This window comes from Oncorhynchus masou, chromosome 24, assembly GCF_036934945.1.
Source record: "Oncorhynchus masou masou isolate Uvic2021 chromosome 24, UVic_Omas_1.1, whole genome shotgun sequence".
Classification (NCBI taxonomy): Eukaryota; Metazoa; Chordata; class Actinopteri; order Salmoniformes; family Salmonidae; genus Oncorhynchus; species Oncorhynchus masou.
In genome coordinates this window covers 17,263,044-17,335,132 of record NC_088235.1, presented here as the reverse complement: position 1 = coordinate 17,335,132, position 72,089 = coordinate 17,263,044, and the positions used below count along the sequence as shown (strand labels likewise).

General features: G+C 43.6%; 2 protein-coding genes across 2 annotated transcripts in view; one reads left to right on the top strand and one right to left on the bottom strand.

Annotated features, from left to right (window-relative positions):
• The window catches only part of LOC135511562 (TFIIA-alpha and beta-like factor), an 8,599-nt gene extending 576 nt beyond the window's left edge, over positions 1–8,023 (top strand). Inside the window, exons 2-10 of the mRNA XM_064933048.1 lie at positions 1–23; positions 407–536; positions 924–967; positions 3,062–3,155; positions 6,139–6,410; positions 6,495–6,767; positions 7,039–7,191; positions 7,436–7,547; positions 7,822–8,023. The exon at positions 1–23 is cut by the window's left edge and continues 79 nt beyond it. Of these exons, the coding sequence (XP_064789120.1) occupies positions 1–23; positions 407–536; positions 924–967; positions 3,062–3,155; positions 6,139–6,410; positions 6,495–6,767; positions 7,039–7,191; positions 7,436–7,547; positions 7,822–7,982 (1,262 nt within the window). The 3' untranslated portion in view covers positions 7,983–8,023. The remainder of the gene's footprint in view (positions 24–406; positions 537–923; positions 968–3,061; positions 3,156–6,138; positions 6,411–6,494; positions 6,768–7,038; positions 7,192–7,435; positions 7,548–7,821) is intronic.
• Positions 8,024–13,608: 5,585 nt separating this feature from the next.
• On the bottom strand, positions 13,609–64,271 carry LOC135511865 (lutropin-choriogonadotropic hormone receptor-like). Its single transcript, XM_064933365.1, is given in 15 exon segments — positions 13,609–15,437; positions 15,755–16,012; positions 20,065–20,176; positions 21,149–21,373; positions 21,948–22,010; positions 22,104–22,292; positions 27,283–27,357; positions 27,918–27,986; positions 28,330–28,407; positions 28,734–28,814; positions 28,972–29,046; positions 29,742–29,762; positions 29,764–29,814; positions 63,577–63,648; positions 63,930–64,271. Coding segments are annotated over 15 exon segments (2,154 nt in total). The 5' UTR covers positions 64,148–64,271; the 3' UTR covers positions 13,609–14,870.
• Positions 64,272–72,089: the final 7,818 nt, after the last annotated feature.

Sequence of the window (72,089 nt, the reverse complement as noted above, 5' to 3'; positions counted from 1 at the left end):
GTGTCCTTGATGACCTGAGACAGGTGAGTGGGACTTCAAGGATTTTTATAAGCACGATCTTCTCCCCTACGGCAGAGGCCGGCAGATGGCGATATCGACTCAACACCGCCAGCCTTTGTGGTACTTCTCCCCGTTTTTATTGCTGACGTTCGTCCTCCCTGACTGGAATGACTTCACTTTGTTACACACAGTGGACTTAACTGCCTGCCCTCTTCACAAAAAATAACCGTATTCATGACGTATATAAATACTGCAGAATATACAGTATCACATTGAAGTGATGAAATCAAGAAAAGAGCATAGACCCTACTGCAGTAATACTACTGCTGTGTAACTGGAACTGCAATCATATTTGGTATGGCTTTTGTCAAATCAACTAACTAGCAAACCAACCTTTAATCTGTAGCTCTGGGAGTCAAAGATTATGCAGTCCAAAGCAGTGGATGGCTTGGCCCTCATGAAGAACACCATCAACTCATCCAACTTTGTGCTGCAGCTCCCTCCAAACTATGGACAGACTTTTTCAAAACCTGCAGGTAATGTTTTTATGTCCAAGGGTACTTCCCAGATATCTCTCCTTCCTACCAAAGTGTGCAATTGTTCACTTCCCTTCACTGGAAATGACTGATAAAGGAAATATGGTGGAAACTCCCTCCATGTCTCCACCAATCCAATGCTTTTAGATTTGTTGGAAGTAGAGTGTAAACTTCAGGAACATTAGATATTATTGGGATGCACCCGAAGACCAACTCACCCATTGCTATCTAGGCCTATTTCACAAATCAATGAGTTGATCCACCATCTCGGGAAATTGTTGCATTTTCTACAGTGTGTGAGTTAATCAGGCCAATTGATTATTGCATGCAGATCGCTACGTATTTAATTGATTAAGCTAATCGTTCCATTCCTCCTTTCATCCCCAGCCTCTATGGTGATCCCTGCAGGTCAACACGTCCAGAGTTTCACTGCTAAGGCAAGATACACAAAACTGTCGTACATTTTATGTACTTAACGTTTTGTTGTGCAGTACATAATATCTGCAAAACGCTATTTGGAAGAAAAGCTACTTGCAGCCTGTAGACGGGGAGGGCCCACTGGCAGCCTGTAGATGGGGGGGGCTATTGGCAGCCTCTAGGTGGGGGGGGGGGCCTACTGTCAGCCTGTAGATGGGGGGGGGGGCTACTGGCAGCCTGTAGATGGGGGGGGGGCTATTGGCAGCCTCTAGGTGGGGGGAGGGCCTACTGTCAGCCTGTAGATGATGGGGGGGGGGGGCTACTGGCAGCCTGTAGGTGGGGGGAGGGCCTACTGGCAGCCTGTAGGCCTGTAGGTGGGGGGAGGGCCTACTGGCAGCCTGTAGACGGGGAGGGCCTACTGGCAGCCTGTAGATGTGGGGGGGGGGATGGGCCTACTGGCAGCCTGTAGATGGGGGGGGGGGGGCTATTGGCAGCCTCTAGGTGGGGGGAGGGCCTACTGTCAGCCTGTAGATGGGGGGGGGCTACTGGCAGCCTGTAGGTGGGGGGGGGGCTATTGGCAGCCTCTAGGTGGGGGGGGAGGGCCTACTGTCAGCCTGTAGATGATGGGGGGGGGCTACTGGCAGCCTGTAGGTGGGGGGAGGGCCTACTGGCAGCCTGTAGGCCTGTAGGTGGGGGGAGGGCCTACTGGCAGCCTGTAGGCCTGTAGGCCTGTAGGTGGGGGGAGGGCCTACTGGCAGCCTGTAGATGGGGGGGGGGGGGCCTACTGGCAGCCTGTAGATGGGGAGGAGGGCCCACTAGCAGCCTGTAGATGGGGGGGGGGCCTAATGGCAGCCTCTAGGTGGGGGGGGGGCTACTGTCAGCCTGTAGATGATGGGGGGGGGGGCTACTGGCAGCCTGTAGGTGGGGGGGGGGCCTACTGGCAGCCTGTAGGCCTGTAGGTGTAGGGGGAGGGCCTACTGGCAGCCTGTAGATGTAGGGGGGGGGGCTACTGGCAGCCTGTAGATGGGGGGGAGGGCCCACTGGCAGCCTGTAGATGGGGGGGGGGCCGACTGGGGGGGGGCTATTGGCAGCCTCTAGGTGTAGGGGGGGGGCTACTGTCAGCCTGTAGATGATGGGGGGGGGGCTACTGGCAGCCTGTAGGGGGGGGGGCTACTGGCAGCCTCTAGGTGGAGGGGAGGGCCTACTGTCAGCCTGTAGATGGGGGGCTACTGGCAGCTTGTAGGTGGGGGGGCTATTGGCAGCCTGTAGATGATGGGGGGCTACTGGCAGCCTGTAGATGGCAGCCTGGGGGGGGGGGGCTACTGGCAGCCTGTAGATGGCAGCCTGTAGGGGGGGGGGGGGGCCTACTGGCAGCCTGTAGATGGGGGGGGGGCTACTGGCTGGCAGCCTGTAGGTGGGGGGCCGACTGGCAGCCTGTAGACGGGGGGGGTGCCTACTGACAGCCTGTAGACCGGAGGGAGGGCCTACTGGCAGCCAGTCGACGGGGGCCACAGATCTGAACAACCCTTTAACTGGAACAGAATATGGAAAAATAATACTTTGGTATCCTGTAATCCCAACCATCAATTTATAAATTAAGTTTGTTCAGACTGTATTTAACACACCTGTTTTTATATGGAATGGGGGACTAAAAACCAACCTGTTGCTAGGCGTGGTGGAAAAAATGTTTTCCATGTGGGGGTTTGGATGGAGACATGATGGGGAGCTGGGGGTGATGTTGGGCTTGGGGGAGGAATGGGATGGGGAGCTGGTTGTGACGTCGGGCTTGGGGGGGGGTGTTGTATATCGGGCTGTGGGTGACGTTGGGCTGGGGGAATGGGACAGGGGGCTGGGAGATATCCTTTTGTTTATTTTTTTCTTTACCAATTGTATCATTTCTCTATGTACTGTACCAGTCACAAGTTTGGACACCTACTCATTCAAGGGTTTTTCTTTATTTTTACTATTTTCTACATTGTAGAACAATAGTGAATATATCAAAACTATGAAATAACACACATGGAATCCAAAAAGTGTTAAACAAATCAAAATACATTTTTAAATTCTTCTAAGATCCAATATGTGTAAAGCATCTAATTGTGTTGCAGAACAACGGTGGGACTCTGGCCACCTTCTCTCTTCCTCCCGGGATGACCTACCCAGTCCAGATCCCTGCAGGTGTCACACTGCAGACGGCCTCTGGTAAGAAGGACCACAGCATGCAAAAACCTCCATACACACACGCGTTTTGACAATTAATTTAAAAGAACATGAATCACTCTGTTTGACCACTTATAATATACACTCCTTTGATGTAGACACTGGTATAGTTCTGGGCAGAATTAATAGTATATTAAAATGTGGTAAGTCCCCATTTGGATAAAGCCGTGTCCTCAGAGAATGCGCAGACCTGCTGGCTGGTGTGTTTACGGACATATTCAATCAATCCTTATCCCAGTCTGCTGTTCCCACATGCTTCAAGAGGGCCACCCTTGTCCCTGTTCCCAAGAAAGTTAAGGTAACTGAGCTAAATGCCTATCGCTCCGTAGCACTCACTTCCGTCATCATGAAGTGCTTTGAGAGACGAGTCAAGGACCATATCACCTCCACCCTACATGACACCCTAGACCCACTCCAATTTGCTTAACGCCCAGATAGGTCCACAGACGATGCAATCGTAGCCACACTGCCCTAACCCATCTGGACAAGAGGAATACCTATGTGAGAATGCTGTTCATCGACTACAGCTCAGCATTTAACACCATAGTACCCTCAACTTGTCATCAAGCTCAATACTCTGGGTCTCGACCCCGCCCTGTGCAACTGGGTACTGGACTTCCTGACGGTCCGCCCCCAGGTGGTGAGGGTAGGTAACATCTCCACCTCGCTGATCCTCAACACTGGGGTCTCACAACGGTGCATTCTGAGCCCTCTCCTGTACTCCCTGTTCACCCACGACTGCGTGGCCAAGCACGCCTCCAACTCAATCATCAAGTTTGCAGACGACACTACAGTGGTAGGCTTGATTACCAACAACGACGAGACGGCCTACAGGAAGGAGGTGAGGGCCCTCGGAGTGTGGTGTCAGGAAAATAACCTCACACTCAACGTCAACAAAACAAAGGAGATGATCGTAGATTTCAGGAAACAGCAGAGGGAGTAGCCCCCTATCCACATCAACGGGACAGTAGTGGAGAGGGTAGTTAGTTTTAAGTTCCTCAGCATAGCCATCACGTACAAACTGAATTGGTCCACCCACACTCAGCGTGGTGAAGAAGGTGCAGCAGTGCCTCTTCAACCTCAGGAGGCTGAAGAAATTTGGCTTGTCACCAAAGCACTTTCAAACTTGTACAGATGCACAATCGAGAGCATCCTGTCAGGCTGTATCACCGTCTGGTACGGCAACTGCTCCGCCCACAACCGTAAGGCTCTCCAGAGGGTAGTGAGGTCTGCACAACGCATCACCGGGGGCAAACTACCTGTCCTCCAGGACACCTACATCACCCGATGTCACAGGAAGGCCATAAAGATCATCAAGGACAACAACCACCCGAGCCACTGCCTGTTCACCCCGCTATCATCCAGAAGACGAGGTCAGTACAGGTGCATCAAAGCGGGGACCGAGAGACTGAAAAACAGCTTCTATCTCAAGACCATCAGACTGTTAAACAGCCACCACTAACATTGAGTGGCTGCTGCCAACATACTGACTCAACTCCAGCTCACTTTAATAATGGAAAAATTGATGGAAAAATATACCACTAGCCACTTTAATTTAACCTTTTGTGACTAGGGGGCAGTATTTTCATTTTTGGAAAAATAACGTTCCCGTAGTAAACAGGATATTTTTTTCAGGACAAGATGATAGAATATGCATATAATTGACAGCTTAGGATAGAAAACACTCTAAAGTTTCCAAAACTAAAAATATTGTCTGTGTATAACAGAACTGATGTTGCAGGCGAAAGCCTGAGAAAAATCCAAACAGGAAGGGACTCTCATTTAGAAGGCTCTGCGTTCCTATGCGTCCCTATTGAGCAGTGAATGAGATATCAACCAGATTCCTTTTTCTATGGCTTCCCTAATGTGTCTAGTGTCACAATACATCGTTTCAGGCTTTTATTTTGAAAAATGAGTCTGTACGTCAACATTGCGTCAGTGGTCAGCTGAAGTCTCTTGGAGTGTTTGGTGCGTAAAGGACAAATGCGGCCATTGTTTCTATCCTACTAAGAAGCCACCAGTCGCGGTTGATATATTATCGAATAGATATTTGAAAAACACCTTGAGGATTGATTCTAAACAACGTTTGCCATGTTTCTGTCGATATTATGGAGCTAATTTGGAATATTTATGGGCGTTTTCGTGACTGCAATTTCCGGCCGATTTCTCAGCCAAATGTGAAGAACAAGCGGCGCTATTTCGCCTACAAAAATAATATTTTTGGAAAAAAGGAACATTGGCTATCTAACTGGGAGTCTCGTGAGTGAAAACATCCGAAGCTCATCAAAGGTAAACGATTTAATTTGATTGCTTTTCTGATTTCCGTGACCAAGTTACCTGCTGCTAGCTGGACAAAATGCTATGCTAGGCTATCAATGAACTTACACAAATGCTTGTCTAGCTTTGGCTGTAAAGCATATTTTGAAAATCTGAGATGACAGGGTGATTAACAAAAGGCTAAGCTGTGTCTCAATATATTTCACTTGTGATTTTCATGAATAGAAATATTTTCTAGGAATATTTATGTCCGTTGCGTTATGCTAATTAGTGTCAGTCAAGCCCATGCGGGATGGGGAGTCACTAGAGGTTTTAACCAATGCACTTAATATGTTTACATACCCTACATTACTCATCTCATATGTATATATTGTACTCGATACCATCTACTGCATCTTGCCTGTGCCTTTCTGTACCATCACTCATTCATATATCTTTATGTCCATATTCTTCATACCTTTACACTTGTGTGTATAAGGTAGTTGTTGTAAAATTGTTAGGTTAGATGACTTGTTGGTTATTACTGCATTGTCGGAACTAGAAGCACAAGCATTTCACTACACTCGCATTAACATCTGCTAACCATGTGTATGCGATAAATAAAATTAGATTTATTTGATTTGGCTATGGATATACATTTCTAGAATGGATCCTTTTACTTATCGATTCCTCTCCTCTGCCCCCTAAGGCCAGCTTTATAAGGTCAATGTCCCAGTGATGGTGACCCAGACTCCAGCCGGTCATCGCCATCTCTCCCAGGCCCAACCCAGGCAAGGGGTACCTGTAGTGGAGTGGAGAGATCCCAGCTCAGCTTCCCAGCAGTCAGCCACAGTGGTCCCTTCTACTGTCCTAAAGACCATGGCCCTTCCGAAGACTGAACCTTTTTCCCCACAGCCTATGGCTCCTCCCAGAGCGGATCCTCAGACCACAGAGCAGAGGAGCCTGATTCCTCCGGTCCAGGTGAATCACCATCTTGATGTTTTTATTGTAGCACTTTGGGTTCTTCAAATGTGTTTTACAAAAAAATAATGTATTTTTCCCCAGCCACCTAATGAGAAGCCTTTGCTACCCCAACCTGTGGTCCAGCCCCCAGTTCAGGAGAATAATCTTGTTCAGCAGCCACAGGTTCCTTCAGCTCAGGCAACCTTTTCTGGCCAGACTCCAGTGTCCTTCCAGCCCCCAGCCCAACTGCCATCTCACCCCCCAGAGAGCCCCTTCGACAGTGGTGATTTCAATCTGGATGGGATTGATTTTGACAGTCCACAGCCACTAGACATGAGCCTGTCCTCCAGCTCCGCCCACATGCCAAGCCTTCAGGTAAATAATTCCGCCATATCTTCTTCAAACAGTCAACCATCTCATGTTTTTACAGTGGCAAGACAGGGTACTGCTATATTTCAGAAGACATAGGCTTACTCACAAATGGCACCCTATTCCCTATATACTGCACTGCTTTTGATCATGGCCCATAGGGCGCTGGTCAAAAGTAGTGTACTATAAATATAGGGCAAAGGGTTCCATTTGAAAACAAGAGACCTGAGCCAAGGTTCAACATGCAGCTTATATAATCATGTTTGTTTTTACCCAGGTCAAGATGGAGACGACCCTGTCTGAAGGGTCAGGGTTTATGGGTCAGGGGTCAGAGTTTGGGGCCAGAGAGATGGTGAAACAGGAGGATCATGGAGGAACGGTGGCTGATATGACAACCCACCTGGAGGGTCTACCTGTGGATTCTACCAAGGTAAGACAGGAGATGGGACTAAGGCCCAATCGCAAATCCAATCCCTAGAACCTTGTAGATTTGAGAGGATTTCATACTATAGGTTTAATCAATCTGGTTAAACTCACCCCTAACCTGTCAGAGGGCTAGGTAGAGTGTTTGTCATATTGCTAACACCAGTCGAATTCTCTCACATCTCCATAAGTATTTAGGGCATCTGGTCTCAATTGGTAGTTCATAACACTTCCTGTTCCGTCTTCCACAGCTGGAGATGGCCCTGTTGAAAGACTACAACTACAATGATGCTCTGGCAGACATCATCCAGCTGGACGGGCCTGCAGACAGCAGCTCTGAGGAGGTGGAGGAGTTGGAAGGAGGTGTGCAGCATTGTCAACAATAGTTATGCTAGGGAAGTGATTGCTTTGTTAGCTAACAATTGCTGCATCATTCTAATAGGCTGCGTTTACACAGGCAGTCCAATTCTGATATTTGATTCACTTTTCACTGATTGGTCTTTTGACCAATCAGATCCATTCTGAACAAGATCTGAAGATGTGAAAAGAGCTGATGCGATTGGTCAAAAGAGCAGAATGGTCTGCATGTGTAAACACAGCCATAGATGAGTTGAACAAGCTAAGAGTGTGGTTCCAGGTGCGATGGGAGAAAATGAGTTCCTAGGAATGATGACTGGGGAGGCTCTCCAGGCCCTACAGGAGGTAGATGGCAGCAGTGATGATGGCATCTCCAGCTCCAGTGGTGACAGTGTAGGGATGGATGAAATCACAGTGGAAGAGGTAAGAAATGGTTATTGAGGAAAAGATGCATCCTGTCCTTTTTGTTTTTCAAAATTACTATTTGGGTCTGGTTACCTGGACACAGATCAAGCCCAATGCTGTCTGGTTACCTGGACACAGATCAAGCCCAATGCTGTCTGGTTACCTGGACACAGATCAAGCCCAGTGCTGTCTGGTTACCTGGACACAGATCAAGCCCAGTGCTGTCTGGTTACCTGGACACAGATCAAGCCCAGTGCTGTCTGGTTACCTGGACACAGATCAAGCCCAGTGCTGTCTGGTTACCTGGACACAGATCAAGCCCAGTGCTGTCTGGTTACCTGGACACAAAGCCCATGCTGTCTGGTTACCTGACACAGATCAAGTGCTGTCTGGTTACCTGGACACAGATCAATCCCAGTGCTGTCTGGTTACCTGGACAATAGATCACCCCAGTGCTGTCTGGTTACCTGGACACAGATCAAGCCCAGTGCTGTCTGGTTACCTGGACACAGATCAAGCCCAGTGCTGTCTGGTTACCTGGACACAGATCAAGCCCAGTGCTGTCTGGTTACCTGGACACAGATCAAGCCCAGTGCCTGGTTACCTGGATTGCCTGTCTGGTTACCTGAACAAAACCAGATCAAGCCCAGTGCTGTCTGGTTACCTGGACACAGATCAAGCCCAGTGCTGTCTGGTTACCTGGACACAGATCAAGCCCAGTGCTGTCTGGTTACCTGGACACAGATCAAGCCCAGTGCTGTCTGGTTACCTGGACACAGATCAAGCCTGGGCCTGTCTGGTTACCTGGACACAGATCAAGCCCAGTGCTGTCTGGTTACCTGGACACAGATCAGGTCCGGGCCTGTCTGGTTACCTGGACACAGATGCTCTCTGACATGTTGACCTGCCTTTGACATCAGATCAAGCCCAGTGCTGTCTGGTTACCTGGACACAGATCAAGGTATTTGTGCTGTATTGGGACCTGGACACAGACTCTTCCTGGGGTCCAAACATATTAAAATATGTTGACTGTGCCTCTGACAACTCCCCAGATCAAGCCATTGACATCTGGGTTACCTGGTTTCAGATGGGGAATCAAGGTTAAAACTATGTTCTGCTTGTTCTATAAATGGTAAATACCTTAGTAGACATTTTTATCCAAAGCCATAAAGTGTCTGCATTTTCTGTCTGATCCCACAACCTGTGCTAATCACAGCATCCAGTGTCCCATGGGCCTGTCTCTTTATCTCTAACAGATCGCTTGCTCACTCCCTGTCTGGTTACCTTTCACAGATCCTCCCTCATCTTTCTGTCCCCTGGACACTTTCTCCCTCCCTGTCTGGATCCTTTAAACTCTGGGGACACAGATCAGGTCAGGACCTGTCTGGTTACCTTTGACACTGACAATGTGATAGCCTGTCAGTATGATACAGATCTTTAGCTTCCTAGTGTTGTAAATGGTTCAGCTTCCCTGGACATTTTCAGTGTTCCGGGCCTGTCTGGTTACCTGGACACATATGCCTGTCTGGTTACCTGGACATGATCAGCTTCCTAGTGTTGTAAAGTGCCTGTCTGGTTACCTGGACACAGCTCAAGCCCAGTGCTGTCTGGTTACCTGATTGATGGGTGGCATGTATTGGTTAAACCTGGACACAGATAGGTACAAGCCTGTCTTTACCTGAACCTTTGATTTCTAATGACTGTCTGGTTAAAAACAGATTTCTAATACCTGCCTGTCTGGTTACCTGGACACAGATCACCTACTGTCAAAAGTTTGGGAAAGATCAGGTATTCCTGGGAGAAATTGCCAAGAAACTTAAGATCTGGACACAGATCAAGCCCAGTGCTGTCTGGTTACCTGGACACAGAACTGGTTACCTGGACAAACTGGCCTGTCTGGTTACCAGACACAGATCAGAGTGGGAGGCCTGTCTGGTTACAACTGGACACAGATCAAGTACATTAGAGCCTGTCTGGTTACCTGGACACAGACAGCCCTGCTGTCTGGTTACCTGGAACAGATTTCCGGGCCTGTCTGGTTACCTGGACACAGATCAGGTCCGGCCAGTAAAGAGTTACTCTGGACAGATGCCCTGGCCTGTCTGGTTACCTGGCACAGATCAAGTCTGTCCAGTGTCTGTGTTCTTTTGACCCATCTTAATCTTTTGTCTTTATTGGACCAGTCGAAATGGGCCTGTCTGGTTTGGACACAGATCAACTTTGCTGAGAAGGCCATGCATTTTCATGGAGAGTCTCGATGCCTGAACCTGTCATCTGTTGATGTTGAGACATGGTGTTTTGCGTTGGTACTATTTGAAGGGAGTAGTACACAGCATTGTACCGAGATCTTCAGTTGTATATATTTTCATAGTTTTTTTATACTTTCAAGATGATTGATTGATCAATGTCCATGCTTTCTAATGACTGTATAGTAATGCTGTTGATGTCTTGTTACCACTTCAGATTCACCTGACAGTAAGAACCGGTGGAAGTTCTATCTGAAGGATGGTATTTGATGTGTTATGGAGGAAAGCAGCTACTCTTCCTAAGGGGTCCAAACATAGGCAGATATGGTGACTGGCCTCTGTTATGTTCCAATGTACAGACTGTCATTGACATAGTTCAGAGTGTGTTTCAGATGGGGTTTCAAGGTTAAAACTATGTTCTTGGGATGCAATAAATAAAACATTCTAAGTAGCATGCTAGTGTGAATTTGGAACAGAACCATAAAGTGTCTGTATTTCACCCATGTGGATACAGCCTGGTGACTTGAGCTTAAATGTGTCCAATGAGGCTCCATAAAACATGAATATATTAAGAGAATAATATCATTTGAAGTTAATGGGGAAAACCACATTTTCAGTGAGCTAGAACATACAATAATCCCTGATATGCAGGCTTCTAATCTGAGTGTGTCAGTATGAAAAATGTCTGCCTGGTAATGTGTCCGTAGTGGCAACCTGTTCCCTAGTATAGTAACTACTTTTCCTCAGCCACCACAGTGCAAAAGGGTTTTTGAGTTGTTCATTTTGTTTATGTAACTATTTATTTATATTTTTGTATTTGTTGTGTAATTGATTAAACAATATATAGATAGAATACAAGTTGATTTCTGAACCTTTGATTTTAATGACTTCCTGGTAAAAACAGATTTCTAATACCTGTTTATTGTTTGTATGACACACACATCCTACTGTTCAGTTTGGTATGGTTTCCATGGGAGAAATTGCCAAGAAACTTAAGATTCACAACCCTGTATTCTATTTTCACAGAACTGAAACTGGCTCTGACCAGAATAGAAAGATATGGGAGGCCCTGGTGTTTAGTTTGAGAAGGTGACAAGTACATTAGAGTGTCTAGTTTGAGAAACAGACACCTCACAAGTCCTCAACTAGCAATTTCATTAAATTACCCCCAAAACACTATTTTCACGTCAACATTAAAAAGGCGACTCTGGGATGCTGCCTTCTATGCATGTTTTCTGTCCAGTGTCTGTGTTCTTTTGTTTCCACCAATATCAGATCACTGTTAAGAACTTGTTGCGGATAAATATCAGTGCGTGATGACTGGTGTATTTGCGGGTACTATTTGGGGAGTAGTACACAGCATTGTACAAAGATCTTCAGTTGTATATATATTTTCATAGTTTTTATACTTTCAAGATGATTGATTGATCAATGTCCATGCTTTCTAATGACTGTATAGTAATGCTGTGTGTTTGTTACCACTTCAGATTCACCCAGTGGTGGAAGTTCTATCTGAAGGATGGGGTGATGTGTTATGGAGGAAAGGACTAACGTCTTCTCTAAGGCTGTCGGAGGCAGAGTGGTGACTGGCTTTCTGTTACGTTCCAATGTCCACACGAGAATAGTTCAGAGGCAAAAGGGGTTTCGTACAATACCTCTTGGGATGCAATGGTAGTACATTCTAAGTAGCATGCTAGTGTGAATATTGGAACAGAACCTTGGTCTGTATTTCACCCATGTGGATACAGCCTTGACTTGAGTCTTAAATGTGTCCAATGAGGCGCATAAAACATGAATATATTAAGAGAATAATATCATTTGAAGTTAATGGGGAAAACCACAGTTGTTCAGTGAGCTAGAACATACAATAATCTATCTTGCTTTAATCTGAAGAAAAATGTCTGGACAAGTTTTCCTGTCTATTTATTTATATTTTTGTACAATGTGTCCGTCCCACACGGCAACCTGTTCCCTATATAGTGCACTACTTTTCACCAGCCACCACAGTGCAAAGGGCTTTTTGAGTTGTTCATTTTGTTTATGTAACTATTTATTTATAGTATTTGTTGTGTAATGCCATTAAAGGAGCACTGAGCACTAAGTTGGTCCAAACGCAGAGTTTAGTCATTTTTAATGGTGCTCTCTTTATTGTTTATATGTACCAAATCCATTCATGGTATGGTTGCCTGGTCTGCAATGTAAATTCAAATACCTTATTCTGTTTTCACTGACAATGAAATATAAGCATTAATATGAACCCTGCTGCTGTTTAGTTTTTGAAGGTGAATGTACATATAGACTAGGAAAAATTTCACTTCATAGCTATTTTTCCATCCAATTAGCAACAGATTTTCATGGGAAGATTAAAAAAATCCTCTTTCTGAAATATGCATGTTTTCTCACCAATGTGGTTTCCACCAATATGATTTGTTGCGGATAAATATCAGTGCGTGATGATCGTGTGCACAATGTACCGAAAAAAATCTAAAGTTCAACGTGTTTCCATGCATTTTCAACTCCACCAATTTAGTTATGTCACAAGCTGTTTTTTCTAAAACTTGTTTTTTTGACGAGCAGTGGTAGGAAAAGTACCCAATTATCATACTTGAGTAAAAGTAAAGTTACCTTAATAGAAAATGACTCTAGTGAAAGTCACCCAGTAAAATACTACTTGAGCAAAAGTCTAAGCTTTTAAATATACTAAAGTATCAAAAGTAATTGTAAAAATATACTTAAGTATCAATTATAAATAATTTCAAATGGCTTTTTATTTTTTTACAGATAGGCCGAGGCACATTCCAACACTCATATCATTTACAAACGAAGCATTTGTCTTTAGTGAGTCTACCAGATCGGAGGCAGTAGGGATGACCAGGGATGTTCTCTTGTTTAGTGTGTGAATTATACAATTTTCCTGCTAGCTACATTAGCTTATGAGGTGGATCTCACATTTCACTCATTGGAAGAAACTTGCAGTAAGGAGAAACTCAAGGAATACTACTGAAACTCAATAGACATTGGGTATTGTAGTTGGGCTGATTCTTGAATCCCATTATTGTGTCAGTAAAGGGAAAAGGTTATGGGAATTGGATGCTTTACATTATCTGTCCCAAATGCCACCGTATTCCCTATATAGTGCACTATTGACTAGGGCCCTATACGGAATAGGTTGCCATTTGGGACATAACCTGTCTTTGCATACAGGTTCATGTGATCAAAAATATTAGCTGCTCAGCCTACTTAATTGAAAGCCAAACAGAAAGTTTAGCAAATAGCAGAAAGTTCATTTCCAATAAAATTGAGATTGAGTCAATTCTGGTTAAATTGTCTATGCAACACACAGATTCTTGGGATAGGGCAGAGTCAATGGAGACATCAACTGGGTACAACACCAGGGAAACGCATCTCTCACAGCATTACAAAAATATAGTTTATTACAAGTTTCAATTAAACATAAGGGAAATGCACGTGTTGACATTACTATAAGCTACCAATGCATCAGACTTAAGGTAAATACAAACTGGCCTTCCCCTTTAAAACATACGTAAATACAAACTGGCCTTCCCCTTTAAAACATACATAAATACAAACTGGCCTCCCCCTATAAAATGTACACAAATGCAAACTGGCCTTCCCCTATAAAATGTACACATATACAAAACGGGCCTTCCCCTTTAAAATGTACACAAGGAAAAATACAGTATTAGCAATGAAAAGGTTGTGCTATAACTTGTTGGGCTCCAATCTGCCACATCAACTTACAAACAATGCACTTTACTTTTTACATTATTACGCTCAACAACAATACTCTAAAACACGTTCACGCCAAACCAGCATGGCAGCTTGGAGGCCAGAAGCAGCTCCTTCCCTGATATGGCCTGCCCAGAGAACTCCCATGTGCTTGTCTTTATTTTTTTTAATTTAACCGTTATTTAACTAGGCAAGTCAGTTAAGAACAAATGCTTATTTACAATGTCATTTACAATGACGGGAAAGGGGGATACCAGTTGTACAACTAAATGCATTCAACTGAAATGTGTCTTCCGCATTTAACCCACCCCCTCTGAATCAGAGAGGTGCGGGGGGCTGCCATAATCGACAAGGGAGGGGCACAGATGCTCAATCACCTTGTTACAACAGAGATTAAGGCTATGGCCACATTGAGGCGTGGCTTGTGCAAGCCAGAAAAACTCATAGAGGCAGGAGCCTCTCTTTCTGTAGTGTGAGGCAGCTTTAATGTACAGTACAACCCTTGGACAGGACGCTTGCCTATCAAAGGGCCTGAACAACGAGATGCATAAACAAGGATGAAATTGTATATGACATACATCATTGCCCGTTTTTTCTCATCAAAAGTTGAATTGAATGCTTTGTGTATTTTTGACAGACAATCTGTTGTCATTCATCTGGATAACGGATGACTCCCATTGAAAAACCATTGGCTCAATCTGGAATTTTCAGGGTGTGTTCTCTGCCCAGGCGTTGCTGACACATGCCAGATCTTACAATGTCTGGATAGGCATTTTACGTATTAGCTAACCACATATGTCACAGCGATCTGTCAGTTGACGACACTGTCAATGATGTGGCACGCAGCCATTGGTTGACGCAACGTCTGAGCAGGGCCACGTGACCAAAATCTCAATGTGGCTGTACCCTTAGTTCTGACTGACTGAGACTAGTCACACACTCCACCTCCCTTGCTGAGGAAGCATCCCTGCATCTTGATGTGGTAGGCATAGAACCTGAAAGAGTGAGGCTTTCTGGGGGATGTAGACCTACCCTTAGGCGGTATAGTGTTTGTTGCCAGGTTCTGTGCCCTGTAGAACTCTGCTCTGGCATGGCAACAACTACAGCGACTCAACAATAGACACAAATCCTTCCGAAATGCTCGAGTAAATATGGTGTAGAGGAAGGGGTTACAGAGGGAGTTGATTGGGTAGAAGAGGACGAGGAGGATCTTGGAGTGGGAGATGGTGATGAGGGGCATGTGAAGACCCGCCGAGATGGCAAAGAAGGAGATGGGTGCCATGCAGAGGAAGTCAGTGAAGATGAGGATGGCCATGCGCTTGGCGATCCTGGCGTCGCCGTGGCGGGTTGCTAGGTCGGGGTTGTGGATGGACATGTAGATACGTACGTAGCAGCAGCAGATGATGAAGAAGGCAGCGACGTTGAGGAGGAGGAGGGCTACAACATACACCTGAGAGGCTAGGGACTCGATGTCCATGGGCAGGCAGATCGACACCTGGAAGAAAATCAAGTATGAATATATATAAAGTCCTTTTAACAACAGCACTTGTCATTGAGTTATTTTACAGCGAAAATAAAAAGGCTGAATTTTCATCTACTATATAACACCATGGTTGTTGTGTGTAAATGTAATGTTTGTAAACCTGGGCCTGTATTCAAAAAGCAGCCGAGTAGGATAGGATCAGTTCCTCATCCTGGACTAAAGAGCAATGGAGATTGAAAGGGCTTTATAGTCCAGGACGAGGCTTCATCTGTGTGCGGGAAACCGGCCCTTTGTAAATATGGGCCCTAAACGTAAAACATTCTGCTGACCTTAGTGTAGCTGCTGACCCCCAGGATGGGAAGCAGAGCGGCCAATAGGGAGAAACCCCACCCTCCAGCCATCATGATCACTACATGCCTCAGCCGCAGCCTCTTGTTGATGTGCATGGCGTTGGTGATGGTGTGCCACCGCTCTAACGTTATCATGGTCAGCGTGTAGACAGATAGCTCGCTGGCGAACACCGTCAAGAACCCCGCCACGCCACAGCCCCCGCCCGTCTGCCAGTCCGTAGCGTGATTATAGTACTCCTACAATACAATACAACTGTATTATTGGTTATAGACTAGAACTTCTACAATACAATACAACTGTATTATTGGTTATAGACTAGAACTGTATTATTGGTTATAGACTAGAACTTCTACAATAAAATACAACTGTATTATTGGATATAGACTAGAACTGAGTGACATGTATAGAGACAAAGTAGAGTTGCAATTCAACGGATCAGACACGAGGTATGTGGCAGGGTCTACAGTCAATCACGGATTACAAAAAGAAAACCAGCCCCGTTGCGGACCAGGATGTCTTACTCCCAGACAGACTAAATAACTTCTTTGCTCGCTTTGAGGACAATACAGATCCATTGACACGGCCCGCTACCAAAACCTGCGGACTCTCCTTCACTGCAGCCGACATGAGTAAAACATTTAAACGTGTTAACCCTCACAAGGCTGTAGGCCCAGACGGCATCCCCAGCTGCGTCCTCAGAGCATGCACAGACCAGCTGGCCGGTGTGTTTACGGACATATTCAATCAATCCTTATCCTAGTCTGCTGTTCTCACATGCTTCAAGAGGGCCACCATTGTTCCTGTTCCCAAGAAAGCTAAGGTAATTGAGCTAAACGACCCTGGGTCTCGACCCCACCCTGTGCAACTGGACTTCCTGACGGGCCGCCCCCAGGTGGTGAGGGTAGGTAACAACATCTCCACCCCGCTGCTCCTCAACACTGAGGCCCCACAAGGGTGCGTTCTGAGCCCTCTCCTGTACTCCCTGTTCACCCACGACTGCGTGGCCATCAAGTTTGCGGACGACACTACAGTGGTAGGCTTGATTACCAACAACGACGAGACGGCCTACAGGGAGGAGGTGAGGCCCTCGGAGTGTGGTGTCAGGAAAGTAACCTCACACTCAACGTCAACAAAACAAAGGAGATGATTGTGGACTTCAGGAAACAGCAGAGGGAGCACCCCCCTATCCACATCGATGGGACAGTAGTGGAGAGGGTAGTAAGTTAAGTTCCCACTAACAAACTTCTACAGATGCACAATCGAGAGCATCCTGTCAGGCTGTATCACCGCTTGGTACGGCAACTGCTCCGCCCACAACCCGTAAGGCTCTCCGGAGGGTAGTGCACAACGCATCACCGGGGGCAAACTACCTGCCCTCCAGGACACCTACATCACCCGATGTCACAGGAAGGCCATAAAGATCATCAAGGACAACAACCACCCGAGCCACTGCCTGTTCACCCCGCTATCATCCAGAAGGCGAGGTCAGTACAGGTGCATCAATGCAGGGACCGAGAGACTGAAAAACAGCTTCTATCTCAAGGCCATCAGACTGTTAAACAGCCACCACTAACATTGAGTGGCTGCTGCCAACATACTGACTCAACTCCAGCTCACTTTAATAATGGAAATTGATGTAAAAAATGTATCACTAGCCACTTTAAACAATGCCACTTAATATAATGTTTACATACCCTACATTACTCATCTCATATGTATATACTGTACTCGATACCATCTACTGCATCTTGCCTATGCCGTTCTGTACCATCATTCATTCATATATCTTTATGTACATATTCTTTATCCCTTTACACTTGTGTGTATAAGGTAGTAGTTGTGGAATTGTTAGGTTAGATTACTCATTGATTATTACTGCATTGTCGGAACTAGAAGGTCAAGCATTTCGCTACACTCGCATTAACATCTGCTAACCATGTGTATGTGACAAATCAAATTTGATTTTGATTTGATTCAATGGCTGTGCGAAGTTGCTGGATATTGGTGGGAACTGGAACATGCTGTCATACACATCAATCCAGAGCATCCCAAATATTGTCAATGAGTGACATGTCTGGTGGTGAGAATGCAGGCCATGGAAGAACTGGGAAATGTTTTTAGCTTCCAGGAATTGAGTACAGATCCTTGCGACATGGGGCCGTGCATTATCATGCTGAAACATGAGGTGATGGCGGCGGGTGAATGGCACGACAATGGGCCTCTGGATCTCGTCACGGTATCTCTGTGCATTCAAATTGCCATCGGTAAAATGCAATTAAATTGTGTTCGCTGTCCGTAGCTTATGCCTACCCATACCATAACCCCAACGGCACCATGGGGCACTCTGTTCACAACATTGATATCAGCAAACCGCCCACACGACACCATACACGCTTTCTGCCATTTGCCCAGTACAGCTGCAACCGTGAATCATCTGTGAAGAGCACACTTCTCTAGCGTGCCAGTGGCCATCAAAGGTGAGCATTTTCCCACTGAAGTCGGTTATGACACCGAACCGCAGTCAGGTCCCACCCAACTCTGATGAAACTGTGGGTTAGCATAACCAAAGAATTTCTGCACAAACTCTCAGAAACCGTCTTAGGGAAGCTCATCTGAGTGTTCATCGTCCTCACCAGGGTCACCTGTCTGGGTGGCTGGTCTCATGAAACACACTTTACATGCTGTGTATACATACACTGCTCAAAAATATAAAGGGAACACTAAAATAACACATCGTAGACCTGAATGAATGAAATATTCTTATTAAATACTTTTTTCGTTACATAGTTGAATGTGCTGACAACAAAATCACACAAAAATTATCCATGGAAATCAAATTTATCAACCCATGGAGGTCTGGATTTGGAGTCACACTCAAAATTAAAGTGGAAAACCACACTACAGGCTGATCCAACTTTGATGTAATGTCCTTAAAACAAGTCAAAATGAGGCTCAGTAGTGTGTGTGGCCTCCACGTGCCTGTATGACCTCCCTACAACGCCTGGGCATGCTCCTGATGAGGTGGCGGAGGGTCTCCTGAGGGATCTCCTCCCAGACCTGGACTAAAGCATCTGCCAACTCCTGGACAGTCTGTGGTGCAATGTGGCGTTGGTGGATGGGAGCGAGATATGATGTCCCAGATGTGCTCAATTGGATTCAGGTCTGGGGAACGGGCGTGCCAGTCCACAGCATCAATGCCTTCCTCTTGCAGGAACTGCTGACACACTCCAGCCACATGAGGTCTAGCAGTGTCTTGCATTAGGAGGAACCCAGGGCCAACCGCACCAGCACATGGTCTCACAAGGAGTCTGAGGATCTCATCTCGGTACCTAATGGCAGTCAGGCTACCTCTGGCGAGCACATGGAGGGTAGTGCGGCCCGCCAAAGAAATGCCACTCCACACCATGACTGACCCACCGCCAAACCGGTCATGCTGGAGGATGTTGCAGGCAGCAGAACATTCTCCACGACATCTCCAGACTGTCACGTCTGTCACATGTGCTCAGTGTGAACCTGCTTTCATCTGTGAAGAGCACAGGGCACCAGTGGCGAATTTGCCAATCTTGGTGTTCACTGGCAAATGCCAAACGTCCTGCACGGTGTTGGGCTGTAAGCACAACCCCCACCTGTGGACGTCGGGCCCTCATACCACCCTCATGGAGTCTGTTTCTGACCGTTTGAGCAGACACATGCACATTTGTGGCCTGCTGGAGGTCATTTTGCAGGGCTCTGGCAGTGCTCCTCCTGCTCCTCCTTGCACAAAGGCGGAGGTAGCGGTCCTGCTGCTGGGTTGTTGCCCTCCTACAGCCTCGTCCATGTCTCCTGATGTACTGACCTGTCTCCTGGTAGCGCCTCCATGCTCTGGACACTACGCTGACAGACACAGCAAACCTTCTTGCCACAGCTCGCATTGATGTGCCATCCTGGATGAGCTGCACTACCTGAGCCACTTGTGTGGGTTGTAGACTTCGTCTCATGCTACCACTAGAGTGAAAGCACCGCCAGCATTCAAAAGTGACCAAATGTATTGTCAATCAGTGTTGCTTCCTAAGTGGACAGTTTGATTTCACAGACGTGTGATTGACTTGGAGTTACATTATGTGTTTAAGTGTTCCCTTTATTTTTTTGAGCAGTGTATTTTTCTACAGTGTATAAACATTGGAAAGCAAGCATCACAGGGTCAGCCAGAGTGCAGCCCCTCTGGAGCAGTTTAGGAGTTGTGGTAAGTGGTGGTAGGTGGTTGAACTACCACTCCCAGTGGTAGGTGGTTGGACTACCACTACCGTACCTTGCGGGAGTGGTAGTCCATGGCTGCAATGAGGAGGAGGTAGAGCCCCATGCAGAGATCTGCGAAGGCCAGGTTACACATCAGGAACTGGGAGACATTAAGCTTCTGGTGACTGGTGAGGAGAATGATCAAAAATGTTAAAAAGATCAGCAATCACTTGAATATATTTAGCAATTGAAACATTGTTTTAATGATATTGTTTTAATGATTTTTTTCACCTTTATTTAACCATATTGTTTTAATTATATTTACCTTATTTAATTAAGCAACATGTCTTAGTAAACCACACACTGTAATGTGGATAAGAGATGAGCATGTTCTTTCCCATAGAATTAAATTGATTAAATTGATCCCTTACTAAGATGGCTGCCATTATCCACACATTCTAAAACTATGTGGGTCTATGCCAGCCAGTCTTGTGTATTATTATACATCTCAATGTTCTCTCTCTCTACCTGGGTTGTGACTAGACGGAATATAACTTCAGCTTCTTTTTTTTGTTGCTTTTTGTAGCTATCACGGATCCCTCCAGAACTGTGTCATTACATACACCTGGTCCCCATTTCCCTGATTGTAATTGTATAAATGTGCCCTTTGGTTTCCATTAGGCTGTTGATTATTGTTCCAATGTCCGTTGTGCCTGTGAGTACCTGTGCCTTGTTGTTTTGGATTTCGTGCCGCTTGTATTGCGTAGATGATTACGGGTCTCGTCCCGTGTGGTATCATTGTTCGCTTGTGTATTTATTTGAGGTACTCTCAACTCTCACTCCTTTGTTTGGGTCTCAACCCCATGTTTTGTATACGTGTTTGTTTGGTCTTCGTCCCTGTGCCTTTACATAGCACGCTGTATTTTGGGTGAAATAAAAAACCCTATTACGCATTTCTGTGCCTGTCTCCCAATCCTTCACACGTGACAGTAGCAGGTTAGGAGATTATTTTAGCTAACCTTAAGCCTTTTCCTAACCTTAACCTAATTATCCTAACCTGCTCTGTTCATTCAACTAACCTGCTGCGTAAGTTTTCCTAACTTGCTACTAAGTCACTTCCTGTCGTAGCTGTACACCACCTAGTCAAAACCCTTTACCTGGTGATCAGTACAATCAGCACGGTCATGTTCCCAGCCACAGCGAACACCGTAATGAGCCAGGTGACTGCACGGAGGAAGGAGTACCCCAGCAGGTCCTCACAGGGGTTGAAGGCATCAGGCTCTGGGGTGCACTGGAAGGGTCCAGGACACAGGCTCAGCTGCAGGTCTGGGTATTGGAGGTTGATGTCATACAGGTCTGTTACATTGTCTGCTGATGGGTCCCTGTAGAAAAGGGGAAGACAACATTGAGCAGATAATTTGAGACCAAAAAAAGAAAAGAAAATGTGCAATCAATGGTTAAAAAACAGCCTGTCTGTCACGCCCTGGTCGAAGTATATTGTGTTTGTCTGCGTTTAGTTGGTCAGGCCAGGGTGTGACATGGGTTTATTGTGGTGTGTTTTGTCTTGGGGTTTTTGTTAGGTATTGGGTTTGTGGCTTAGTGGGGGTATCTAGCAAAGTCTATGGCTGTCTGGAGTGGTTCTCAATCAGAGGCAGGTGTTTATCGTTGTCTCTGATTGGGAACCATATTTAGGCAGCCATATTCTTTGAGTGTTTCGTGGGTGATTATTCCTGTCTCTGTGTTTATTGTCACCAGATAGGCTGTATTAGGTTTTCACACATTTATTGTTTTGTGTAGCTATTTCATGTCGAGTCATTTATTAAAGAACATGAATAGCCACCACGCTGCATTTTGGTCCGCTTCTCTTCCACCAGACGAAAGCCGTTACACTGTCAATAGAGACCGCTACATGTGTAGAGAACTTTCCCCTGATACATGGTGCAATAATTGTCTTACATGATTTTATCGTCATCGCACAGCCTTCTGAGGTTTGGAGAGAGTGCAAGGACAACTTTTTCCCTTTGGATGGATAAGGAGAAAAACAAACAGGAAGGTTATAGTAGGCTCTTGAATGTCAAACTGTGTGTGTACCAATATGTGATGTGTACCTACCTGTGTTTGCGTCGCCAAGTGTGGAAGGCACAGCAATGGCTGGGGTAAGTGACCTCTGCCACCTCTAGCTCTAAGAGGCTTTCCAGAGGGGGTAGAGTCTTCAGGTAAGGGGTAGAACGGGCAATCAGGACCTTCAAATGTCCCAAGCCTCGACGGGGGAGGGTGTGGAGAGCTGTGGAGGAGATGTCACTGGACAACAAACATACAGTAAACACCAGTGTTTTTTACAATAGAAACAATAGAAACTTAATTGTCTATAGTTATGGCAAACAACTGAAAATTGTCTTTTGTTCTCTTCACCCCCCCCCCCCGATCGGACGAAAATAAATGAAAGCTCATCCTTTGTTCAAAAATTACTTTTTTGCCTTCATTCAGATTACAACTTCTCATTTCCAACTAATTGAAAATGCAATTATCGACGTTTCTTCAACAAGCCATACAAAGCTGGTTACAATATCAGTTTTATCCTCCAGAAAATATATAACAAATATTACAACGAATGTTATGGATAAACTCAGATATATTGATTAATATAAAAACATTTGTAATGGAAAAAATGTTTCAAAATGTGATTATATTTATTCATGATATTACAAATAGAAATGGAGGAGTTATGTCACATATGCAGTTATTGAAAATATCTGGGAATATCTGCTCAATCCAAATTTACAACCAACTGATTGCAACACTTCCACAAAAATGGAGGCAAGTGGAAAAGGGAGAAGGAGGGAACTTGTTTGCCTGCCATATATTAAAGATACAAATTGGCTGAAAAGAACTGGCTTAAATAGAAAAACATAGTGCCTTGCGAAAGTATTTGCCCCCCTTGAACTTTGCGACCTTTTGCCACATTTCAGGCTTCAAACATAAAGATATAAAACTGTATTTTTTTGTGAAGAATCAACAAGTGGGACACAATCATGAAGTGGAACGACATTTATTGGATATTTCAAACTTTTTTAACAAATCAAAAACTGAAAAATTGGGCGTGCAAAATTATTCAGCCCCTTTACTTCCAGTGCAGCAAACTCTCTCCAGAAGTTCAGTGAGGATCTCTGAATGATCCAATGTTGACCTAAATGACTAATGATGATAAATACAATCCACCTGTGTGTAATCAAGTCTCCGTATAAATGCACCTGCACTGTGATAGTCTCAGAGGTCCGTTAAAAGCGCAGAGAGCATCATGAAGAACAAGGAACACACCAGGCAGGTCCGAGATACTGTTGTGAAGAAGTTTAAAGCCGGATTTGGATACAAAAAGATTTCCCAAGCTCAGACCACTGCAAATCTACCAAGACCTGGCCGTCCCTCTAAACTTTCAGCTCATACAATGAGAAGACTGATCAGAGATGCAGCCAAGAGGCCCATGATCACTCTGGATGAACTGCAGAGATCTACAGCTGAGGTGGGAGACTCTGTCCATAGGACAACAATCAGTCGTATATTGCACAAATCTGGCCTTTATGGAAGAGTGGCAAGAAGAAAGCCATTTCTTAAAGATATCCATAAAAAGTGTCGTTCAAAGTTTGCCACAAGCCACCTGGGAGACACACCAAACATGTGGAAGAAGGTGCTCTGGTCAGATGAAACCAAAATTGAACTTTTTGGCAACAATGCAAAACGTTATGTTTGGCGTAAAAGCAACACAGCGCATCACCCTGAACACACCATCCCCACTGTCAAACATGGTGGTGGCAGCATCATGGTTTGGGCCTGCTTTTCTTCAGCAGGGACAGGGAAGATGGTTAAAATTGATGGGAAGATGGATGGAGCCAAATACAGGACCATTCTGGAAGAAAACCTGATGGAGTCTGCAAAAGACCTGAGACTGGGACGGAGATTTGTCTTCCAACAAGACAATGATCCAAAACATAAAGCAAAATCTACAATGGAATGGATCAAAAATAAACATATCCAGGTGTTAGAATGGCCAAGTCAAAGTCCAGACCTGAATCCAATCGAGAATCTGTGGAAAGAACTGAAAACTGCTGTTCACAAATGCTCTCCATCCAACCTCACTGAGCTCGAGCTGTTTTGCAAGGAGGAATGGGAAAAGATTTCAGTCTCTCGATGTGCAAAACTGATAGAGACATACCCCAAGCAACTTACAGCTGTAATTGCAGCAAAAGGTGGCGCTACAAAGTATTAACTTAAGGGGGCTGAATAATTTTGCACGCCCAATTTTTCAGTTTTTGATATGTTAAAGTTTGAAATATCCAATAAATGTCGTTCCACTTCATGATTGTGTCCCACTTGTTGTTGATTCTTCACAAAAAATACAGTTTTATATCTTTATGTTTGAAGCCTGAAATGTGGCAAAAGGTCGGAAAGTTCAAGGGGGCCGAATACTTTCGCAAGGCACTGTAGCAGTGTTGGGTGATTTGGAAAGCCATAGTCAGTCAATAAATAATATAATAATACTCATAGGAAAGGTTTTCATCTTTTTCTCACAATTTGTGTGCCACGTCTTGGCCTTAGTTATCTGTGTTTTCTTTATTATTTTTCGTTAGGCCAGGGTGTGACATGGGTGATTTATTGTGTGTAGCCTTGTCTAGGGGTTTATTAGATTTATGGGGTTGTGTTCAGTGTAGTTGTCTAGGTAAGTCTATGATTGCCAAGAGTGGTTCTCAATCAGAGGCAGGTGTTTATTGTTGTCTCTGATTGGGAACCATATTTAGGCAGACATATTCTTTGGGTATTTTGTGGGTGATTGTTTCCTGTTTCTGTGTTCTCTGCACCAGTTAGGACTGTTTCGGTTTTGCCACGGTTTCTTATTTTGTATTTGTATAGTGTTTACGTTTTCGTCTTTATTAAAGATGCTTAACAATAACCACGCTGCATTTTGGTCCTCCGCTCCTTCCCAGGAAGAAAACCGTTACACTGTGGATAATATACAATTAGAACGATTCAATTTTTTTGTAAAACATCACAGCACAATTAAAAATGTATGGCACATGGAAACCAAACAAGGGAGGTCTATGGTGATAGGTGGGATTAAAGAGTTTGTTTGGTAATGTCTTGATGTTATATATATATAACTACCATGCAAAATGTGTATGTAAAATGTGTAGGTAAAATGTATGTATGTTTAGCAAAAAAGCTGTAAAAAACAAAACTAAGATATTTGTCCTCCGAAGGGAGGGGGGGGGGATAAAATGAAAACATAAAAAATTTGCAATGGATGGAGAGTATGTTGTGGGGCCTTGATCAATGCCCCAACAGTAGGGGATTGTTGTTAGGATGTGAACCCAGCAGCACTCCAGTTGCCAGAGCAATATCCCCCTTTTTTTCCCTCATGGTCCGGCCTGGGATGCCAACAGGCAAATAAGTCTAACTCCTTAGTCACTGGGCTACTTACCACCCCAGAGCTAACCCTAACCTTTCACCCTAACATAATTTACTTAGGGCTGCAATCCCATTAACGGGATGATATGACAACAGCCAGTGAAAGTGGAGGGCGTCAAATTCAAAACAGAAATTTCATAATTAAAATTTCTCAAACATACATGTATCTTATACTGTTTTAAAGGTAATCTCGTTGTTACTCCCACCACAGTGTCCGATTTCAAATAGGCTTTACAGCGAAAGCACCACAAACTTATGTTAGGTGACCACCAACTCACAGAAAAACACAGCCATTTATCCAGCCAAAGAGAGGAGTCACAGAAAGCACAAATAGAGATAAAATTAATAACTAACCTTTGATGATCTTCATCAGATGACACCCATAGGACTTCATGTTACACAATACATGTATGTTTTGTTTGATAAAGTTCATATTTATATTAAAAAAATATGAGTTTACACATGAGTTTACAAACATCCAGTGATTTTGCATAGCCACATCAATTCAACAGAAATACTCATAAATGTAGATGGATATAAAAGTTATACACATGGAATTATAGATATACCTCTCCTTAATGCAACCGCTGTGTCAGATTTGTTCGATAATGTCCATTATTTATTTCCAAGTAGCTACTTTTGTTAGCACGTTTAGTACACAAATCCAAACGCTCGTGCAGGTCCATCCGAATGTTGGGCGAAAAATTCCAAAAGTTATATTACAGGTCGAAGAAACTTGTCAAACTAAGTATAGAATCAATCTTTAGGGTGTTATCATAAATCTTCAATAAAGTTCCAACCGGAGAATTCCTTTGTCTGTGCGTGACCAGCCCATGACTCTCTGCCAGACACCTGGCTCATTCAGCTCCCATTCAGCCTCACAACACAGTAACTGCCTCATTCAAGTTTCTAAAGACGGTTGACATCTAGTGGAAGCCCTAGGAAGTGCAACTTCATCCATACCCCACTGTGAATTCAATAGGGGCTGGGTTGAAAATCGATCAACCTCAGATTTCTCACTTCCTGTTCAGATTTCTTCTCAGGTTTTTGCCTGCCATATGAGTTATGTTATACTCACAGACATCATTAAAAGAGTTTTAGAAACTTCCGAGTGTTTTCTATCCAATACTAATAATAATATGCATATATTAGCAACTGGGACTGAGGAGCAGGCCGTTTACTCTGGGCACCTTTCATCCAAGCTACTCAATAATGACCCTGCAGCAATAAGAAGTTATTAACACTATTTTTTTAAAGATATTAACAAAGTAAAGCAGGGTGCAAAAAAACAACACTACTAGACTAGACAACATGCATACCATTACAATCTCATAAATACTGAGATAGACCTGGTCGACAAATCGTAGATTACAGCATAAGCCTTGTAGTGTTGAACATGGATGAATAATCATTATGCCTAAGAAATCCCTCCAATGCACCATAAACCACAAGTTCTCTATGATAAAAATGGATCCGTAGTCAGATGTTGTCTATGTAATCTTTGTTAAAGGTATAACTAATGTGTATGTTTGACATTGTCCTTTATAGGTAGTGAAACAGGAAATACTGGGGCTCTGTGGAGGTCAGTGTGGCAGGAAGGGTGTGAAACAGGAAATACTGGGGCTCTGTGGAGGTCAGTGTGGCAGGAAGGGTGTGAAACAGGAAATACTGGGGCTCTGTGGAGGTCAGTGTGGCAGGAAGGGTGTGAAACAGGAAATACTGGGGCTCTGTGGAGGTCAGTGTGGCAGGAAGGACGTTTATATTATAGGAATGGATTATTATACTGAAGGTGAATTTTACATTATGGTTGTCAAAGGAAGTATTCACTTACAGCATAATTGGCCCTGAGGCCCCCTCAAAGGCATCTTCATGGATGTTCCTCAGATACCTGTTTCCTTTCAGAATCCTACACAAGAAAACAGTCAAATACATGGGATGAGGTCATGTTTGTCTTCATCACAGATGAGCACAAGCCATGACAGTTATATACTTACAATAAATGAGTGAAATATGGGCGTTTTGCTTTTGGATTCTGATATTTGTCCCTTTTTTGTTTTTTTCTTCTCTAAAACCTACGCTTTTCTATGGATGCCCAACTGATCCTCATCTCAACTAACTAACTAACTTATTAAGCTTTGTTTGTTTAGACTCCTTGAAAGCGATTCTGGCGAGACCAAGACGCCGCTGACGCCTCAGCGTGGCAAGGGGGTAAAATAAACAACGGGGCACCCAATCAATGTTTTGTCTCACAAGACATTTATTTACTGGTACATTGAGTTTCTTTGATTAACCCAAGCCTTCGACACAACTCTGAAACAACAGCCCAACAGGCTTAGAAAAACTCACAACAGCAGCTCCTGCTGAGAGAGAGGATGTGTGCGTGTGTGTGTTTCAGGCACATTGTTGTAACAACTGAAACTCAGCAGCATCGGAGAGAAATGTTGATTGTTTGAGGGGAATACATACAGTTTATCCAGATTTGTTCCGTTGAAAGCGTGTGACCTGATTTCCTTGAATCCATTTTTTATAATTTTCCTGGAAGAAAAACATTTCTAAGCATTTCATTTGAATTGGTTGTCAATGTCAGCTTCGCCGATTTACAATTGCTTGCAGACATACACAATTTACAAGTGCTGTCCTAAACCTGGACTCAATGACAATTATAATGGTTACTGCAACCAATTAGATGAGGTTAAATGAAATCAGCAGTGAAACGATTCTTAGGTTACATGAAACGCCTAGATGAGAGAACTCTCTAATCAATGATCTGAACACGTGCTGAGAAAATTAAAGCCCACAAAACAAGTAATTTGCTCAAGAAAGTATGGCTGTTTGAAGTATGGCTGAAAATAAGTCATAGTATTGTACTGATACTCACATGTACACACTCTCCTCTGTGATACCTTGAAAGGCATTGGCAGGTATGCTGTCGAGATGCATGTTATCTCCCAGCTCACTGAACACAGAAATGAGGAGGAGAGGATAAGAGAGAAAAGGGGAGAGGAGAAGAGGAGAGGTGAGATGAGCAGAAAGAAGCAAAGAGTAGAGAAGAGATACTAAATATCAGTGCCTGGCCACTGAACATGTCATGTCACAGACCAGGGTCAGTTCCTTTTCAGTGAGAAAAATTGGAATTGAAATTGCAGGGCAACACTGGGGTTAAGTGTATATTATCTTAAAATGGGTGAAGCTATATTATCATAACATATGATTTTAAAATATAAGGTAGACCAACATCAACTTGTAATCCAGTTTCAAGTGGGTCAAGTTCTGTATACGTACAGGAAGAAGTTATCCAGTATCACCAAAGAGGACATGGTGGAGAAGTCAGGAAAATGTATTATTCCTGTGTTACAGATACTCCTGGGAGAGAGAAAAGAGGAGAAGGTGGGAAAGAGGAGATGAAGAAAGAAACAGAGGTACATATATATATAAATTGAACATTGACAAACAGGTATTGTACCTGGAATTACAGTTGTATGGTAACTAACAATATACTGTACTTGTAATAAAGGCTTACAGGTATCTCAGCCTGGGCAGATCAGTGAAGGCCCCCTTCTCTATACTGATCAGATTTCTGATGTTCTGTATCTGTCTAAGGAATAACAGAAAACAGAGCAATATTAACATTTATTTAAAAAAAAAGTTAACATTGATTTCCAATAGCCCAATCAAGTAACATATATTTTTACTCATGAGTGTACTTGTGACTCATACTTTTAAATGTTTTTGTTACAGTAATGTTATATCTAGGAATGAAGAGGATAAAGTAAGTCAATTATATTCTGCATGCATTGTTGTGTTCAAGGCAGACTAATGGATTTAGATAATGGCTCATTCAAGGTAGACTAATGGCTTTAGATAATGGCTCATTCAAGGCAGACTAATGGATTTAGATAATGGATCATTCAAGGTAGACTAATGGATTTAGATAATGGATCATTCAAGGCAGACTAATGGGTTTAAGATAATGTCTCATTCAAGGTAGACTATTGATTTTAGATAATGGCTCATTCAATGCGGACTAATGGCTTTAGATAATGGCTCATACAAGGCAGACTAATGGATTTAGATAATGGCTCATTCAAGGTTCAATGAACCACAAATCTTCACATTAACCAGTGTATTACAGTAACATCAGAGCTTATCAGGGTAGGAGACAACACAGTCTAATCCATGGCCTCCAATGGAACAAAACGTTATCTCACCAACTGAAACCTTGACAATTTTGAGATGAAAGTTCTGTAATTGGTGTGCGTGCGTGCGTGCGTGCGTGCGTGCGACACTTACATCTCAGCCAAGCTGTGGAGAGAGGAATGCATGGTTTCTTATGTTCCTGATGCAGTCACTCTGAGAGATCTCACTGTGGCAGAAAAATACACAGCATAATGTACATTCCCATTCTAAAGGAATATCCGTTAATCATCGAATAGAGATTATGCAGAGCGTAGACTGCAAATGGAAGAGTGAAATAATACGTATTGTGATGAGGTCAAGGTGACGAGGCTCAGAGAGGAAGAGAAGCGTTATGACACGTCTTTAAAAAACAAAGAAATGCAGTGAGGAAGGCTCTAGTGACATGCCCTTGACTGTTTCCTGTGTTCCTGATGATGCCCTTGCTACCCTCCAACCCATGCCCCATCCCAAACCAACCTCCCACACCCTCTCAACCCCCTTCTCCTAGTGTTAATTATACCTTTTTATAGACCTCCATATGTTTGACCTTTCCAAGCCACCGTACCGCCGACTGATCTGTAATTAACCAACACTTTCCATTTAGATAGCCATTTAGATTCCATCTTAAACCAGAGAATAATTAAACCTAGCGACCCACTATGCTTATATTTTCACTCAGCCCCGTGTGTGTTGTGTGTGTGTGTACCTTCCCTCTTAAGTTGTTGTATACCATCTTAATTAGCATTACTTTTGGAGAATGATTAAAAAGCCATTTCAGAGCATCATCATCCTTGGAGGAAAGTGAGTGAGTCCAGTCAATGTGAGTCATCCATGACAAGACAAGACCATCTGAACTCCGCAATAGCAAACTGGCCAGTGTGACCTAGGACTAGATTAAATCAGATTGACATAGCAGTTATTTTGGAGGTGTCCGAGGTGGAACTGTGTTAGAACTGTCAAATCCACAAGCGGTTTGTTACGTTACCTGATCGCGGACACTGCCATTGGATGCAACAAAACATGCATGAGCCTAACATCAATGGGTTGACATTGGAGTCATTATTTCTATAATTTATAGAGACTACACTTTCTAGTGACTTCTAACGTGGTAGGAAAATAAGGAAGGGAGTGGTTGTGATGTCTAATATGCTTGGGATGCTTGGGATGACAAGGAAGGGAGTGGGGTTGTGAGTGGGTTGTGACGTCTAATATGCTAGGTATGAAAAGGAAGGGAGTTGTTGTGATATCTAATATGGCAGGGATGTCTAATAAAGGGAGTTGTCTAATATTAGGGATGATAATGAAGGGAGTGGTTGTAATATGGCTAGGGATGGAGTGGTTGTGATGTCTAATATGCTAGGGATGACTAAGGAAGGGAGTGGTTGTGATGTCTAATATCTAATATGCTAGGGATGAAAAGGAAGGGAGTTGTGATGTCTAATATGATATCTAATATGGATAAAGGGATGATAAGGAAGGGAGTGGTTGTGACGTCTAATATGCTAGGGATGACAAAGGAAGGGAGGGGTTGTGACGTCTAATATGCTAGGGATGATAAGGAAGGGAGTGGTTGTGACTTCTAATTGATATCTAATATGGTAGGGATGACAAGGAAGGGAGTGGTTGTGTCTAATATGCTAGGGATGATAAGGAAGGAGTGGTTGTGATGTCTAATATGTCTAGGGATGATAAGGAAGGGAGTGGTTGTGATGTCTAATATGCAGGGATGATAAGGAAGGGATGATGGTAGGGATGATAAGGAAGGGAGTGGTTGTGATGTCTAATATGCTAGGGATGATAAGGAAGGGAGTGGTTGTGATGTCTAATATGCTAGGGATGATAAGGAAGGGAGTGGTTGTGATGTCTAATATCTGTGATGCAGTAGGATAATAAGGAAGGGAGTGGTTGTGATGTCTAATATGCTGTCTAATATGGTAGGGATGATAAGGAAGGGAGTGGTTGTGATGTCTAATATGTCTAATATGCTAGGGATGATAAGGAAGGGAGTGGTTGTGATGTCTAATATGCTAGGGATGATAAGGAAGGGAGTGGTTGTGATGTCTAATATGCTAGGGATGATAAGGAAGGGAGTGGTTGTGATGTCTAATATGCTAGGGATGTAGGATGATAAGGAAGGGAGTGGTTGTGATGTCTAATATGCTAGGGATGATAAGGAAGGGAGTGGTTGTGATGTCTAATATGCTAGGGATGATAAGGAAGGGAGTGGTTGTGATGTCTAATATGCTAGGGATGATAAGGAAGGGAGTGGTTGTGATGTCTAATATGCTAGGGATGATAAGGAAGGGAGTGGTTGTGATGATGCTAGGGATGATAAGGAAGGGAGTGGTTGTGATGTCTAAAATGGTAGGGATGACAAGGAACGGAGTGGGTTGTGACTTCTAATATGCTAGGGATGTGGGTTGTGAATGTCTAAATATGCTAGGGATGATAAAGGAAGGGAGTGGTTGTGATGTCTAATATGCTAGGGATGATAAGGAAGGGAGTGGTTGTGATGTCTAATATGCTAGGGATGATAAGGAAGGGAGTTGTGATGTCTAATATGCTAGGGATGATAAGGAAGGGAGTGGTTTGTGATGTCTAATATGCTAGGGATGATAAGGAAGGGAGTGGTTGTGATGTCTAATATGCTAGGGATGATAAGGAAGGGATGATGTCTAAGGAAGGGAGTGGTTGTGATGTCTAATATGCTAGGGATGATAAGGAAGGGAGTGGTTGTGATGTCTAATATGCTAGGGATGATAAGGAAGGGAGTGGTTGTGATGTCTAAAATGGTAGGGATAACGGAGTGGGTTGTGACTTCTAATATGCTAGGGATGATAAGGAAGAAGGTTGAGTGGTTGTGATGTCTGATGCTAGGGATGATAAGGAAGGGAGTGGTTGTGATGTCTAATATGCTAGGGATGATAAGGAAGGGAGTGGTTGTGATGTCTAATATGCTAGGGATGATAAGGAAGGGAGTGGTTGTGATGTCTAATATAGGGATGCAGGGATGATATGCTAGGGATGATAAGGAAGGGAGTGGTTGTGATGTCTAATATGGATGATAGGGATGGTTGTGATGTCTAATATAAGGGATGAAGGGGAGTGGTTTGATGTCTAATATGCTAGGGATGATAAGGAAGGGAGTGGTTGTGATGTCTAATATGGTAGGATGATAAGGAAGGGAGTGGTTGTGATGTCTAATGCAGTAGGATGATAAGGAAGGGAGTGGTTGTGACGTCTAATATGCTAGGGATGATAAGGAAGGGAGTGGTTGTGATGTCTAATATGGTAGGGATGACAAGGAACGGAGTGGGTTGTGACTTCTAATATGCTAGGGATGATAAGGAAATATGTCTAGGGATGATAAGGAAGTGGTTGTGGAGTGGTTGATGATGTCTAATATGCTAGGGATGATAAGGAAGGGAGTGGTTGTGATGTCTAATATGGTAGGGATGATAGTGGATGATATATGGAATGGGAGTGGTGGTTGTGATGTCTAATATGCTAGGGATGATAAGGAAGGGAGTGGTTGTGATGTCTAATATGGTAGGGATGATAAGGAAGGGAGTGGTTGTGATGTCTAATATGCTAGGGATGATAAGGAAGGAGTGGTTGTGATGTCTAATATGCTAGGGATGATAAGGAGTGGTTGTGATGTCTAATATGGTAGGGATGATGATGTCTAATATAGGGATGATAAGGAAGGGAGTGGTTGTGATGTCTAATATGCTAGGGATGATAAGGAAGGGAGTGGTTGTGATGTCTAATATGCTAGGGATGATAAGGAAGGGAGTGGTTGTGATGTCTAATATGCTAGGGATGATAAGGAAGGGAGTGGTTGTGATGTCTAATATGCTAGGGATGATAAGGAAGGGAGTGGTTGTGATGTCTAATATGCTAGGGATGATAAGGAAGGGAGTGGTTGTGATATGTAGGGATGATAAGGAAGGGTAGTGGTTGTTGATGTCTAATATGCTAGGGATGATAAGGAAGGGAGTGGTTGTGATGTCTAATATGCTAGGGATGATAAGGAAGGGAGTGGTTGTGATGTCTAATATGCTAGGGATGATAAGGAAGGATGATAAGGAAGGGAGGGAGTGGTTGTGATGTCTAATATGATGATAGGGATGATGTCTAATATGGTAGGGATGGAAGGGAGTGGTTGTGATGTCTAATATGCTAGGGATGATAATATGCTAGGGATGATAAGGAAGGGAGTGGTTGTGATGTCTAATATGCTAGGGATGATAAGGAAGGGAGTGGTTGTGATGTCTAATATGCTAGGGATGATAAGGAAGGGAGTGGTTGTGATGTCTAATATGCTAGGGATGATAAGGAAGGGAGTGGTTGTGATGTCTAATATGCTAGGGATGATAAGGAAGGGAGTGGTTGTGATGTCTAATATGCTAGGGATGATAAGGAAGGGAGTGGTTGTGATGTCTAATATGCTAGGGATGATAAGGAAGGGAGTGGTTGTGATGTCTAATAGGGATGATAAGGAAGGAGTGGTTGTGATAAGGAAGGGAGTGGTTGTGACGTCTAATATGCTAGGGATGATAAGGAAGGGAGTGGTTGTGATGTCTAATGCAGTAGGATAATAAGGAAGGGAGTGGTTGTGATGTCTAATATGGTAGGGATGACAAGGAAGGGAGTGGTTGTGATGTCTAATATAGTAGGGATGACAAGGAAGGGAGTGGTTGTGATGTCTAATATGCTAGGGATGATAAGGAAGGGAGTGGTTGTGACATCTAATATGGCAGGGATGATAAGGGAGTGGTTGTGACGTCTAATGCAGTAGGATAGTAAGGAAGGGAGTGGTTTTGATGTCTAATATGCTAGGGATGATAAGGAAGGGAGTGGTTGTGATGTCTAATATGGTAGGGATGATAAGGAAGGGAGTGGTTGTGACGTCTAATGCAGTAGGATAATAAGGAAGGGAGTGGTTGTGATGTCTAATATGCTAGGGATGATAAGGAAGGGAGTGGTTGTGATGTCTAATATGCTAGGGATGATAAGGGGAGTGGTTGTGATGTCTAATATGCAGTAGGATAGTAAGGAAGGGAGTGGTTTTGATGTCTAATATGCTAGGGATGATAAGGAAGGGAGTGGTTGTGATGTCTAATATGGTAGGGATGATAAGGAAGGGAGTGGTTGTGATGTCTAATATGCAGTAGGATAATAAGGAAGGGAGTGGTTGTGACGTCTAATATGCTAGGGATGATAAGGAAGGGAGTGGTTGTGATGTCTAAAATAGTAGGGATGACAAGGAACGGAGTGGGTTGTGACTTCTAATATGCTAGGGATGATAAGGAAGGGAGTGGTTGTGATGTCTAATATGCTAGGGATGATAAGGAAGGGAGTGGTTGTGATGTCTAATATGCTAGGGATGATAAGGAAGGGAGTGGTTGTGATGTCTAATATGCTAGGGATGATAAGGAAGGGAGTGGTTGTGATGTCTAATATGCTAGGGATGATAAGGAAGGTAGTCGTTGTGATGTCTAATATGCTAGGGATGACAAGGAAGGGAGTGGTTGTGACGTCTAATATGCTTGGGATGACAAGGAAGGGAGTGGTTGTGATGTCTAATATGCTAGGGATGATAAGGAATGGAGTGGTTGTGACATCTAATATGCTAGGGATGATAAGGAAGGGAGTGGTTGTGACGTCTAATATGCTAGGGATGACAAGGAAGGGAGTGGTTGTGATGTCTAATATGGTAGGGATGATAAGGAAGGTAGTGGTTGTGATGTCTAATATGCTAGGGATGATAAGGAAGGGAGTGGTTGTGATGTCTAATATGGTAGGGATGATAAGGAAGGGAGTGGTTGTGATGTCTAATATGCTAGGGATGATAAGGAAGGGAGTGGTTGTGATGTCTAATATGCTAGGGATGAAAAGGAAGGGAGTGGTTGTGATGTCTAATATGCTTGGGATGATAAGGAAGGGAGTGGTTGTGATGTCTAATATGCTAGGGATGATAAGGAAGGGAGTGGTTGTGACATCTAATATGCTAGGGATGATAAGGAAGGGAGTGGTTGTGACTTCTAAACGCAGTAGGATAATAAGGAAGGGAGTGGTTGTGATGTCTAATATGGCAGGGATGACAAGGAACGGAGTGGTTGTGACTTCTAATATGCTAGGGATGATAAGGAAGGGAGTGGTTGTGATGTCTAATATGCTAGGGATGATAAGGAAGGGAGTGGTTGTGACATCTAATATGCTAGGGATGATAAGGAAGGGAGTGGTTGTGACATCTAATATGCTAGGGATGACAAGGAAGGGAGTTGTTGTGATGTCTAATATGCTAGGGATGATAAGGAAGGGAGTGGTTGTGATGTCTAATATGGTAGGGATGATAAGGAAGGGAGTGGTTGTGACTTCTAACGCAGTAGGATAATAAGGAAGGGAGTGGTTGTGACATCTAATATGCTAGGGATGATAAGGAAGGGAGTGGTTGTGATGTCTAAGATGCTAGGGATGATAAGGAAGGGAGTGGTTGTGACATCTAATATGCTAGGGATGATAAGGAAGGGAGTGGTTGTGACTTCTAACGGGAGGATAATAAGGAAGGGAGTGGTTGTGATGTCTAATATGCTAGGGATGACAAGGAAGGGAGTGGGTTGTGACTTCTAATATGCTAGGGATGATAAGGAAGGGAGTGGTTGTGATGTCTAATATGCTAGGGATGATAAGGAAGGGAGTGGTTGTGACTTCTAATGCAGTAGGATAATAAGGAAGGGAGTGGTTGTGATGTCTAATATGCTAGGGATGATAAGGAAGGGAGTGGTTGTGACATCTGATATGCTAGGGATGATAAGGAAGGGAGTGGTTGTGATGTCTAATATGGTAGGGATGATAAGGAAGGGAGTGGTTGTGATGTCTAATATGCTAGGGATGATAAGGAAGGGAGTGGTTGTGATGTCTAATATGCTAGGGATGATAAGGAAGGGAGTGGTTGTGATGTCTAATATGCTAGGGATGATAAGGAAGGGAGTGGTTGTGATGTCTAATATGCTAGGGATGATAAGGAAGGTAGTGGTTGTGATGTCTAATATGCTAGGGATGATAAGGAAGGGAGTGGTTGTGACTTCTAACGCAGTAGGATAATAAGGAAGGGAGTGGTTGTGATGTCTAATATGCTAGGGATGACAAGGAAGGGAGTGGTTGTGACTTCTAATATGCTAGGGATGATAAGGAAGGGAGTGGTTGTGACGTCTAATATGCTAGGGATGATAAGGAAGGGAGTGGTTGTGACTTCTAATGCAGTAGGATAATAAGGAAGGGAGTGGTTGTGATGTCTAATATGCTAGGGATGACAAGGAAGGGAGTGGTTGTGACATCTGATATGCTAGGGATGATAAGGAAGGGAGTGGTTGTGATGTCTAATATGGTAGGGATGATAAGGAAGGGAGTGGTTGTGATGTCTAATATGCTAGGGATGATAAGGAAGGGAGTGGTTGTGATGTCTAATATGCTAGGGATGATAAGGAAGGGAGTGGTTGTGATGTCTAATATGCTAGGGATGATAAGGAAGGGAGTGGTTGTGATGTCTAATATGCTAGGGATGATAAGGAAGGTAGTGGTTGTGATGTCTAATATGCTAGGGATGATAAGGAAGGTAGTGGTTGTGATGTCTAATATGCTAGGGATGATAAGGAAGGGAGTGGTTGTGATGTCTAATATGCTAGGGATGATAAGGAAGGGAGTGGTTGTGACTTCTAATATACTAGGGATGATAAGGAAGGGAGTGGTTGTGACGTCTAATATACTAGGGATGATAAGGAAGGGAGTGGTTGTGATGTCTAATATGCTAGGGATGATAAGGAAGGGAGTGGTTGTGACGTCTAATATGCTAGGGATGATAAGGAAGGGAGTGGTTGTGATGTCTAATATGCTAGGGATGATAAGGAAGGGAGTGGTTGTGACGTCTAATATCCTAGGGATGATAAGGAAGGGAGTGGTTGTGATGTCTAATATGCTAGGGATGATAAGGAAGGGAGTGGTTGTGATGTCTAATATGCTAGGGATGAAAAGGAAGGGAGTGGTTGTGATGTCTAATATGGTAGAGATGACAAGGAAGGGAGTGGTTGTGACATCTAATATGGCAGGGATGATAAGGAAGGGAGTGGTTGTGATGTCTAATATGCTAGGGATGATAAGGAAGGGAGTGGTTGTGATGTCTAATATGCTAGGGATGATAAGGAAGGTAGTGGTTGTGATGTCTAATATGCTAGGGATGATAAGGAAGGGAGTGGTTGTGATGTCTAATATGCTAGGGATGATAAGGAAGGGAGTGGTTGTGATGTCTAATATGCTAGGGATGATAAGGAAGGGAGTGGTTGTGATGTCTAATATGCTAGGGATGATAAGGAAGGGAGTGGTTGTGACGTCTAATATGCTAGGGGTGACAAGGAAGGGAGGGGTTGTGACGTCTAATATGCTAGGGATGATAAGGAAGGGAGTGGTTGTGACTTCTAATGCAGTAGGATAATAAGGAAGGGAGTGGTTGTGATGTCTAATATGGTAGGGATGACAAGGAAGGGAGTGGTTGTGATGTCTAATATAGTAGGGATGACAAGGAAGGGAGTGGTTGTGACGTCTAATATGCTAGGGATGATAAGGAAGGGAGTTGTTGTGACATCTAATATGGCAGGGATGATAAGGGAGTGGTTGTGACGTCTAATGCAGTAGGATAGTAAGGAAGGGAGTGGTTTTGATGTCTAATATGCTAGGGATGATAAGGAAGGGAGTGGTTGTGATGTCTAATATGGTAGGGATGATAAGGAAGGGAGTGGTTGTGACGTCTAATGCAGTAGGATAATAAGGAAGGGAGTGGTTGTGATGTCTAATATGCTAGGGATGATAAGGAAGGGAGTGGTTGTGATGTCTAATATGCTAGGGATGATAAGGGAGTGGTTGTGACGTCTAATGCAGTAGGATAGTAAGGAAGGGAGTGGTTTTGATGTCTAATATGCTAGGGATGATAAGGAAGGGAGTGGTTGTGATGTCTAATATGGTAGGGATGATAAGGAAGGGAGTGGTTGTGACGTCTAATGCAGTAGGATAATAAGGAAGGGAGTGGTTGTGACGTCTAATATGCTAGGGATGATAAGGAAGGGAGTGGTTGTGATGTCTAAAATGGTAGGGATGACAAGGAACGGAGTGGGTTGTGACTTCTAATATGCTAGGGATGATAAGGAAGGGAGTGGTTGTGATGTCTAATATGCTAGGGATGATAAGGAAGGGAGTGGTTGTGATGTCTAATATGCTAGGGATGATAAGGAAGGGAGTGGTTGTGATGTCTAATATGCTAGGGATGATAAGGAAGGGAGTGGTTGTGATGTCTAATATGCTAGGGATGATAAGGAAGGTAGTGGTTGTGATGTCTAATATGCTAGGGATGACAAGGAAGGGAGTGGTTGTGACGTCTAATATGCTTGGGATGACAAGGAAGGGAGTGGTTGTGATGTCTAATATGCTAGGGATGATAAGGAATGGAGTGGTTGTGACATCTAATATGCTAGGGATGATAAGGAAGGGAGTGGTTGTGACGTCTAATATGCTAGGGATGACAAGGAAGGGAGTGGTTGTGATGTCTAATATGGTAGGGATGATAAGGAAGGGAGTGGTTGTGATGTCTAATATGCTAGGGATGATAAGGAAGGGAGTGGTTGTGATGTCTAATATGGTAGGGATGATAAGGAAGGGAGTGGTTGTGATGTCTAATATGCTAGGGATGATAAGGAAGGGAGTGGTTGTGATGTCTAATATGCTAGGGATGAAAAGGAAGGGAGTGGTTGTGATGTCTAATATGCTCGGGATGATAAGGAAGGGAGTGGTTGTGATGTCTAATATGCTAGGGATGATAAGGAAGGGAGTGGTTGTGACATCTAATATGCTAGGGATGATAAGGAAGGGAGTGGTTGTGACTTCTAACGCAGTAGGATAATAAGGAAGGGAGTGGTTGTGATGTCTAATATGGCAGGGATGACAAGGAACGGAGTGGGTTGTGACTTCTAATATGCTAGGGATGATAAGGAAGGGAGTGGTTGTGATGTCTAATATGCTAGGGATGATAAGGAAGGGAGTGGTTGTGACATCTAATATGCTAGGGATGATAAGGAAGGGAGTGGTTGTGACATCTAATATGCTAGGGATGACAAGGAAGGGAGTTGTTGTGATGTCTAATATGCTAGGGATGATAAGGAAGGGAGTGGTTGTGATGTCTAATATGGTAGGGATGATAAGGAAGGGAGTGGTTGTGACTTCTAACGCAGTAGGATAATAAGGAAGGGAGTGGTTGTGACATCTAATATGCTAGGGATGATAAGGAAGGGAGTGGTTGTGATGTCTAAGATGCTAGGGATGATAAGGAAGGGAGTGGTTGTGACATCTAATATGCTAGGGATGATAAGGAAGGGAGTGGTTGTGACTTCTAACGCAGTAGGATAATAAGGAAGGGAGTGGTTGTGATGTCTAATATGCTAGGGATGACAAGGAAGGGAGTGGGTTGTGACTTCTAATATGCTAGGGATGATAAGGAAGGGAGTGGTTGTGACGTCTAATATGCTAGGGATGATAAGGAAGGGAGTGGTTGTGACTTCTAATGCAGTAGGATAATAAGGAAGGGAGTGGTTGTGATGTCTAATATGCTAGGGATGACAAGGAAGGGAGTGGTTGTGACATCTGATATGCTAGGGATGATAAGGAAGGGAGTGGTTGTGATGTCTAATATGGTAGGGATGATAAGGAAGGGAGTGGTTGTGATGTCTAATATGCTAGGGATGATAAGGAAGGGAGTGGTTGTGACGTTTAATATGGTAGGGATGACAAGGAAGGGAGTGGTTGTGATGTCTAATATGCTAGGGATGATAAGGAAGGGAGTGGTTGTGATGTCTAATGCAGTAGGATAATAAGGAAGGGAGTGGTTGTGATGCCTAATATGCTAGGGATGATAAGGAAGGGAGTGGTTGTGATGTCTAATATGGTAGGGATGATAAGGAAGGGAGTGGTTGTGATGTCTAATATGCTAGGGATGATAAGGAAGGGAGTGGTTGTGATGTCTAATATGCTAGGGATGAAAAGGAAGGGAGTGGTTGTGATGTCTAATATGCTAGGGATGATAAGGAAGGGAGTGGTTGTGATGTCTAATATGCTAGGGATGATAAGGAAGGGAGTGGTTGTGACATCTAATATGCTAGGGATGATAAGGAAGGGAGTGGTTGTGACTTCTAACGCAGTAGGATAATAAGGAAGGGAGTGGTTGTGATGTCTAATATGGCAGGGATGACAAGGAACGGAGTGGGTTGTGACTTCTAATATGCTAGGGATGATAAGGAAGGGAGTGGTTGTGATGTCTAATATGCTAGGGATGATAAGGAAGGGAGTGGTTGTGACATCTAATATGCTAGGGATGATAAGGAAGGGAGTGGTTGTGACATCTAATATGCTAGGGATGACAAGGAAGGGAGTTGTTGTGATGTCTAATATGCTAGGGATGATAAGGAAGGGAGTGGTTGTGATGTCTAATATGGTAGGGATGATAAGGAAGGGAGTGGTTGTGACTTCTAACGCAGTAGGATAATAAGGAAGGGAGTGGTTGTGACATCTAATATGCTAGGGATGATAAGGAAGGGAGTGGTTGTGATGTCTAAGATGCTAGGGATGATAAGGAAGGGAGTGGTTGTGACATCTAATATGCTAGGGATGATAAGGAAGGGAGTGGTTGTGACTTCTAACGCAGTAGGATAATAAGGAAGGGAGTGGTTGTGATGTCTAATATGCTAGGGATGACAAGGAAGGGAGTGGGTTGTGACTTCTAATATGCTAGGGATGATAAGGAAGGGAGTGGTTGTGACGTCTAATATGCTAGGGATGATAAGGAAGGGAGTGGTTGTGACTTCTAATGCAGTAGGATAATAAGGAAGGGAGTGGTTGTGATGTCTAATATGCTAGGGATGACAAGGAAGGGAGTGGTTGTGACATCTGATATGCTAGGGATGATAAGGAAGGGAGTGGTTGTGATGTCTAATATGGTAGGGATGATAAGGAAGGGAGTGGTTGTGATGTCTAATATGCTAGGGATGATAAGGAAGGGAGTGGTTGTGATGTCTAATATGCTAGGGATGATAAGGAAGGGAGTGGTTGTGATGTCTAATATGCTAGGGATGATAAGGAAGGGAGTGGTTGTGATGTCTAATGCAGTAGGATAATAAGGAAGGGAGTGGTTGTGATGCCTAATATGCTAGGGATGACAAGGAAGGGAGTGGATGTGATGTCTAACATGCTAGGGATGATAAGGAAGGGAGTGGTTGTGATGTCTAATATGCTAGGGATGATAAGGAAGGGAGTGGTTGTGACATCTAATATGGCAGGGATGATAAGGAAGGGAGTGGTTGTGATGTCTAATATGCTAGGGATGACAAGGAAGGGAGTGGATGTGATGTCTAACATGCTAGGGATGATAAGGAAGGGAGTGGTTGTGATGTCTAATATGCTAGGGATGATAAGGAAGGGAGTGGTTGTGATGTCTAATATAGTAGGGATGACAAGGAAGGGAGTGGTTGTGACGTCTAATATGCTAAGGGATGATAAGGAAGGGAGTGGTTGTGACATCTAATATGGCAGGGATGATAAGGAAGGGAGTGGTTGTGACGTCTAATATGCTAGGGATGATAAGGAAGGGAGTGGTTGTGATGTCTAATATGGCAGGGATGATAAGGAAGGGAGTGGTTGTGATGTCTAATATGCTAGGGATGATAAGGAAGGGAGTGGTTGTGATGTCTAATATAGTAGGGATGACAAGGAAGGGAGTGGTTGTGATGTCTAATATGGTAGGGATGATAAGGAAGGGAGTGGTTGTGACATCTAATATGCTAGGGATGATAAGGAAGGGAGTGGTTGTGACATCTAATATGCTAGGGATGACAAGGAAGGGAGTGGATGTGATGTCTAACATGCTAGGGATGATAAGGAAGGGAGTGGTTGTGATGTCTAATATGCTAGGGATGATAAGGAAGGGAGTGGTTGTGATGTCTAATATAGTAGGGATGACAAGGAAGGGAGTGGTTGTGACGTCTAATATGCTAAGGGATGATAAGGAAGGGAGTGGTTGTGACATCTAATATGGCAGGGATGATAAGGAAGGGAGTGGTTGTGACGTCTAATATGCTAGGGATGATAAGGAAGGGAGTGGTTGTGATGTCTAATATGGCAGGGATGATAAGGAAGGGAGTGGTTGTGATGTCTAATATGCTAGGGATGATAAGGAAGGGAGTGGTTGTGATGTCTAATATAGTAGGGATGACAAGGAAGGGAGTGGTTGTGATGTCTAATATGGTAGGGATGATAAGGAAGGGAGTGGTTGTGACATCTAATATGCTAGGGATGATAAGGAAGGGAGTGGTTGTGACATCTAATATGCTAGGGATGACAAGGAAGGGAGTGGTTGTGATGTCTAATATGCTAGGGATGATAAGGAAGGGAGTGGTTGTGATGTCTAATATGGTAGGGATGATAAGGAAGGGAGTGGTTGTGACTTCTAACGCAGTAGGATAATAAGGAAGGGAGTGGTTGTGACATCTAATATGCTAGGGATGATAAGGAAGGGAGTGGTTGTGACATCTAATATGCTAGGGATGATAAGGAAGGGAGTGGTTGTGACTTCTAACGCAGTAGGATAATAAGGAAGGGAGTGGTTGTGATGTCTAATATGCTAGGGATGACAAGGAAGGGAGTGGGTTGTGACTTCTAATATGCTAGGGATGATAAGGAAGGGAGTGGTTGTGACTTCTAATATGCTAGGGATGATAAGGAAGGGAGTGGTTGTGACTTCTAATGCAGTAGGATAATAAGGAAGGGAGTGGTTGTGATGTCTAATATGCTAGGGATGACAAGGAAGGGAGTGGTTGTGACATCTGATATGCTAGGGATGATAAGGAAGGGAGTGGTTGTGATGTCTAATATGGTAGGGATGATAAGGACGGGAGTGGTTGTGATGTCTAATATGCTAGGGATGATAAGGAAGGGAGTGGTTGTGACGTCTAATATGGTAGGGATGATAAGGAAGGGAGTGGTTGTGACTTCTAATGCAGTAGGATAATAAGGAAGGGAGTGGTTGTGATGTCTAATATGCTAGGGATGATAAGGAAGGGAGTGGTTGTGACATCTAATATGGCAGGGATGATAAGGAAGGGAGTGGTTGTGATGTCTAATATGCTAGGGATGACAAGGAAGGGAGTGGATGTGATGTCTAACATGCTAGGGATGATAAGGAAGGGAGTGGTTGTGATGTCTAATATGCTAGGGATGATAAGGAAGGGAGTGGTTGTGATGTCTAATATAGTAGGGATGACAAGGAAGGGAGTGGTTGTGACGTCTAATATGCTAAGGGATGATAAGGAAGGGAGTGGTTGTGACATCTAATATGGCAGGGATGATAAGGAAGGGAGTGGTTGTGACTTCTAATGCAGTAGGATAATAAGGAAGGGAGTGGTTGTGATGTCTAATATGCTAGGGATGACAAGGAAGGGAGTGGTTGTGACATCTGATATGCTAGGGATGATAAGGAAGGGAGTGGTTGTGATGTCTAATATGGTAGGGATGATAAGGAAGGGAGTGGTTGTGATGTCTAATATGCTAGGGATGATAAGGAAGGGAGTGGTTGTGACGTTTAATATGGTAGGGATGATAAGGAAGGGAGTGGTTGTGACTTCTAATGCAGTAGGATAATAAGGAAGGGAGTGGTTGTGATGTCTAATATGCTAGGGATGATAAGGAAGGGAGTGGTTGTGACGTCTAATATGGTAGGGATGATAAGGAAGGGAGTGGTTGTGACTTCTAATGCAGTAGGATAATAAGGAAGGGAGTGGTTGTGATGCCTAATATGCTAGGGATGACAAGGAAGGGAGTGGATGTGATGTCTAACATGCTAGGGATGATAAGGAAGGGAGTGGTTGTGATGTCTAATATGCTAGGGATGATAAGGAAGGGAGTGGTTGTGACATCTAATATGGCAGGGATGATAAGGAAGGGAGTGGTTGTGACGTCTAATATGCTAAGGGATGATAAGGAAGGGAGTGGTTGTGACATCTAATATGGCAGGGATGATAAGGAAGGGAGTGGTTGTGACGTCTAATATGCTAGGGATGATAAGGAAGGGAGTGGTTGTGATGTCTAATATGGCAGGGATGATAAGGAAGGGAGTGGTTGTGATGTCTAATATGCTAGGGATGATAAGGAAGGGAGTGGTTGTGATGTCTAATATAGTAGGGATGACAAGGAAGGGAGTGGTTGTGATGTCTAATATGGTAGGGATGATAAGGAAGGGAGTGGTTGTGACATCTAATATGCTAGGGATGATAAGGAAGGGAGTGGTTGTGACATCTAATATGCTAGGGATGACAAGGAAGGGAGTGGTTGTGATGTCTAATATGCTAGGGATGATAAGGAAGGGAGTGGTTGTGATGTCTAATATGGTAGGGATGATAAGGAAGGGAGTGGTTGTGACTTCTAACGCAGTAGGATAATAAGGAAGGGAGTGGTTGTGACATCTAATATGCTAGGGATGATAAGGAAGGGAGTGGTTGTGACATCTAATATGCTAGGGATGATAAGGAAGGGAGTGGTTGTGACTTCTAACGCAGTAGGATAATAAGGAAGGGAGTGGTTGTGATGTCTAATATGCTAGGGATGACAAGGAAGGGAGTGGGTTGTGACTTCTAATATGCTAGGGATGATAAGGAAGGGAGTGGTTGTGACGTCTAATATGCTAGGGATGATAAGGAAGGGAGTGGTTGTGACTTCTAATGCAGTAGGATAATAAGGAAGGGAGTGGTTGTGATGTCTAATATGCTAGGGATGACAAGGAAGGGAGTGGTTGTGACATCTGATATGCTAGGGATGATAAGGAAGGGAGTGGTTGTGATGTCTAATATGGTAGGGATGATAAGGAAGGGGGTGGTTGTGATGTCTAATATGCTAGGGATGATAAGGAAGGGAGTGGTTGTGACGTCTAATATGGTAGGGATGATAAGGAAGGGAGTGGTTGTGACTTCTAATGCAGTAGGATAATAAGCAAGGGAGTGGTTGTGATGTCTAATATGCTAGGGATGATAAGGAAGGGAGTGGTTGTGACATCTAATATGGCAGGGATGATAAGGAAGGGAGTGGTTGTGATGTCTAATATGCTAGGGATGACAAGGAAGGGAGTGGTTGTGACTTCTAACGCAGTAGGATAATAAGGAAGGGAGTGGTTGTGATGTCTAATATGCTAGGGATGACAAGGAAGGGAGTGGGTTGTGACTTCTAATATGCTAGGGATGATAAGGAAGGGAGTGGTTGTGACTTCTAATATGCTAGGGATGATAAGGAAGGGAGTGGTTGTGACTTCTAATGCAGTAGGATAATAAGGAAGGGAGTGGTTGTGATGTCTAATATGCTAGGGATGACAAGGAAGGGAGTGGTTGTGACATCTGATATGCTAGGGATGATAAGGAAGGGAGTGGTTGTGATGTCTAATATGGTAGGGATGATAAGGAAGGGGTGGTTGTGATGTCTAATATGCTAGGGATGATAAGGAAGGGAGTGGTTGTGACGTCTAATATGGTAGGGATGATAAGGAAGGGAGTGGTTGTGACTTCTAATGCAGTAGGATAATAAGCAAGGGAGTGGTTGTGATGTCTAATATGCTAGGGATGATAAGGAAGGGAGTGGTTGTGACATCTAATATGGCAGGGATGATAAGGAAGGGAGTGGTTGTGATGTCTAATATGCTAGGGATGACAAGGAAGGGAGTGGTTGTGACTTCTAACGCAGTAGGATAATAAGGAAGGGAGTGGTTGTGATGTCTAATATGCTAGGGATGACAAGGAAGGGAGTGGGTTGTGACTTCTAATATGCTAGGGATGATAAGGAAGGGAGTGGTTGTGACTTCTAATATGCTAGGGATGATAAGGAAGGGAGTGGTTGTGACTTCTAATGCAGTAGGATAATAAGGAAGGGAGTGGTTGTGATGTCTAATATGCTAGGGATGACAAGGAAGGGAGTGGTTGTGACATCTGATATGCTAGGGATGATAAGGAAGGGAGTGGTTGTGATGTCTAATATGGTAGGGATGATAAGGACGGAGTGGTTGTGATGTCTAATATGCTAGGGATGATAAGGAAGGGAGTGGTTGTGACGTCTAATATGGTAGGGATGATAAGGAAGGGAGTGGTTGTGACTTCTAATGCAGTAGGATAATAAGGAAGGGAGTGGTTGTGATGTCTAATATGCTAGGGATGATAAGGAAGGGAGTGGTTGTGACATCTAATATGGCAGGGATGATAAGGAAGGGAGTGGTTGTGATGTCTAATATGCTAGGGATGACAAGGAAGGGAGTGGATGTGATGTCTAACATGCTAGGGATGATAAGGAAGGGAGTGGTTGTGATGTCTAATATGCTAGGGATGATAAGGAAGGGAGTGGTTGTGATGTCTAATATAGTAGGGATGACAAGGAAGGGAGTGGTTGTGACGTCTAATATGCTAAGGGATGATAAGGAAGGGAGTGGTTGTGACATCTAATATGGCAGGGATGATAAGGAAGGGAGTGGTTGTGACTTCTAATGCAGTAGGATAATAAGGAAGGGAGTGGTTGTGATGTCTAATATGCTAGGGATGACAAGGAAGGGAGTGGTTGTGACATCTGATATGCTAGGGATGATAAGGAAGGGAGTGGTTGTGATGTCTAATATGGTAGGGATGATAAGGAAGGGAGTGGTTGTGATGTCTAATATGCTAGGGATGATAAGGAAGGGAGTGGTTGTGACGTCTAATATGGTAGGGATGATAAGGAAGGGAGTGGTTGTGACTTCTAATGCAGTAGGATAATAAGGAAGGGAGTGGTTGTGATGTCTAATATGCTAGGGATGATAAGGAAGGGAGTGGTTGTGACGTCTAATATGGTAGGGATGATAAGGAAGGGAGTGGTTGTGACTTCTAATGCAGTAGGATAATAAGGAAGGGAGTGGTTGTGATGCCTAATATGCTAGGGATGACAAGGAAGGGAGTGGATGTGATGTCTAACATGCTAGGGATGATAAGGAAGGGAGTGGTTGTGATGTCTAATATGCTAGGGATGATAAGGAAGGGAGTGGTTGTGACATCTAATATGGCAGGGATGATAAGGAAGGGAGTGGTTGTGACGTCTAATATGCTAAGGGATGATAAGGAAGGGAGTGGTTGTGACATCTAATATGGCAGGGATGATAAGGAAGGGAGTGGTTGTGACGTCTAATATGCTAGGGATGATAAGGAAGGGAGTGGTTGTGATGTCTAATATGGCAGGGATGATAAGGAAGGGAGTGGTTGTGATGTCTAATATGCTAGGGATGATAAGGAAGGGAGTGGTTGTGATGTCTAATATAGTAGGGATGACAAGGAAGGGAGTGGTTGTGATGTCTAATATGGTAGGGATGATAAGGAAGGGAGTGGTTGTGACATCTAATATGCTAGGGATGATAAGGAAGGGAGTGGTTGTGACATCTAATATGCTAGGGATGACAAGGAAGGGAGTGGTTGTGATGTCTAATATGCTAGGGATGATAAGGAAGGGAGTGGTTGTGATGTCTAATATGGTAGGGATGATAAGGAAGGGAGTGGTTGTGACTTCTAACGCAGTAGGATAATAAGGAAGGGAGTGGTTGTGACATCTAATATGCTAGGGATGATAAGGAAGGGAGTGGTTGTGACATCTAATATGCTAGGGATGATAAGGAAGGGAGTGGTTGTGACTTCTAACGCAGTAGGATAATAAGGAAGGGAGTGGTTGTGATGTCTAATATGCTAGGGATGACAAGGAAGGGAGTGGGTTGTGACTTCTAATATGCTAGGGATGATAAGGAAGGGAGTGGTTGTGACGTCTAATATGCTAGGGATGATAAGGGAGTGGTTGTGACTTCTAATGCAGTAGGATAATAAGGAAGGGAGTGGTTGTGACGTCTAATATGGCAGGGATGATAAGGAAGGGAGTGGTTGTGACGTATAATATGCTAGGGATGATAAGGAAGGGAGTGGTTGTGATGTCTAATATGGTAGGGATGATAAGGAAGGGAGTGGTTGTGACGTATAATATGCTAGGGATGACAAGGAAGGGAGTGGATGTGATGTCTAACATGCTAGGGATGATAAGGAAGGGAGTGGTTGTGATGTCTAATATGCTAGGGATGATAAGGAAGGGAGTGGTTGTGATGTCTAATATAGTAGGGATGACAAGGAAGGGAGTGGTTGTGACGTCTAATATGCTAAGGGATGATAAGGAAGGGAGTGGTTGTGACATCTAATATGGCAGGGATGATAAGGAAGGGAGTGGTTGTGACTTCTAATGCAGTAGGATAATAAGGAAGGGAGTGGTTGTGATGTCTAATATGCTAGGGATGACAAGGAAGGGAGTGGTTGTGACATCTGATATGCTAGGGATGATAAGGAAGGGAGTGGTTGTGATGTCTAATATGGTAGGGATGATAAGGAAGGGAGTGGTTGTGATGTCTAATATGCTAGGGATGATAAGGAAGGGAGTGGTTGTGACGTCTAATATGGTAGGGATGATAAGGAAGGGAGTGGTTGTGACTTCTAATGCAGTAGGATAATAAGGAAGGGAGTGGTTGTGATGTCTAATATGCTAGGGATGATAAGGAAGGGAGTGGTTGTGACGTCTAATATGGTAGGGATGATAAGGAAGGGAGTGGTTGTGACTTCTAATGCAGTAGGATAATAAGGAAGGGAGTGGTTGTGATGCCTAATATGCTAGGGATGACAAGGAAGGGAGTGGATGTGATGTCTAACATGCTAGGGATGATAAGGAAGGGAGTGGTTGTGATGTCTAATATGCTAGGGATGATAAGGAAGGGAGTGGTTGTGACATCTAATATGGCAGGGATGATAAGGAAGGGAGTGGTTGTGACGTCTAATATGCTAAGGGATGATAAGGAAGGGAGTGGTTGTGACATCTAATATGGCAGGGATGATAAGGAAGGGAGTGGTTGTGACGTCTAATATGCTAGGGATGATAAGGAAGGGAGTGGTTGTGATGTCTAATATGGCAGGGATGATAAGGAAGGGAGTGGTTGTGATGTCTAATATGCTAGGGATGATAAGGAAGGGAGTGGTTGTGATGTCTAATATAGTAGGGATGACAAGGAAGGGAGTGGTTGTGATGTCTAATATGGTAGGGATGATAAGGAAGGGAGTGGTTGTGACATCTAATATGCTAGGGATGATAAGGAAGGGAGTGGTTGTGACATCTAATATGCTAGGGATGACAAGGAAGGGAGTGGTTGTGATGTCTAATATGCTAGGGATGATAAGGAAGGGAGTGGTTGTGATGTCTAATATGGTAGGGATGATAAGGAAGGGAGTGGTTGTGACTTCTAACGCAGTAGGATAATAAGGAAGGGAGTGGTTGTGACATCTAATATGCTAGGGATGATAAGGAAGGGAGTGGTTGTGACATCTAATATGCTAGGGATGATAAGGAAGGGAGTGGTTGTGACTTCTAACGCAGTAGGATAATAAGGAAGGGAGTGGTTGTGATGTCTAATATGCTAGGGATGACAAGGAAGGGAGTGGGTTGTGACTTCTAATATGCTAGGGATGATAAGGAAGGGAGTGGTTGTGACGTCTAATATGCTAGGGATGATAAGGGAGTGGTTGTGACTTCTAATGCAGTAGGATAATAAGGAAGGGAGTGGTTGTGACGTCTAATATGGCAGGGATGATAAGGAAGGGAGTGGTTGTGACGTATAATATGCTAGGGATGATAAGGAAGGGAGTGGTTGTGATGTCTAATATGGCAGGGATGATAAGGAAGGGAGTGGTTGTGATGTCTAATATGCTAGGGATGATAAGGAAGGGAGTGGTTGTGATGTCTAATATAGTAGGGATGACAAGGAAGGGAGTGGTTGTGATGTCTAATATGGTAGGGATGATAAGGAAGGGAGTGGTTGTGACATCTAATATGCTAGGGATGATAAGGAAGGGAGTGGTTGTGACATCTAATATGCTAGGGATGACAAGGAAGGGAGTGGTTGTGATGTCTAATATGCTAGGGATGATAAGGAAGGGAGTGGTTGTGATGTCTAATATGGTAGGGATGATAAGGAAGGGAGTGGTTGTGACTTCTAACGCAGTAGGATAATAAGGAAGGGAGTGGTTGTGACATCTAATATGCTAGGGATGATAAGGAAGGGAGTGGTTGTGACATCTAATATGCTAGGGATGATAAGGAAGGGAGTGGTTGTGACTTCTAACGCAGTAGGATAATAAGGAAGGGAGTGGTTGTGATGTCTAATATGCTAGGGATGACAAGGAAGGGAGTGGGTTGTGACTTCTAATATGCTAGGGATGATAAGGAAGGGAGTGGTTGTGACGTCTAATATGCTAGGGATGATAAGGAAGGGAGTGGTTGTGACTTCTAACGCAGTAGGATAATAAGGAAGGGAGTGGTTGTGATGTCTAATATGCTAGGGATGACAAGGAAGGGAGTGGGTTGTGACTTCTAATATGCTAGGGATGATAAGGAAGGGAGTGGTTGTGACGTCTAATATGCTAGGGATGATAAGGAAGGGAGTGGTTGTGACTTCTAATGCAGTAGGATAATAAGGAAGGGAGTGGTTGTGATGTCTAATATGCTAGGGATGACAAGGAAGGGAGTGGTTGTGACATCTGATATGCTAGGGATGATAAGGAAGGGAGTGGTTGTGATGTCTAATATGGTAGGGATGATAAGGAAGGGGTGGTTGTGATGTCTAATATGCTAGGGATGATAAGGAAGGGAGTGGTTGTGACGTCTAATATGGTAGGGATGATAAGGAAGGGAGTGGTTGTGACTTCTAATGCAGTAGGATAATAAGCAAGGGAGTGGTTGCGATGTCTAATATGCTAGGGATGATAAGGAAGGGAGTGGTTGTGACATCTAATATGGCAGGGATGATAAGGAAGGGAGTGGTTGTGATGTCTAATATGCTAGGGATGACAAGGAAGGGAGTGGATGTGATGTCTAACATGCTAGGGATGATAAGGAAGGGAGTGGTTGTGATGTCTAATATGCTAGGGATGATAAGGAAGGGAGTGGTTGTGATGTCTAATATAGTAGGGATGACAAGGAAGGGAGTGGTTGTGACGTCTAATATGCTAAGGGATGATAAGGAAGGGAGTGGTTGTGACATCTAATATGGCAGGGATGATAAGGAAGGGAGTGGTTGTGACATCTAATATGGCAGGGATGATAAGGAAGGGAGTGGTTGTGATGTCTAATATGCTAGGGATGATAAGGAATGGAGTGGTTGTGACATCTAATATGCTAGGGATGATAAGGAAGGGAGTGGTTGTGACGTCTAATATGCTAGGGATGACAAGGAAGGGAGTGGTTGTGATGTCTAATATGGTAGGGATGATAAGGAAGGGAGTGGTTGTGATGTCTAATATGCTAGGGATGATAAGGAAGGGAGTGGTTGTGATGTCTAATATGGTAGGGATGATAAGGAAGGGAGTGGTTGTGATGTCTAATATGCTAGGGATGATAAGGAAGGGAGTGGTTGTGATGTCTAATATGCTAGGGATGATAAGGAAGGGAGTGGTTGTGATGTCTAATATGTTAGGGATGATAAGGAAGGGAGTGGTTGTGACATCTAATATGCAAGGGATGATAAGGAAGGGAGTGGTTGTGATGTCTAATATGCTAGGGATGATAAGGAAGGGAGTGGTTGTGATGTCTAATATGCTAGGGATGATAAGGAAGGGAGTGGTTGTGATGTCTAATATGCTAGGGATGATAAGGAAGGGAGTGGTTGTGACATCTAATATGCTAGGGATGATAAGGAAGGGAGTGGTTGTGATGTCTAATATGGTAGGGATGATAAGGAAGGGAGTGGTTGTGACTTCTAACGCAGTAGGATAATAAGGAAGGGAGTGGTTGTGACATCTAATATGCTAGGGATGATAAGGAAGGGAGTGGTTGTGATGTCTAAGATGCTAGGGATGATAAGGAAGGGAGTGGTTGTGACATCTAATATGCTAGGGATTATAAGGAAGGGAGTGGTTGTGACATCTAATATGCTAGGGATGACAAGGAAGGGAGTGGTTGTGATGTCTAATATGCTAGGGATGATAAGGAAGGGAGTGGTTGTGATGTCTAATATGGTAGGGATGATAAGGAAGGGAGTGGTTGTGACTTCTAACGCAGTAGGATAATAAGGAAGGGAGTGGTTGTGACATCTAATATGCTAGGGATGATAAGGAAGGGAGTGGTTGTGATGTCTAAGATGCTAGGGATGATAAGGAAGGGAGTGGTTGTGACATCTAATATGCTAGGGATGATAAGGAAGGGAGTGGTTGTGACTTCTAACGCAGTAGGATAATAAGGAAGGGAGTGGTTGTGATGTCTAATATGCTAGGGATGACAAGGAAGGGAGTGGGTTGTGACTTCTAATATGCTAGGGATGATAAGGAAGGGAGTGGTTGTGACGTCTAATATGCTAGGGATGATAAGGAAGGGAGTGGTTGTGACGTCTAATGCAGTAGGATAATAAGGAAGGGAGTGGTTGTGATGTCTAATATGCTAGGGATGACAAGGAAGGGAGTGGTTGTGACATCTGATATGCTAGGGATGATAAGGAAGGGAGTGGTTGTGATGTCTAATATGGTAGGGAAGATAAGGAAGGGAGTGGTTGTGATGTCTAATATGCTAGGGATGATAAGGAAGGGAGTGGTTGTGACGTTTAATATGGTAGGGATGATAAGGAAGGGAGTGGTTGTGACTTCTAATGCAGTAGGATAATAAGGAAGGGAGTGGTTGTGATGTCTAATATGCTAGGGATGACAAGGAAGGGAGTGGTTGTGACATCTGATATGCTAGGGATGATAAGGAAGGGAGTGGTTGTGATGTCTAATATGCTAGGGATGATAAGGAAGGGAGTGGTTGTGACATCTAATATGGTAGGGATGATAAGGAAGGGAGTGGTTGTGACTTCTAATGCAGTAGGATAATAAGGAAGGGAGTGGTTGTGATGTCTAATATGCTAGGGATGATAAGGAAGGGAGTGGTTGTGACATCTAATATGGCAGGGATGATAAGGAAGGGAGTGGTTGTGATGTCTAATATGCTAGGGATGACAAGGAAGGGAGTGGATGTGATGTCTAACATGCTAGGGATGATAAGGAAGGGAGTGGTTGTGATGTCTAATATGCTAGGGATGATAAGGAAGGGAGTGGTTGTGATGTCTAATATAGTAGGGATGACAATGAAGGGAGTGGTTGTGACGTCTAATATGCTAAGGGATGATAAGGAAGGGAGTGGTTGTGACATCTAATATGGCAGGGATGATAAGGAAGGGAGTGGTTGTGACATCTAATATGGCAGGGATGATAAGGAAGGGAGTGGTTGTGACGTCTAATATGCTAGGGATGATAAGGAAGGGAGTGGTTGTGATGTCTAATATGGTAGGGATGATAAGGAAGGGAGTGGTTGTGATGTCTAATATGCTAGGGATGATAAGGAAGGGAGTGGTTGTGATGTCTAATATAGTAGGGATGACAAGGAAGGGAGTGGTTGTGATGTCTAATATGGTAGGGATGATAAGGAAGGGAGTGGTTGTGACATCTCATATGCTAGGGATGATAAGGAAGGGAGTGGTTGTGACATCTAATATGCTAGGGATGACAAGGAAGGGAGTGGTTGTGATGTCTAATATGCTAGGGATGATAAGGAAGGGAGTGGTTGTGATGTCTAATATGGTAGGGATGATAAGGAAGGGAGTGGTTGTGACTTCTAACGCAGTAGTATAATAAGGAAGGGAGTGGTTGTGACATCTAATATGCTAGGGATGATAAGGAAGGGAGTGGTTGTGATGTCTAAGATGCTAGGGATGATAAGGAAGGGAGTGGTTGTGACATCTAATATGCTAGGGATGATAAGGAAGGGAGTGGTTGTGACTTCTAACGCAGTAGGATAATAAGGAAGGGAGTGGTTGTGATGTCTAATATGCTAGGGATGACAAGGAAGGGAGTGGGTTGTGACTTCTAATATGCTAGGGATGATAAGGAAGGGAGTGGTTGTGACGTCTAATATGCTAGGGATGATAAGGAAGGGAGTGGTTGTGACTTCTAATGCAGTAGGATAATAAGGAAGGGAGTGGTTGTGATGTCTAATATGCTAGGGATGACAAGGAAGGGAGTGGTTGTGACATCTGATATGCTAGGGATGATAAGGAAGGGAGTGGTTGTGATGTCTAATATGGTAGGGATGATAAGGAAGGGAGTGGTTGTGATGTCTAATATGCTAGGGATGATAAGGAAGGGAGTGGTTGTGACGTTTAATATGGTAGGGATGATAAGGAAGGGAGTGGTTGTGACTTCTAATGCAGTAGGATAATAAGGAAGGGAGTGGTTGTGATGTCTAATATGCTAGGGATGATAAGGAAGGGAGTGGTTGTGACGTCTAATATGGTAGGGATGATAAGGAAGGGAGTGGTTGTGACTTCTAATGCAGTAGGATAATAAGGAAGGGAGTGGTTGTGATGTCTAATATGCTAGGGATGATAAGGAAGGGAGTGGTTGTGACATCTAATATGGCAGGGATGATAAGGAAGGGAGTGGTTGTGATGTCTAATATGCTAGGGATGACAAGGAAGGGAGTGGATGTGATGTCTAACATGCTAGGGATGATAAGGAAGGGAGTGGTTGTGATGTCTAATATGCTAGGGATGATAAGGAAGGGAGTGGTTGTGATGTCTAATATAGTAGGGATGACAAGGAAGGGAGTGGTTGTGACGTCTAATATGCTAAGGGATGATAAGGAAGGAGTGGTTGTGACATCTAATATGGCAGGGATGATAAGGAAGGGAGTGGTTGTGACATCTAATATGGCAGGGATGATAAGGAAGGGAGTGGTTGTGACGTCTAATATGCTAGGGATGATAAGGAAGGGAGTGGTTGTGATGTCTAATATGGTAGGGATGATAAGGAAGGGAGTGGTTGTGATGTCTAATATGCTAGGGATGATAAGGAAGGGAGTGGTTGTGATGTCTAATATAGTAGGGATGACAAGGAAGGGAGTGGTTGTGATGTCTAATATGGTAGGGATGACAAGGAAGGGAGTGGTTGTGACGTCTAATATGCTAGGTATGATAAGGAAGGGAGTTGTTGTGACATCTAATATGGCAGGGATGATAAGGAAATGGAGTGGTTGTGACGTCTAATGCAGTAGGATAGTAAGGAAGGGAGTGGTTGTGATGTCTAATATGCTAGGGATGATAAGGAAGGGAGTGGTTGTGATGTCTAATATGGTAGGGATGATAAGGAAGGGAGTGGTTGTGACGTCTAATGCAGTAGGATAATAAGGAAGGGACTGGTTGTGACGTCTAATATGCTAGGGATGATAAGGAAGGGAGTGCGTTGATGTCTAATATGCTAGGGATGATAAGGAAGGGAGTGGTTGTGATGTCTAATATGGTAGGGATGACAAGGAAGGGAGTGGTTGTGACATCTAATATGGCAGGGATGATAAGGAAGGGAGTGGTTGTGATGTCTAATATGCTCGGGATGATAAGGAAGGGAGTGGTTGTGATGTCTAATATGCTAGGGATGATAAGGAAGGGAGTGGTTGTGATGTCTAATATGCTAGGGATGATAAGGAAGGGAGTGGTTGTGATGTCTAATATGCTAGGGATCATAAGGAAGGGAGTGGTTGTGATGTCTAATATAGTAGGGATGACAAGGAAGGGAGTGGTTGTGATGTCTAATATGGTAGGGATGACAAGGAAGGGAGTGGTTGTGACGTCTAATATGCTAGGTATGATAAGGAAGGGAGTTGTTGTGACATCTAATATGGCAGGGATGATAAGGAAATGGAGTGGTTGTGACGTCTAATGCAGTAGGATAGTAAGGAAGGGAGTGGTTGTGATGTCTAATATGCTAGGGATGATAAGGAAGGGAGTGGTTGTGATGTCTAATATGGTAGGGATGATAAGGAAGGGAGTGGTTGTGACGTCTAATGCAGTAGGATAATAAGGAAGGGACTGGTTGTGACGTCTAATATGCTAGGGATGATAAGGAAGGGAGTGCGTTGATGTCTAATATGCTAGGGATGATAAGGAAGGGAGTGGTTGTGATGTCTAATATGGTAGGGATGACAAGGAAGGGAGTGGTTGTGACATCTAATATGGCAGGGATGATAAGGAAGGGAGTGGTTGTGATGTCTAATATGCTCGGGATGATAAGGAAGGGAGTGGTTGTGATGTCTAATATGCTAGGGATGATAAGGAAGGGAGTGGTTGTGATGTCTAATATGCTAGGGATGATAAGGAAGGGAGTGGTTGTGATGTCTAATATGCTAGGGATCATAAGGAAGGGAGTGGTTGTGATGTCTAATATGCTAGGGATGATAAGGAAGGGAGTGGTTGTGATGTCTAATATGGTAGCGATGACAAGGAAGGGAGTGGTTGTGACGTCTAATATGCTAGGGATGATAAGGAAGGGAGTGGTTGTGACATCTAATATGGCAGGGATGATAAGGAAGGGAGTGTTTGTGATGTCTAATATGCTAGGGATGATAAGGAAGGGAGTGGTTGTGATGTCTAATATGCTAGGGATGATAAGGAAGGGAGTGGTTGTGATGTCTAATATGCTAGGGATGATAAGGAAGGGAGTGGTTGTGATGTCTAATATGCTAGGGATGATAAGGAAGGGAGTGGTTGTGATGTCTAATATGCTAGGGATGATAAGGAAGGGAGTGGTTGTGATGTCTAATATGCTAGGGATGATAAGGAAGGGAGTGGTTGTGATGTCTAATATGCTAGGGATGATAAGGAAGGGAGTGGTTGTGACATCTAATATGCTAGGGATGATAAGGAAGGGAGTGGTTGTGACTTCTAACGCAGTAGGATAATAAGGAAGGGAGTGGTTGTGATGCCTAATATGCTAGGGATGACAAGGAAGGGAGTGGGTTGTGACTTCTAATATGCTAGGGATGATAAGGAAGGGAGTGGCTGTGACGTCTAATATGCTAGGGATGATAAGGAAGGGAGTGGTTGTGACATCTAATATGCTAGGGATGATAAGGAAGGGAGTGGTTGTGATGTCTAATATGCTAGGGATGATAAGGAAGGGAGTGGTTGTGACATCTAATATGGTAGGGATGCTAAGGAAGGGAGTGGTTGTGACTTCTAATATGCTAGGGATGGCAAGGAAGGGAGTGGTTGTGATGTCTAATATGCTAGGGATGATAAGGAAAGGAGTGGTTGTGACTTCTAACGCAGTAGAATAATAAGGAAGGGAGTGGTTGTGACATCTAATATGCTAGGGATGATAAGGAAGGGAGTGGTTGTGACTTCCAGCGCAGTAGGATAATAAGGAAGGGAGTGGGTTTTGACTTCTAACGCAGTAGGATAATAAGGAAGGGAGTGGGTTGTGACTTCTAACACAGTAGTATAATAAGGAAGGGAGTGGGTTGTGACTTCTAACGCAGTAGGATAATAAGGAAGGGAGTGGGTTTTGACTTCTAACGCAGTAGGATAATAAGGAAGGGAGTGGGTTGTGACTTCTAACGCAGTAGGATAATAAGGAAGGGAATGGGTTGTGACTTCCAACGCAGTAGGATAATAAGGAGGGAGTGGGTTGTGACTTCTAACGCAGTAGGATAATAAGGAAGGGAATGGGTTGTGACTTCCAACGCAGTAGGATAATAAGGAAGGGAGTGGGTTGTGACTTCTAACGCAGTAGGATATTAACGAAGGGAGTGGGTTGTGACTTCTAACGCAGTAGGATGATAACAAAGGGAGTGGGTTGTGACTTCTAACGCAGTAGGATAATAAGGAAGGGAGTGGGTTGTGACTTCTAACGCATTAGGATAATAAGGATGGGAGTGGGTTGTGACTTCCAATGCAGTAGGATAATAAGGAAGGGAGTGGGTTGTGACTTCTTACGCAGTAGGATAATAAGGAAGGGAGTGGGTTGTGACTTCCAATGCAGTAGGATAATAAGGAAGGGAGTGGGTTGTGACTTCTAACGCAGTAGGATAATAAGGAAGGGAGTGGGTTGTGACTTCTAACACAGTAGGATAATAAGGAAGCGAGTGGGTTGTGGCTTCTAATGCAGTAGGATAATAAGGAAGGGAATGGGTTGTGACTTCTAACGCAGTAGGATAATAAGGAAGGGAGTGGGTTGTGACTTCCAACGCAGTAGGATAATAAGGAAGGGTGTGGGTTGTGACTTCTAACGCAGTAGGATAATAAGGAAGGGCGTGGGTTTTCACTTCTAACGCAGTAGGATAATAAGGAAGGGAGTGGGTTGTGACTTCCAGCGCAGTAGGATAATAAGGAAGTGAGTGGGTTTTGACTTCTAACGCAGTAGGATAATAAGGAAGGGAGTGGGTTGTGACTTCTAACGCAGTAGGATAATAAGGAAGTGAGTGGGTTTTGACTTCTAACGCAGTAGGATAATAAGGAAGGGAGTGGGTTGTGACTTCTAACACAGTAGGATAATAAGGAAGGGAGTGGGATGGGACACAAAAGCATCCACTCACCGATATGTCAGCTCATACCCGTTACACCTCCAACACGCCAAAACATCTGCTATGCGGATTTTGGCCAATGCTGGTTAACGTTTTTTAAACGCTTGATCTGATCTGAATCTAGGCCCTAGTGTTGATTTTTCAGTGTAACATTTTGTGAGTTGCAAAGCAACACTGGCTCAGAAAGCGTAAAATTAACTTTATCGATATACTACATATATATACTATATACACTGTATATCCACTTCTGGACCCTCATTTTAAGTGATAACTGGGCCATGGAGTAAGCGGTAACCTTGTAGATGTGGACCGGGATACATGTGGTGTCTGGTCTGTCCTTACCTTGATGAGCTCATAAGCTTGGGGTGAACTTCTCTTGGAGAGTGATCAACGTATTATGACAGAGAGCTATAACACACGCAGGGTTTGGTTAAATATTACTCAATGATTAACTCATATAAAGAGATAATGATAGCTAAGAGGGGTGGAATAGACCTCAATCAAAACCTCAACCAGTCACTAATTGAGTTATCAATAAAGGGGACAGCTGCATCCTGACCAGATCAGATTAGGGTAAGCCTGGTCCCCTGACGATAGGAAACAGGTAAGAGTAAACAGATCTGGAACCAGGCAAGATTAAGCCACCCCCCCCCCCCCTGATTAAATACCATAATAGGAGTCTTACTAGTTGGCTTGTGAGAAGCTAGGGGTCCTTGACTTAAAGCCAAGCTGCGGTAAAGCTGTCACCCCAGATGAGTGTATGACTCAGTTATGAATGCAATGCATTGGGGTGGATGGGATATGGATGTAACTGGAATGAGGTGGTGGCCCCCCGACCCCTTCCCTGTCCTTAGCTACACATGCTCCGTAAACAACAGGTGTAGACTAACAGTGAAATGCTTAATCACGAGCCCTTTCCCAACAATACAGAGAGAAAGAAAATAGAGAAGTAATAGAAAAGTAAAACACATAATAATAAAAGTAATAATAGAATAATGAGTAATAATATTTTGACTATATACAAGGGCTACCAGTACTGAGTGGATGTGCAGGGGTACGAGGTCATTGAGGTAGATATGTACATATAACTAGGAATAAAGTGACTGATGGTCAACAGTAGCAGCAGTGTGTCTGATGAGGCAAAAATGTTAGTGCAAAAAGAGTCAATGCAGTCCGGGTAGCTATTTAGTTAACTTTTTAGGAGTTTTATGGCATGGGGATAGAAGCTGTTCAAAGTCTTGCTGGTTCCAGACTTGGTGCATTGGTACCGTTTGCTGTGCGGTAGCAGAGAGAACAGTCAGTGACTTGAGTGGCTGGAGTCTAACAATTTTTAGGGCCTTCCTCTGACACCATCTGGTATAGAGGTCCTGGATGGCATGGAGCTCAGCCCCAGTGATGTACTGGGCCATATGCATAACCCTAAGTAGCACCTTGCGATCGGATGCCAAGCAGTTGCCATACCAAGCGGTGATGTCGCCAGTAAATATGCTCTCATGGTGGTAGCTGTAGAGCATTTTGAGGATCTGAGGGCCCATGCCAAATCTTTTCAGCCTCCTGAGGGGGAAGAGGCGTTGTAGTGCCCTCTTCACAAATGTGTTGGTGAGTTTGGACCATGATAGATCCTTAGTGATGTGGAAACTGAGGAACTTAAAGCTCTCGACCCACTACACCTCAGCCCCATTGATATGAATAGGGGTGTGCCCTCCGTTTCCTGTAGTTCATGATCAACTCCTTTGTCTTGCTGACGTTGATGGAGAGGTTGTTGTCCTACCAGCTCTCACAGTCTCACATCAGAATTAGACATTCATACATTTTTCTCAAACGTCAATGTCTAAGTAATTCCAAATGTCAAATTTTTAAGTGTTTAAGGTTAGGTTTAGGCATTAACTACACATTTTTAAGGTCAGGTTTAAATCAGGCATTAACTCCAAATTCTTAAATTCAGGCATTAACTCCAAATGGTTAAGATAAGGGTTAAGGTTTGGGATAGGCTAAAAACAAATATTTTAAAAACGACTTTCTATTACTTGATTCAAACTTACGCCCATCCATCATTCCCGTCCACCACGTCAAAACCGAAATCTATTTGAAGGAAACAGCGCTCACTGTTAACCCTAGTGGTCAGCTTCCACTATGGTGTTGAACACTGAGCCGTAGTCAATGAATAGCATTCTCACATACTGTAGGTGTTCCTTTTGTCCAGGTGGGAAAGGGCAGTGAGGAAGACATGTTCTTGTTATGACTGTGGAATGTTGTTGTCTCTCTTAGCTAGCTACTTTAAAGATAAAGTAAGTCAAATCACAGTCTAGCAGATTCATTAATTACTAACAACAGCTACAAATTCCAATAAAACTATATAACATTTTGAAGTTCACTTTCCTTGCTTTGTCTAACAACACTGTCATGAATCTAGCAGATAAGTTTTGTTGGCCAGAATGCAGCATTTATTTAGTTTCACAGCAAAAACATTTGTTAGCACATTTCTCACACTGGCTTTAGTCACAGAGGGAGCAGGCCTCCCCAGGACAGTACAGGGGGGGGTTGCTTAGCAACACATGCCTTGGTGGGAGACAATGTGTTCATAGCACGACAAATTCCCATCATTTGTGAATCTGTTTGGACCAAACAGCTAGTGTGACAGCTAAAACGTCTTTGAAAAAATACGATTTTAGCTAATTGGGAGAAGCATCTAACAAAATAACGACATTATGGCATTCACTACATATAAACCTATAAAATATAATAGAAATTTGGGTACATTTGTCAAAAAACTCTAACTTACTCAACCTTTAAGAGTGATGAATGCACTAACTGTAAGTTGTTCTGGATAAGAGTGTCTACTAAATGGTTAAAATGTAAATAGTAAATTCACATTCGCAGCTTTAGTTCAGTGTGCTAACACAGTCTTGTATCACACAAGAAACCAGGTTTTGATACCCAATCAGTCACATTCTGAGACTTTATTGTGTGTCTATGAGATTCAAAAACAAAAGTGATTAATGAAATTCATAGTGAAAACTTCAATGGTAAATGGCTGTGCGATTCTCTTTCTATCCACACAATGCCTCATATTCAGACCAAGACCCTCTTTGCATATGAACTGTGTGTGTTTAAGTTAACACCTATACAAATACACTACTGACATATAAGGCAAAACACACAAAATCTTACCAGATATTAATGAGACACAAATAATCTTCTTATTCAGTACGAGATTGTTATTCTCTTTTCATGATTATATTCCATATGGGTTGGCCTGTGCAAGCTAGAATGGGTTTCTGTAGCATGAGGCAGCTTGATGTACAAGTAAACCCCCTGGACAGGATGTTAGTCTATCACAGAGCTTTAACCCCAATCTATCTCCTTAATGGGGCGGCAGGGTAGCCTAGTGGTTGGACTAGTAACCGGAAAGGAAAGAAGGAAACAGGTACAAAAGTATCTATATCCACAGTAAAACGAGTCCTACATCAACATAACCTGAAAGGCCGCTCAGCAAGAAGCCACTGCCCCAAAACCGCCATAAAAAAGCCAGATTACGGTTTGCAACAAATATCGTACTTTTTGGAGAAATGTCCTCTGGTCTGATGAAACAAAAATAGAACTATTTGGCCAGAATGACCATCATTCTGTTTGGAGGAAAAAGGGGGAGGCTTGCAAGCCGAAGAACACTATCCCAACCGTGAAGCACGGGGGTGGCAGCATCATGTTGTGGGGGTGTTTTGCTGCAGGAGGGACTGGTGCACTTCACAAAATAGATGGCATCATGAGGTGGGAAATATATTGAAGCAACATCTCAAGACATCAGTCAGAAAGGTAAAGCTTGGTCGCAAATGGGTCTTCAAATGGACAATGACCCCAAGCATACTTCCAAAGTTGTGGCAAAATGGCTTAAGGACAACAAAGTCAAGGTATTGGTGTGGCCATCACAAAGCCCTGACCTCAATCCTATAGAACATTTGTGGGCAGAAATGAAAAGGCATGTGTGAGCAAGGAGGCCTACAAACCTGACTCAGTTACACCAGCTCTGTCAGGAGGAATGGGCCAAAATGGGCTTTGGGCTACCCGAAACGTTTGGCCCAAGTTAAAGAATTTAAAGGCAATGCTACCAAATACTAATTGAGTGTATGTAAACTTCTGACCCACTGGGAATGTGATGAAATAAATAAAAGCTGAAATAAATAATTCTCTCTATGGTTATTCTGACATTTCACATTCTTAAAATAAAGTGGTGATCCTAACTGACACAAGACAGGCAATTATTACTCGAAAATGTCAGGAATTGTGAAAAACTGAGTTTAAATGTATTTGGCTAAGGTGTATGTAAACTTCGGACTTCGGACAACTGTATGTCATGGGTGAAAATGGCTTAATAAATACATGTAATTGATTGATTGAAACTCACATTCTGGACACGTTGATCAGTCCCCTGAAGGCATTGCTTGAAACTTCTGTCAGTGGCAGATGAATTAGTCTTCTAGAAATAATACACAAAGAAAAAAACTTGTTTTAAAACGTAAGGTATCATGATGAAGGCAAAGCACACCAGTAGGTACTGTACTGATACCCTCATTGTAAATACGAATTTGTTTCTTTATCGACTGGTTGAATTGAAAGGTTACATTTAAAAAACAAATAATAAATAATCAGCTCGACAAACGTGCATTTTAACAAACACTGTATACATATTGACGCTATAATTTCAAAATATCTGCACAATTCCTCCTCAAAAACTGAATAGAATTGTAGCCTACTTACACGTTTCGAATAAACGAAGGACCGACTCGGGACCTTAGTTGCGTTTCCTTCGTGCAGCTGAGTTTCTCTCCTGTTTCTCTCCCGTTTGAGGTACATGTATCGCTCTTCATTGAACATTCGCAAATGGAAGGACAAGTAAAAGTCCAGCAGGAGCGCACATTCAGGACACCGGACAGCGCGAGAAGTACCCACACCGTGCGCGGGGCTGGTGCCATCATGGAAGTCTATGCTACCTGGGCACTTTGTCAACCGCTCCCCCTTCCCCTAACTGTCACTTTCTCCAGAGAAAACCAATAAAACCGTCTTCAGGCACTACTTGACAAAGAGGAGAAAAGAGAGGACTGGTATCGTTTCCACCTGCCTGCGCTCGTGCTGTACTTGTACCTACTGTATCTTGTGTGCGTCACTCAGTCATTAGTCACTCAGCACTCAACAAGGTTAGTTAGAGCCCAGTCCTGACAGGGTCACACCATAACCACTCTACTCTCCCTCCAACCCAAATTCATGGCAGTTTAATGTGTTATACATTAAATCATGTGAACATGAGTGTGGTTTTATGAGGGGTGTATGAAACCTTGGCGAGGCAGCTGTGTGGCTATATAACCGTCATGAATTTAACCTTCAGGCCTGTCAAGCAGTGGACTTCTTCCTTAGAACCTCCAAGAGTCAGTTTAAGCTAGATAATTGTTTTGTTGTTGCATGGGCGGTGTTTCAATCCATCTCTCCACCTATGCTGGCCTTCCGCATCTGCGGTGCAAAGTGTCCCAGCTACAGCGGTGTTTGTCAGACAATGCGACATCCCGAAAATCGGTCTTCACAAAAACGGCTGTAGCGTTGGAACGGTTTGGCCTACAAAAAAATATGATCACTCCCACTCTCACGACAGTGGTCTTTACTTTATGACTCCCACAAGCCCCACATGATTATTCTGAAGTCTGTACCATCCACATGCCAACTTCTGTTTGTAAAGTCTGAACCGTTTGGGCTACAAACTAATGTGACCCCACTGTGGAAAGATAATATTCTCAGCAATATTGCTCTACCACCCCCCACAATCCATAAAAGTTACCAGTACTGGTTTAAAAAACGAATGGAAGCATGGAGGTAGTTTTGTGTCTACCCCAAAAAAGAGGTTAAATATGTGTAAAAATATATATATATATATTTCCTGAGCTCTTTTAAATCTCCTAGATATAGGACAGACACTTCAAAAAACTTCAAAAAGTGACATATTTATAATCTATAGTCCTAGAGATTAACTGCTCATCTCCTCATTGGGCCATTCAGACCTAGCATGTTTTAAAAACGTCATTGTACTGTGTATACCCATGTGTATCCTGTGCATATGACAAATAAACTTGACTTGAGATGGAGTGGAGGGACACAGGCGATCATACACATGGTAAAAAAAAAAGAATGAATTCCAATTTCCACTGTTAAAACCCCCTAGAGTCGATGTCCGCTCCCCCTCAGAAAACAAATTAGACGCACCGGTTTGAGTGTGTCAAGAACTGCTGGGTATTTCATGCGCAACAGTTTCCTGTATGTATCAAGAATGGTCCACCACCCAAAGGACATCCAGCCAACTTGAAACAACAGGGGAGAGCATTGGAGTCAGCATGGGCCTGCTTTTGACACCTTGTAGTCCATGCCCCGGCAAATTGAAGCTATTCTGAGAGCAAAAGGGTGAGCAAGTCAATAGTAGGAAGGTGTTCCTAATGTTTTGTACAATCAGTGTATATGGAAGTAGTTTAGTGTCAATATGTTTAGTTAAATATGGGTAAAAGTAGTTAAATTTACAAAAGTACAAAAGTTAAATTAGTGTATTCGGCTATTTCAGCCATACCCGTTGCTGACAGGTGATTCAAATTTAGCACACAACCATGCAATCTTCATAGACAAGCATTGGCAGTAGAATGACCTTACTGAAGATCGCACTGACTTTCAACGTGGCATCGTCATATGATGCCACCTTTCCAACAAGTCAGCTCCATGAAATGGCTTTCCATGGCCAAGCAGCCACACACAAGCCTAAGATCACCATGCGCAATGCCAAGAGTCGGCTGGAGAGGTGTAAAGCTCACTGCCATTGGACTCAGGAGTAGTGGAAACACGTTCTCTGGAGTGATGAATCACGCTTCACCATCTGGCAGTCTGAAGGACGAATCTGGGTTTGGTGGATGCCAGGAGAACGCTACCTGCCCCAATGAAAAGTGCCAACTGTAAAGTTTGGTGAAGCTGAAATTATGGTAAGGGGCTGTTTTTCATGGTTCAGGTCCCTTAGTTCCAGTGAAGATACATCTTAATGCTACAGCATACAATGACATTCTAGACGATTCTTTGTGGCAACAGTTTGGGGAAGGTCCTTTCCTGTTTCAGCATGACAATGCCCCCGTGCACAAATCAAGGTGCATAGAGAAATGGTTTGTTGAGAGTGGTGTGGAGTAATGGAAGCAAGTCCCCGCGGCAATGTTCCATCAAGTGGAAATCCTTCCCAGAAGAGTGGAGGCTGTCGTAGCAGCAAAGGGGGGACCAACTCCATATTAATGCCCATGGTTTTGGAATGAGATGTTTAATGAGCAGGTGTCCACATGCATTTGGTCAAGTAGTGTATTTCCTTATCTTTCTTGTATCTCTCAGATATATGACAGACATTTTAAAACAAACATCCTTTAGATTTATTTTTTCCATGTATGAATTCAGTATGTTTCTATTTGCTAATAGCAGTAAGGCCAAATTCAATGTTTAATCAAATTATTTTTTTGTATATTTTTGGGAGATACCTAAAGGGGTCCTAAAATTTTAAATCAAAAAGTTAAATGATCCCTGGTACGACCGTCTTAAAAAAATTCCATTCGGCTTAGACTCTTAAGGATTAAGAGAGGAGTTTTATTTAGCAATACCGCAGTTTAACGGTTTGGAACAGATGCACATGGCCAAAGATAAATAACAAAAGACACAGTTTAATGAAATTTGCTCAAATTTAAGGAGGCAAGCGTCCACAGGTAAAGACAAGCTTAAGGGCCCGTGTATATAAATAATATTATAAACTGGGTGGTATGAGCCCTGAATGTGTCACGTCCTGACCTTAGTTCCATTCTTATGTCTCTATTTTAGTTTGGTCAGGGTGTGAGTTGGGGTGGGCATTCTATGTGGTGTTCTATGTTTTTGTATTTCTGTGTTTGGCCTGGTATGGTTCCCAATTAGAGGCAGCTGTTTATCATTGTCTCTGATTGAGAACCATACTTAGGCAGCCTGTTTGCCCACTATGATTTGTGGGTAGTTGTTTTCTGTGTCTGTGTTTTACCATACAGAACTGTTTCGGTTTTCATTTCTTTCTCTTGTTCTTTTGTATTCAGTGTTCAGTGATTTCATTAAAATATGGACACTTACCACACTGCGCATTGGTCCGGTCTTTCCTACTCCTCACCAGATGAGGACGAGGAGCCCTGAATGCTGATTGGTGACAGCCATGGTATGACAGCCATGGTATATCAGACTGTATACCGTGGGTATGACAAAACACTTATTTTTACTGCTCTAATTCCGTCGGTAAACAGTTTATAATCGCAATAAGGCACCTTGTGGGTTTGTGATATATGGCAAATATACTACGGCTTTGGGCCGGGAGGGAGGGGAGGTGGAAGGGAGGAGAGGTAGAAGGGAGGAGAGGTAGACGGTAGGAGTGGTGGAAGGGAGGACAGGTGGAAGGGAGCAGAGGTGGAAGGGAGGAGAGGTGGAAGAGGAGAGGTTGAAGGGAGGATAGATGGAAGGGAGGAGGGGTCGAAGGGATGAGAAGTAGAAGGGAAGATGAGAGATGGAAGGGATGAGAAGTGGAAGAGAGGATATTAGGAGGGGGGGGGTTGGAAGGGAGAAGAGACGTAAGGGAGGAGAAAGCCGGAAGTCCTTAATTTTCATCCAGTCAGAAGGCATCGGTAATGCTAAGAGCCTGTCAGTACGTAGAGAGAGGAAGGAGAGTGAGAGGGCAAGAGAGAAGGGGGTGCTAAAGAAAGGCTGAAAGAGGAAGAGAGAGAGAGAGAGAGATGAAATGAAGGAAGGAAGAACAGAGAAAGAGAAAGAGAGCCTTGACCTTAGCAGGCACACCTAGTTCTTCTGAGAGGTAAATCTAAAAGTACTGACCAATAATGCACGGCAGTTCTCATTTAGCCCATTAGAGGGCCTTGAGTTGCTACACACACACACACACACACACACACACACACACACACACACACACACACACACACACAAAGCACACACACACACACACACACACACAAAGACCGTGTGTGTGTGTGCGTGGCTTACATAATTTTTTGTAGATCAACATTTTTGTGTAAGGTACTACACCGTGCACAGACCCCCCCCTGCACTCAACTTTGTGGAGATATGTTGAGTTTCCTTGTAGGCCTATTTGTCAGGGAAACTTTGAAGCCAGCTATATATACAACCTGATTCTGTTTAGGAGTCTTTAATTAAAGAATGTGAAACAATGTTGTTTCTTTTTGATCCTTTTCATTACGTCATGCAGAGGTTCTTTATATGGCCTAAAATAAATTTGTTCATATGGGCAGAATATTATCTATAGGTTATAGCATACCCAATTTTTATCAGTTGTGAAAATAAAACATTTAATGTGAAAAAAATGTTTCTGGTAATACGTCAACATTTCAATTACAAAATACTGGATGGATGGCTTCGATAGTTCAGCAATCGAATTGGAAGACTTTCATATGCTAATAATCCAAATATTCTGCTTAAAGATATATGCTTCATTACCCTCCCTCAGTATTCATTATTCTCAGAGGAGCAGAACAATGGAGCCCAAATGTATTCTCTCTGTGTGGGTAAAAAAAGTCCTGTCACATGAAGGCTACACCTATAGACCTGAACCGAACAGTTTTCGTACATAGGACGCCGCTACAGTAACGGGTTGATAGCAACAATTGATATCCTTTCAGACAATTAAAAAAGTGATGCATCTCAAGCATCTGTCTATACCCTTTCACACAGTAGATTTCAAATCAAATCAAATGTATTAGTCACATACACATGGTTAGTAGATGTTAATGCGAGTGTAGCGAAATACTTGTGCTTCTAGTTTTGACAATACAGTAATAACCAACGAGTAATCTAACCTAATCTAACAATTCCACAACTACTACCTTATACACACAAGTGTAAAGGGATAAAGAATATGTACATAAAGATATATGAATGAATGATGGTACAGAACGGCATAGGCAAGATGCAGTAGATGGTATTGAGTACAGTATATACATATAAGATGAGTAATGTAGGGTATGTAAATAAAAAAGTGACATTGTCATGTTCTGACCTTAGTTCTTTTATTTAGGTCTTTGTTTTAGCATGGTCAGGGCGTGAGTTGGCTGGGTTGTCTATGTTCGTTTTTCTATGTTGTTTTTTGAGTTTGGCCTGGTATGGTTCTCAATCGGAGGCAGGTGTCGTTGGTTGTCTCTGATTGAGAATCATACTTAGGTAGCCTTTTTCCTGCCAGTCTGCACAGTGCGATATCAATCCAGAGCATATCGAACTGCTTTTTCTCTACCACATCTCCCGATTCCTACCGCAAGCTCTGAACCTTTACAATGGATCATCACAGCTAGCTAGCTGCTATCCGAGTGGCTACTCCTGGCTAACATCACTGTCCCAATGCAAGCACCAGTTAGCTTGGAGCTATCCTAGAGCTAATCCCATCTCCCGGCTAGACGAAGAGATCCATCAGACAATTCCTGGGCTTCAATACCTCTTTTGCCAATTGGCCTGGACCCTTTGCTGCCGACACGGATCCCCGCCGATCCATCACGACTGGTCTGCCGACGTAACCGTTCGAGGGGGTTTTCCATTGTGAAGTCCCCCTGAGGCCCGTCTGCTAGCCTGCTTGCCCCAGCCTGCTAGCTATCTGAATCGCCGTGTCTCCAGCTTGCCTAGCTACTCACTGGACCCTATGATCCCTATGATCACTCGGCTACACATGCCTCTCCCTAATGCCAATATGCCTTGTCTATTGCTGTATTTGGTTAGTGTTTTAATTAGCCTTTAGCCGTACCCTTATCCTACTCCTCCTCTGTTCCTCTGGTGATGTAGAGGTTAACCCAGGCCCTGCAGCCCCCAGGAAAGCCCACATTTCCCATCACTCCCATATCCCTCTCATTTGTTGACTTCTGTAACCGTAAAAGCCTTGGTTTTATGCGTTTACATTAGAAGCCTCCTCCCTAAGTTTATTTTATTCACTGCTTTAGCAAGCTCCGCCAACCCAGATGTCCTAGGCGTGTCTGAATCCTGGCTTAGGAAGGCCACCCAAAATCCTGAAACTTCTATCCCTAACTATAAAGTGCTGCATCACAAGCGTCTGTCTATACCTTTTCAGACATTAGAATTCTGCTCTGGCATAGAAAGATAGAACTGCCAAAGGGGGCGGAGTTGCAATCTACTGTAGAGATAGCCTGCAGAGTTCTGTCATACTATCCAGGTCTGTGCCCAAAAATCAAGTCTCTCACCTTTGCCTGTTGTTAATAGACCGCCTTCAGTCCCCAGCTGTGCCCTGGACACAATATGTGAATTTATTGTCCCCCATCTATCTTCAGAGATCGTTCTGTTAGGTGACTTAAACTGGGACATGCTTAACACCACGGCCATCCTACAATCTAAGCTAAATGCCCTCAATCTCACTCAAATGATCAAGGAACCTACCAGGTACAACCCTAAATCCGTAACCATGGGCACCCTCTTAGATATCATCCTGACCAACTTGCCCTTTAAATACACCTCTACTGTCTTCAACCAGGATCTTAGCGATCACTGTCTCATTGCCTGCGTGCGTAATGGATCCGCGGTTAAACGACCACCCCTCATCACTGTCTAACGCTCCCTAAAACACTTCAGTGAGCAGGCCTTTCTAATCGACCTGGCCCGGGTGTCCTGGAAGGATATTGACCTCATCCCTTCAATAGAGGATGCCTGGTTGCTCTTCAAAAGTGCCTTCCTCACCATCTTAAATAAGCATGCCCCATTCAAAAAATGTAGAACTAAGAACAGATATAGCCATTGGTTCACCCCAGACTTGACTGCCCTTGACCAGCACAAAAACATCATGTGGCTTTCTGCATTTGCATCGAATAGCCCCTGCGACACACAACTTTTCAGGGAAGTCAGGAACCAATATACTCAGTCAGTTAGGAAAGCTAAGGCTAGCTTTTTCAAACATAAATTTGCTTCTTGTAGCACTAATTCCAGAATGTTTTGGGACACTGTAACGTCCATGGAGAATAAGAGCACCTCCTCCCTGCTGCCCACTGCACTGAGGGTGAGACATTGTCACTACTGATAAAACTACGATAATCGATAGTTTCAATAAGCAATTTTGAATGACAGTCATCCAATATGCTGTAATATAAATAAGGTCATGCTCCTAAAAAAATAATATTGGCCTCCCTCATCTTAAACGGCACCGACTGCCACTGCAGTGTACCACATGGTGGCCTAGTTTCAAAACAAGAGTCTTCACTCAACGTCAGTACTATTTAATCTCTGAGGTCAAGTTCAAAGAGAGTAAGAGAGAAACCACTTTAGGAGGAGCCCTCCACTTGCTGTAGATTGTTGATTGTGCATGTCTTCCATCCTCTGCATTTATCCAGCTGCTCTCTCTCTCTTGTTAGTGTCATTCGCTGTGAGATTGTGATTCAGTGCTTTTGTGTCTAGCTGTTGTTGCACTGCCTTAGTAGATGTCATGACAGCCCCAGGCAGACCCTGATGGTTAGCAGCTCTCTTCATAATACTTCACAGGCTGGGTCTCTTGGACTGACTGCGGCTCTCTCCCGTGCAAACCTGGGTTCAAATACTATTTGAAGTCTTTCAAATACATTGAGCGTCTGCTTTATCCTGCATGTCACCTCGTAAACCCAGAAGTGAGATGTTCCTCCCGTCGTAGCTCCACCCCCTTTTTCTGCAGGTTGCTGGAAATACTATGGGCCAAATGTCCCCTCTACTTCCGAAATGTGAAAGATGCAAACACCAGTGAAATAATGATGTCCAAATGATCAGTGAAGGAAAAAATCTTCCCAGCAGAACAAAGTTTGTCATTAGTTGTCACATCACACAGTCTATTGAAAGCAATACGATATAATTCATGTTAAGTGC